The sequence below is a fragment of the Lepidochelys kempii genome, chromosome 10, assembly GCF_965140265.1.
Source record: "Lepidochelys kempii isolate rLepKem1 chromosome 10, rLepKem1.hap2, whole genome shotgun sequence".
Classification (NCBI taxonomy): domain Eukaryota; kingdom Metazoa; phylum Chordata; order Testudines; family Cheloniidae; genus Lepidochelys; species Lepidochelys kempii.
Window position 1 is genome coordinate 78233671 of NC_133265.1, and position 69957 is coordinate 78303627.

General features: G+C 46.5%; 3 protein-coding genes across 8 annotated transcripts; 2 read left to right on the forward strand and 1 right to left on the reverse strand.

Moving 5' to 3' along the window:
* The first annotated feature begins 4771 nt into the window (after positions 1 to 4771).
* RASL12 (RAS like family 12) lies at positions 4772 to 30888 on the forward strand. Of its 4 annotated transcripts, XR_012154099.1 has the most exons (7): positions 4773 to 5387; positions 6081 to 6206; positions 10533 to 10589; positions 19756 to 19829; positions 21629 to 21819; positions 27204 to 27769; positions 28888 to 30888. XR_012154099.1 is itself a non-coding variant. In XM_073304332.1 (6 exons), exons 2-6 carry the CDS (start codon positions 6089 to 6091, stop codon positions 27586 to 27588), a joined length of 825 nt encoding a protein of 274 aa, XP_073160433.1. In that variant the 5' UTR covers positions 4773 to 5387; positions 6030 to 6088; the 3' UTR covers positions 27589 to 30888. The 4 variants fall into 4 exon arrangements, 3 of the variants coding, with proteins under 3 accessions (XP_073160434.1, XP_073160433.1, XP_073160432.1); XM_073304332.1 differs by having other exon boundaries at positions 6030 to 6206; positions 27204 to 30888; XM_073304331.1 differs by having other exon boundaries at positions 27204 to 30888.
* On the reverse strand, positions 29508 to 43598 carry SLC51B (SLC51 subunit beta). Of its 2 annotated transcripts, XM_073304330.1 has the most exons (7): positions 43486 to 43598; positions 42559 to 42693; positions 37343 to 37440; positions 35916 to 36290; positions 35129 to 35266; positions 33087 to 33177; positions 29508 to 30550 (listed from the first exon to the last, which is right to left on the reverse strand). In XM_073304330.1, the coding sequence occupies exons 3-7, from the start codon at positions 37380 to 37382 to the stop codon at positions 30337 to 30339; spliced, it is 858 nt and encodes a 285-aa protein (XP_073160431.1). In that variant the 5' UTR covers positions 37383 to 37440; positions 42559 to 42693; positions 43486 to 43598; the 3' UTR covers positions 29508 to 30336. The 2 variants fall into 2 exon arrangements, 1 of the variants encoding a protein (XP_073160431.1); XR_012154098.1 differs by lacking the exon at positions 43486 to 43598 and having other exon boundaries at positions 33087 to 33303; positions 42559 to 42684.
* A 10573-nt stretch (positions 43599 to 54171) lies between these two features.
* MTFMT (mitochondrial methionyl-tRNA formyltransferase) lies at positions 54172 to 62698 on the forward strand. Of its 2 annotated transcripts, XM_073304334.1 has the most exons (9): positions 54172 to 54423; positions 55597 to 55809; positions 56544 to 56666; positions 57404 to 57506; positions 58390 to 58465; positions 58998 to 59089; positions 59837 to 59918; positions 61591 to 61673; positions 61839 to 62698. In XM_073304334.1, exons 1-9 carry the CDS (start codon positions 54203 to 54205, stop codon positions 62070 to 62072), a joined length of 1227 nt encoding a protein of 408 aa, XP_073160435.1. In that variant the 5' UTR covers positions 54172 to 54202; the 3' UTR covers positions 62073 to 62698. The 2 variants fall into 2 exon arrangements, with proteins under 2 accessions (XP_073160435.1, XP_073160436.1); XM_073304335.1 differs by lacking the exons at positions 58998 to 59089; positions 59837 to 59918.
* The last annotated feature ends 7259 nt before the right edge of the window (positions 62699 to 69957 follow it).

Here is a 69957-nt window from a genome sequence, read left to right on the forward strand (position 1 = left end):
TACTGCGCTCTCAAAGACACCGGTCTAGATTCAATCCTTTTGCATTGGGCTAGTGCAAAGCAGCTGTAAACCAGTGGAGCCAGCTGGCTGGGCATTCCCCTAGGGTGAGGGCATCCCTAGATCATCTTAGAGTGGGAATACGTAACACTTATACTTCCATCCTCTGGTGTAAGGACTGTTTTGCTCACAAGGCTGGGAGGAAGATGGCATGGCCAGAGCCCTGCTACACCCTGGTAATCCCCAGTTCGCATACTAGCCAGCTGGGGTAGTTTAGAGCAGCGCTGAGGCTGCTCTAAACTATGCTGGGGACTGGGCCAGTATAGGAGTGGGCTCAGGATGAAGGAGCTGCAGACAATAACTGTGATCCCCCTCAGCTGCAGCTACCACGAATTGGACACAGCAGAGCATCTGGGTCATTGGCCCTGTCTCTCAGAGCTGGTGTAGAAACCCAGCCCCTCCACTGCAAGGTGAACAGAGCCCTCAGACAGGAGGGCACTCAGATGAATGGCTGCAAATTTTGGCTTTACTGGCTACTGGCACAGCCAGTGGGCATGGGACTCTCAGCATGAGTCAGTTGTTACAAACATTTGGCAAAAACCATTACACAGAAGCAATCCCACACAAGGGAGGTGGGGATTAATAATAAGAATTTTAGTTATAAGCTGGGGACACATCAATTAGAAGTAACGGAGGAGGAGAAGGACCTTGGAGTATTGGTTGATCATAGGATGACTATGAGCCGCCAATGTGATATGGCTGTGAAAAAAGCTAATGCGGTCTTGGGATGCATCAGGAGAGGCATTTCTAGTAGGGATAAGGAGGTTTTAGTACCATTATACAAGGCACTGGTGAGACCTCACCTGGAATACTGTGTGCAGTTCTGGTCTCCCATGTTTAAGAAGGATGAATTCAAACTGGAACAGGTACAGAGAAGGGCTACTAGGATGATCCGAGGAATGGAAAACTTGTCTTATGAAAGGAGACTCAAGGAGCTTGGCTTGTTTAGCCTAACTAAAAGAAGATTGAGGGGAGATAGGATTGCTCTCTATAAATATATCAGAGGGATAAATACCGGAGAGAGGGAGGAATTATTTAAGCTCAGTACCAATGTGGACACAGAACAAATGGATATAAACTGGCCACCAGGAAGTTTAGACTTGAAATTAGACGAAGGTTTCTAACCATCAGAGGAGTGAAGTTTTGGAATAGCCTTCCAAGGGAAGCAGTGGGGGCAAAAGATCTATCTGGCTTTAAGATTAAACTCAATAAGTTTATGGAGGAGATGGTATGATGGGATAACATAGTTTTGGTAATTAAATATTCATGGTAAATAGGCCCAATGGCCTGTGATGGGATGTTAGATGGGGTGGGATCTGAGTTACCCAGAAAAGAATTTTCTGTAGTATCTGGCTGATGAATCTTGCCCATATGCTCAGGGTTTAGCTGATCGCCATATTTGGGGTCGGGAAGGAATTTTGATCCAGGGCAGATTGGAAGAAGCCCTGGAGGTTTTTTGCCTTCCTCTGTAGCATGGGGCATGGGTCACTTGCTGGAGGATTCTCTGCTCCTTGAAGTCTTTAAACCACTATTTGAGGACTTCAATAGCTCAGACATAGGTGAGAGGTTTTTCGCAAGAGTGGGTGGGTGAAATTCTGTGGCCTGCGTTGTGCCGGAGGTCAGACTAGATGATCATAATGGTCCCTTCTGACCTTAGTATCTATGAATCTGTTGCCTAATGGTTAGGGCAGGGTTCTGGGAGTGGGGACCTCTGTGTTCTCTTCCCAGCCCTGACAATGACTGGGCGAGGTACTTGCCCTCTTTGAGCCTCAACGTACCCCTCTCCGGGGTGTGTGCGCAATACTACCCTCGGGGATGCTGTGAGGATGAATTAATAAATGGCTTTGACTAGTCGCCAAACGACGGCAGAGTCTACTACTGCTGCTTCAAGCAGCATGGGGGTAGCCCATACCATGTTTTGGGGGTGATTGGAGTGGAGGCATTTGGGGGCTTGTGTTAGTTTCATTGACGCCAATGGAATAGCTGTGATGTAAAGTTAGAGTGAGGTCAGAATTGGCTCCTTTGACCTCATGCTAGGCCTGGCACCTTTTCAGAAGGCTGCAAATCGGCCTTGCTGCTCTGAACGCACCAGAGCAAAGCTGAGTCACACCAGCTGAGGGCAAGGCTGTGAAAATGGATGGAATTGTGTGTGCTGCCAAGAACGAGTTTTGGCCTGTGTTGTGTTCATTAAGACCTTACTCATAAGAGCAGTCCCACTGGGCTGGATTCGGAGCTCCCTTTGGAGCTACTCCTGATTTAAGTAAGTGTGCGATCAGGGCCGGGCCGGGCCCAAAGGAGGGGCTGTTGGTCTAAAGGCTGCAGGATTAGGCCCTGCGTTAATTAGGCCTGGTGACCGGACTTTTCCAGTGCTTTGCCGTGTTTATGTAAGGGCCTTGCTAACTGCACCGTAAATTACAGTCAGTGGCAGTCATGGGTTATAGTTAACGGACGGGTGTTTTGATAAGACTGTTTTATGTGAGCTGCTAGAAAAATGAGCCATTTTTCCATGGGAGTGGCAGTAACGACCAGTTACCATATTTATTGAAATAGAGGTCAGTATGAAAAAATGACTGCCTCTATGGTGGTCCCAGCATGACCTCTGGATTCCCAGTACTGAAAAAGAGCTAACTGATGCACCTAGCAGATAGTATCACCAGAGCCTGTCTCCAAGGCAGAGGCTGGACCGTTGCGATCACAGACTATTTCTGGCAGGTTTAAAAATAACTCCCTTGTTTTCCTGGATGGCAATCAGAAGAGTAGTGCTGTAATGATGTATATTAAAAGAGAGCTGTTGGTCCCAACGGAGCCCAAAGCAGGAGCCCAGTCCTGCGTTCCCTCCCAATGAAATCCCTCACAGCCCTGTGTGAGCAAGGCCATGTCTACATTTAGGGTTCCCAACTTGGTAATATTTAAAAACTGGACACTCCAGTAGGGGTGCTGGAACCTCCCCTGCCCCGCCTCTTCCCCCGAGGCCCCACCCCTGCCCCGCCTCTTCCTCCTGAGGCCCCGCCCCTGTCCACTCCTCTTCCCCCACCCCTCATTGCTCACTGCTTTTCCCCTCCCACCCTTACACCCGGGTCACCTGGCCACCCTATCTACATTAGGGGAGCTATAGCGGGTAGCTATGGTGCCATAGCAAGGCTGGCATAACCCCGGAGTGTGGACGCAGCCTACTGCAATGCAAGGGATTTTTTCCCTCACAGTAGGTAATCCACCTCCTCACGTGATGGTAGCTAGCTCTCCGGAAGCATTCTTCTGTCACCCTAGCCGTGTCCACACCCACATAGCTGCCGTGCTCAGGGGTGCGGATTGTTATAGCCTTGAGTGCTGTCACTGAGCGCCCTGAATTTTCGGTGTAGACCAGGCCTAAGGACTGTGTGACGGATCCCCAAACAAGAGCACGCGTCTGTGTGATCCAAGGAGACAGGGCTGGATCCCAATCTGGTATAAATCACCATGGCAACATTGACTTCAGTTTACCCCACTGACTCTGATTTACACCAGCTGACTTTGTTTAGCTTTTAATTGATGGCTTGAGTTTAATATTAGGGGATTTGGGGGGGTGGGGTGGGGTGGGGAGGTTTCTCTGTTTTGCTTATTGTGTTGCCCCCAAGCTGGCACTTTGGTTGGCAGACGCATTAGCCCCTTTGAAACCTGCTGGAGCAGGGAGCTTCAGAGATGACAGCAACAGCCAGTTGCTACAGCAACAGGCATGCTACAAATCTCTTATAGCAAATGAATGAATGGAAGCAGTGAGACCTAGTGGTTAGGACTGGGGGCCAGACTGCCTGGGTTCTATTCCTGACTCAGCTCGGAGTTGGGGGGAACTCCATGGAGTTCAGGGAAGTCACTCTGGATTTTCACTGGCCTAATGGGGAGCTGAATCGGACCTACTGTCTTCAGCTGTGTTTGGTCACTTTCTAGAAGAAGTTGGCCTCTGTTGACCTTCAACTAACTGTCACGTGAAAAAATATATAAACGCCAGCTGAGCTGCATTAAACTGGGCCGGGCAGATTCACTTCCCAAAGCATCTGGGATAGCTGAGACAATACTGCTGATGTACTCTGTGTGTTACAGCAGCCCCTGGAGGCGCCACACAGAGATCAGGACCCCGTTGTGCTAGACACCGGACACACGAATAACAAAAACCTGGTTCCTGCCCCCCTCCCCCAGCGCCCCAGCACTCCCAGTCCAGGTAAACCAAGTCCCATGCTATTACTTGCTTATTTTCTTCGGATGCTCTGAGTTTATTTAGACAAGCGCCCCCATAATTACCCAAGACATTTCCTGTGGACCAAAGCAAAACCTCCTTGGGCGCTACATTTCAGAAGGGATTTACGGGTCAGAAGGGCAGCCCAGTGGGTAGCGCACTGGGCGGCAGCTCAGAACGCCTCGGGTCTATCCCTAACTCAGCCACAGACTTCCTGTGTGACCGTGGGCACCCGGATCTTGCCTGGGGTCTCCCTGTGTTTCTGTACGAGAGATGATAATGCAGTCTGGACCCAGACAGCACAGCGTGCAGAGGAGATGACATGATCACATATACATATGTATTTATTACAGAGCCACTGCACTTCCTTGGGTGGCGGCTGAAATAGTTGATAGGCTCGTGGGGAGCCGTGTGATTTGAGGAGGGCTTGGAAAGAGGAGAGGGTGGGTTCCTAGAGAGGTTTTTCTTTCTCCTTTTAACAGCTTCTTGCTGCCGCCCTTTATTAATAACGGAAGTATTAGTAACGAGTGTGCTGCATGGATGCCGTCCAGTGCAGGGTGATGCTGCAGTGTCCGGGTGAGGGGCCAGGACTGTAGCATACAGAAGCCCCCAGGGGAACCACAAGCTGCTGTGTTTCTATCCCCTTTAACCATGAGCCCTGGAGGCCTTTTCGGCAGGTTTATTTGTTTGCTGTGAGGAAAGTCCCCTGTGCTGATGGGAAATTGTATCCAGCGGAGCCTGAGAGAGGCAGCAGCTTTCCTTACAAGGAGTTTGGCTGGGACTCAGCTGGCGAAAGTTGCAGGGAGCCTGAGCTCTCTTCCTCCCTGCCTCATTCATTCACGCGCGGGGCTGAGGTCCGGAGCCAGCAGCCGTGGGGACGGCGCAGACGCTGAGTTCCCAATGATTCACTCGGCTCATCGGTGCCTGGTGGCTGGCTTCTTCCTCTGGATTCGGTGTGTGGGTGCAGCCCTGGCCTTGCCTTGAGGAGGCGTGTGCGTGCGTGTGAGTGTGAGCGTGTGTGTAGGGGGCAAACCATGGATCTGTGGATATAAACAACAAAGCCTGCCCAGCAAACTCATCCTCTCTGTGTCCCTCATGAAAATCCAGCTCTGATTTCAAGGTTAGAGGACTAATTTATCTTCTGTTTCTAATAGCGGGAGGGGAGGGCATAGGGGTAGAGGTCAGTTGCAGCTTTGTCTTTGGAAAGCAAGCATCCTTTTCCGTGTGTTCATGGCGGGTTTGGTTGAAATGGGGTGGGGAGGGGGAGAATTGTAAGGAAATACACAGCAAAACTTAACGTGAATCCTTTCCTGCAAGGAGGTGTGTGTTGTGGGGAGGCTGAGCATTGCAGGGCCGCTGCTTATTTAAAGGATGCAAAAGAAATTGCACTCAGAAGAACGGGAGATTTCTTTTGTGCACCTTTCCAATGACACTTTGCGGCCCTGATTTCCCAAGCCCTGTAGCTGTTCACTTCTTCAGGCTGGGAAGAAGTTAGTGGTGCCCTGCAAGGGGGCTTGGAAATTGACAGGTGGTGCTGAAGATGAGTTTGCTGCAGAGAACTGGGAAGGAGAGAGAGAGAGAGGAGGAGGGGGTGCCTGTCTCCCCAGTAACGTACGTCCCCCCCATGCGCTTCGATCCCGCTGAGGCAGAGGTGGACCTGTGCTGCAGAATCTGTTGGGGGCGATAGAGCTGGTGTAGGGGATAACACTCAGCACTTGTGTCGCTCTGTCTCGCAAGCGGTAACCTGAGCTCCTCCCCATAGGGTGATCAGTCCTGTGATGCTCCCATGCTTTCTCCTCGCTCTCTTTGAAAGGCAAGAGAATGTCCTCGATGTTTGGCAAGCCACGGGCCGCCCCCAGCACCACTGACCGTCACCTCCCCAGCCTGCTGCCTGAGTGCAATGTGGCGATCTTAGGATGCAGAGGATCTGGCAAATCAGGTGAGAGGAAAGTGACACCGAGAGAGAGAGAGAAAGATGCATCTGGCAAGAGAGAGCCCCAGGGTTGGGCTGAGAGGTTTTGGGGTAAAACATGTTCGGTTCATGTTCATTTTAGGCAGTGTGGCCTAGTGCATTGGGCTGGGACTCAAGGGACCCTTAGTTCTATTCCTGGCTCTGCTACTGACCTGCTGGGTGACCCTGGGCAAGTCACTTCCCTTCTTTGTGCCTCAGTTTTCCCATCTGTAAAGTGTGGATTTTGATCCTTTATGAAGCACTATGAGATCTATAGAGGAAACGAACTATATAAGTTCTAGGCCTTGTTATTATTTCCTTGAATCTATGGGTGTAAAAACAAGCAAGAGGGTTAAAACTTTGCCCCGCTGCTCCACCTGGTAATAAATGGGAATTTACCATAGAGACTCAGCTTTGCCTTGATCCTGGCCCTGCCCTGTGGTTCCCAGGCCTCCCATGATCATGCCCAGGGAACCAAAAGCCAATGCCCGCTCATTCTGGAGGTGAACATAGCAAAGTGCTGCTAATATGGCATTAATTCACCTGAAGTTATGAAAGTGGCAGATCCTCACAGCTTCCATTGGAACAACGTCAATTGTGCTAAGCTGTCCGGGAGAGTAGTCTGGGTGAAATCAAATGTAGTTCTGTAGGAACTCCATTGTATTTGAGCCTTCATCACAGGGCCAAACGTATCTCGCTGGTTTCACAGCAGTCACACCAGACACCCAGGTGGCCCATCCAGGATAAAATGTGGCCCAGGAATCTTCCAGGTGAGGAGAGCTGCTTTTGGAAAACAGAACTTTCCTCATTCCCTTTGTCCTTCTCCAGATGGGTGAAACCCCACAGAGAAGAAATTGTGATGATCAGAACTAAGGCCCTGATCCAACAAAGTGCATATGTGCATGCTTAACTTTAAGCACGCGAATAGCCCTATTGAAATCAACTGCACTGCTCATGCACTTAAAGTTATGATGTGCTTTAGTGCCTTGCTGGGTTGGACCTACAGCTCAAAACCTTTAGATTCTGTTTACTGTAACCATGATGGCTGCATTTACACTACCTGCTAAAGCGTAAACTAAATAGCGTTCGCTTGTTGGCCATTGGTAGATTCTATAGTATGTAGCCAATTTTCCAACAAAACCTGTTCCACCATCCTGCAATTATTCCGATTGAAGTCAACACACTTCTTGCAAGGCAAGAAGGATATGGCTCCTGAAGAGGTTTGCTAGAAATCCTGGGGAAAGTTGGGTGAATCTGTAGTGGGAAATTGCTTCTCTCTGGAATGGCCATTTCTACATGTTGACCTTTAAACAATTCTGACTAGAACTGAGTGAATAATAAATTTTGGTCCAGTTTGAACTGAAACTGATATTTTCAGCGGGGTTTTCCCCTGAAAACAATTCACTTTGGTGTTTTGTTTTGGGTGATTTCCCCCACCCCCCCTTTTTTTTTTAAATGGCCCACATGTCTAAACAAAATGCCCTTTTGAATCGAAAAGTCAAAATGAAATGTTTCAAAATGGTCAGAAAAAAATGTTTCAACTTTTCCAGATTTCCTTTTACATTTTCTTTTTCAGTCAAAACTATTCTTTGACTTTGACCTGAATGTGGAAATAATTTCAGAAAAATTATTCAGGAAAATGCATTTTTTCTCTACTTCTCTATTAACTGAAAATGTTTTGCTCTGTTCTAATTGTGATTAACATCTGATCTGCTCTGCCTTCCACCCAAACCCAAAGAACTGCAAAGACCTTCGACTTTCATTCATTCCTTTTGTTCTTTGAGTGAACTGATTAAAGTGACCTAATTTCTGCATCAACACAATGCTCCCTGGGTGAATTTTGACACCCAGCTAGCTGCCGCTTCCTTACTAAAATGTCTCTTGCATTCTTTGAGAAACATGTGAATAGAGGTGGCTGCTCTTAACAGACTAGCCTCGTTCTAAATTCAACCCATAACAAGCAGCAAAATGAATCTACTCAATATCCGGCTGGATCCTTCTCTCCTTACACAGACCAAACACCCATTGATTTTGATTATCATTTGTAGCACCATGGTGCGAGGCATGGTACAATCACATGCTAAGTGACGGTATCGGTCCCAAACAGCTTACAATCTAAAAATCATTTTATGAGTTAAGCAGAATATGGGAGTAAGGACTGCAGGATCAGTCTCAAGTGCCTGATGTATAATATATCTTTCTCCTTTCATATATTATACAGACTATATGATCCTAATCCTGTTATCTACCTCCATTTATATGGTGCTCTGCGTCCATAGATTGCAAAGTACTCTGCAAAGGAGATACGTATAATTCTCCCCATTTTACAGATGGGGAAATTAATGCACAGAAAGGAGAAATGACATGTCTAAGGTCACGCAGCAGAGCATCCACCAGGCTGGGACTAGATCTGAGGTCTCCGAAGTGCCAGCCAGTGTCCTATGTACTTGGTTACACTCTCTGCCATAACGGCATGGCAGCATGGTATAAAATGATGAGCAGTAGTTTGGGGTGGCTGTGTTACACACGAGTGGCCGAGCCGTGAGAGAGTTATGAAGGTTGTCTCAAAGGAACGCCAGTAAACCCTTTGTATTACCCGCCCCACAGGTAATACGTAGGCTACTGAGCAGGAAAGCTGGTTGAGAGAGTTATCAACAATTTGATTGGGTGTGTGTTTTGTGTAACTCCATCGCCGTAAAGCCAAAGGCCTTTGTACTGCAGGTCTGACCATGCAGGTCATGGAGAGGGAGGAGAAGAATTGTAGCTAACACATCTGAAAACGCCCCAGGAGAGCTTTTCTGAGCTCCAGGTTTGGGAGCTGAGCCACCTTCTCGCCCGTGGTGGAAAGGTCCCATTTCCAGCCACAAGATGTCAGCCCCTCGACCTCTTACTATTGCAGACTGAGTACTGCCCAGCCTGCGCTGCACATGGCGAGAAAGTTGTGAGTGGCACAGGAGTGCTGTGGAGAGGCTACTGTTCAGCCCCATTCAGCAGAGCTCTTAAGCAAACGTTTAACTCTCCGCTCCCGCTTACGGGCTTGAGCCCTGTGCTCTTTGACGTCAATGTTGCAGCTCCCATTCCCGTCAGCATTGCCAGATCAGGCCTCAAGAGCTTTGCCGAATAGGGGTGCATTGCCCAATCATAGCCTTTGTTTCCTGGCTACTGTTTCATGGCAGGGGTCAGTATCTGCAGATGCCAGTGGCAAATGAGCAGAGTAACTGGAGAGCAGCAAGGGAGGAAATTCCACATTTGAAGGAAGAAGGGGTAGGTTGATTTTAAAGAATAAGCAGCTGGTGCCTGATGGAAGGTTTGGAAGGGTAACATAAGGCCTGGTGGAGCTAGATGGGTAGGCAGAGTTCAGGGAGCAGTCAGAAGTGAATAACCACAATTATCACATGGGAAGTACAGCCACTCATCTTCCATATTTTCTGTCTGTACAATGTTGCATAAAGTAAATAAACATGAGAAAAGCCATCCCATAATTTCTAGTTAATGCAAATGACTTTATTCTGCCCCAAGCCTCCCCGTGGCTTTGCACTCAGACAATATGGAGGGTCTGTGACTATGTCCTGGGACAACAAACGTCCAACTCAGAAATGCTGTATGTAGCTGTGCTTTTCCCGGCAGTACCTACTGTGCATTTTAAACTCAGTCTGGTTCATGCTGGCTGGGGATAGGAGGGCCCAGTGACATTATCTGGGCTGTGGTTAGTTGCAAGGTGTAATAAGTTAGGGCTGGTTTGGTTTTGACACCTGGCGATAAGAGAAACTTTGGGTGAAATCTTTCTGTCGGTGGGGTCGCTGGAGGAAAGGAATCCTGGAGCCGGATCCTCAGCTGGTAGATGTTGCTATAGTGCCATTGACTGGTGGATTTACGCCAGTCTCCAGCAGGCTCAGCTAGTCAGTGTCAGAGGTGGGATTAGAGTGTAGAAGTTGTTGGTTCCCAGTCCTGTGCTCAGACCCCATTTCTGAAAAACTCCTATGGGAATTGTGTTGGTGAAATCTAATCAGTGATCCTTCGAAAGTGTGTTGCAGCTCAGCAAAAGTGAAATGAGTGTGTATAAATATACTGTGTAATAGTTTGTATCACTCGACAGATGGGAACTCTGAGCCTAACCCCGAGGGAAAGAATAAGTGTCGGGATGCTTTAATTTCATGAGCAGAACTAAACCGGCCCTTGAACCATTTCTCAAGGGAGAGTTTGTCCATTTCCCTTTGCACGTGGCTGCAAGAGCTACTTGCTACTGGTGTGAAGCTGAGTTGCACAGAGGCGAACAAAACTGAGACTAAACGAATCTTGTTTCACCTTTTACAGCACTGACTGTGAAGTTTCTAACCAAGAGGTTTATAAGTGAATATGATCCCAATTTGGGTAAGACATTTTCTTTGCAGTTATTTTTCCCTTGGTTGTTGTCTACATGCCATTTCTGGGAACACTTTTGTGCCTGTCCTATTATTGTTGTGATATAAATCAAGCAGTTAGTTTCTGCAGCTTTCTTTAGCCAGCTGGTACCAAGCTGGCTTTCTACACTGGCAGATGAGAAAACATTCTTCCTTTATAAGTGGACAGTAATTCTTCCCTAGGTCTAGGGTTTCCATACATATGGCATTTAAGGGGGGTGGGGAAAGTATGATACTTTGAAAACAACTAAACACTTGGGAAATATAAAACCACGAGAACTTAATTACACTGAAAAATGCCGATTGAAAACCACTTTTCTCATATATAAATCTCATTTTCCAGGCACTTTACATCGGTGCTTCCGAATGTCATCGCTAAGGGTGTGTGCTGATGAAATTAGCCTCCTCTTTATTGTATTTCTCAGTGCTCATGGAAATCATGGAAAACACAAACTTCTATTTTCTATCTCCAAAAAATATATATGATTCCTCCTCATTCTCTCCAATCATTGGTGCTTCACCTTTCCTTGTTTGGCCATGTACTGCACACCCAACTCTCAAATTAGCCCTTTGGTGTCAATTCTGAGTTCAGCAGTGGCTCTGAGGCAGGTTTGGGTGATAAATCTGCTTTAGACTCAGAGTAAACCAATGGGCTTGACTCTCCCATCATTGGCACCAATATAAATCAAGTCAATGGGGTTACACCGCTGAGAGAGCAGAATCTGCCCCACTAGTTGTGGGTCAGTGACCGGTACCATGGGTCGGATTTTCAGTTGGTATAAACGGGCATAGCTCCATTGGTGTCGGTGGATCTACGCTGATTTACACCAGTTCTGTTCTGTTCTCTGTTGTGTGTAGGTTACTATACTACGCTCATCATTATAGTGCGTGAGCCTCTTCCCGGAGGGCATTCAGAACCGTAACTAACCGCAGTCACACATTGTTTGTTCTCTCATCCTCTCCCCCGTGGGAGAAATGTGGGCAGTGGAGTGTGTTGTTTTGGTAGGGTGTTGTCTCTGTGTGCGTGCGTGTGCGCACAAGCGCACGTTGCTCTATATTATGTCAGAGATGGCAGGTCAAAAAAATGCACTGTGCACTTGGAGTGGAAAGTGAGGGTGGTCCTTAGATCCTGGGGGAGTTCACTCCACAGTCTCAGACCAGCCCCTGGGAACGTCCTGTCTTCCTCACAGACGAGATTTACCCATATTGAAGAGAGCGCCATTGTGCCAGAGGAGCAAATAGAATAGATTAGAATAGACTAGATCATGTGCGCCTTATTTGTTTAAGAAAAAAGGGATTATTCCTGCTCTCTGCTTGTCATTTCGCCACAGGCTAGATGACAGAAATCACAACTCTTGTCCCAGAAAATTGACTAGAAAGGAAAACTGAAACTGTCATTACAGACAGCAGAGATATATAAATATACGAAGAACAGCTTCCATAGTTATGGAGGTAGCATTGGATTACTAGTCCAATTAATAACTCTAAAAGACAAGATGATTTCAGAAATATTCCCTCTGCAGTCTTCCTCAGATAAACTTCCCAGTGAAGTCAGCAGCAGTGAAACGGGTGGGAATTTGGCCCTGAGCAAGGACTATACGATTTTGCCCAGCATTTGAGAACCTTTTTTCTTATACTCATGTTCATCAGCAGGGGGCCACAAGGAATATGTTCCCCCTTTACAAAGTGATCTTTCACAAAGCGGTAAAATTCCCCCTGCACAGCAGGTCAGCACCAGGGCTATGCACCGTTTAAGTCTCTACCTCCCTCCCCAACCCTGAGAAAAGAATAAAGGGACTTCTGCCGGTGAGAACGCCTAGAGAATCCCGGTTCCTACATGGGATTCCTCCACCTAGGGGAGAATGGGCACAAGTTGTCTTATTTTTGGTTCCCTCTCAGTCTGCATCCAGATGTCTGTGAAGCAGTTACAGAGGACAGCTGAAAAATACGTAGCTGCCTGGCGTTCACTGTGGCGACATGGAAAGGCTTCTGTTCCAGAGGCACAGTGTTCGTCAGGAATAAGGACTTGGCCAGAGTTGTTTGAAAACTCATAAAAATTCATAACGGGGGAAAGACGGTTAAAGACACTAGCAAAGCAATGTAGTTATTGCCAGACTGGATCAGACGATCTAGTCCCTACCCTGTCTTTGAAAGTGGCAACCACCACTGGTTTTAGAGGAAGGTGCGTGTACTCTGCAGTAGGCAGTGATGGGATAATCTCTCCATAGAGAAAGTTTCCTCCTGACCCCCACTAGTTAGAAGTTGGTGATGCCCTGAAGCAGGGGGGTTTGTATCCTTCACATCATTTTTCCTTTATTATCTGCTGTGTATGAATAATCTCTTGAAATCTCGATAGTGTATTCTATATCCTCGCCAGGCTGCTCATCCCCTATCACATGGATACACATTGGCTCGTTATTGTAGAGTGGATCCAATCGTGAGTTTAGAAAGGCTCAGGCTGATTTCAGGGAAAGGCTCAGGTTCATTGCAATCGTCTTTTGAACAATCCCTAAGCGCGTGAGTGTAAACCCAAAACAACTCATTCATTTTAATGAGCTACACAAAAACAGAGCAAAATTTTGCTGCAGAGAACCAGCCTAGAACAAACCTGATAGTACTACAGATGAAAATGAACATTCTCTGTAACAAAACCGAGAGAGCAAATCTGGGGCTTGAACTATCCTAAATTAGGAGACACATCCACTGACCTCTGGGCTGTCCTGCGCTTACTCAAAGCCCTCTTCACATGGGCAAATGAGTTTGCATTGGAACAAAAGTGTGTGATCCAAAGCCCGTCAACGTCAATGGAAAGATTCCCATTGACTTCAAAGGATTTAAGTCAGGCCCTAAGAGAGGCAGCATCATTGCTCAGAGAAACAATGCTTCCAAACATATTTATTTTCTTTCCCCTTAAGGCCTGCTCCAAAGCCTGGAGAAGTCAGTGGAAAGATTCCCAGTGGCTTTTGGATGTGGCCTGTAGTGTGTTTCACTGTCTCAGCTGTGCACTGCTCCATCTGAAATTGCAAGCTAGCAATTTGGGGAATGTGTTAACTTTGGTAGAAAACTAATATCCCAGAAATGAGCAACAGATGCAGAAGTCTGAAGATAACTGTATTTTGCACTGACTGCAGTTAAATGTTCTGGGCATTTTTTCCACTGAATCTCTATTTGAGTAATTAACAACTATTTTTATGGGCCCAAATCCAGGGCATCATAAAGAACTGCAAATGATTTATTGTGGCCATTAGCAAAGAACGGACTAAAGACCTAATAACTCAGCAACTTGTGTTCCTAAAAATCCTTTCCTCAGATCTTGTTCAAGAACTCATTTTTAAAGAAGGGAGAAGAGAGAGAAATCCTCCCATATTTTAAAACCTCTCAAAAATATGACTGTAAATATCTAGTTGGAGCAATTGCTGAACATTCATTATTGTCACAATTGTTATTTCACAATTAATCTCTTCTTCCCCATTTCTCAAAAAAAAAGACAGCCATTGCAGCATAAGTTAACAGACAAGAACACCACCATGCCTCCGGCTCCTGATTCTGCATAGCTCTGTTTTTCTTACCAGATCAAACCTTTTCTGAACATATCTGTGCGACAGCTGGCCTATGCTCTCCCCTGTCAGAATATGCACATGTGCATTTGAGCCGTAGGTCCACTGTGAAATAGACACCCTTGATTTCCAGTTGAATTGGTGTTTTTTACCTTTACTGATGGCCAAAAAAGAAAATATATTGATGAGTTCTTGATTTGTGCTATTTGGATTTTTGGAGAAAAATACTGACGCTCTTGTCTGTATTGTAATACCTAGCACTGGTAATCATCACAAGGCTTTGGAGACACTGACCTGGATTCATTGCTTTGTTACTCCAGTTTCACACCAGTTTAATGCTACTGGAATCAATGAAGTTACACAAAACTGGTATAAGGCAATAGCAAATCAGGCCCACTAGCTTTCCCACTCCTCTGTGTAGTAGGCAAGTAAGCTTTGTAAAGAATCGGCTACTCTGAGTGTGTATGTGTGTACCACTGCTCTGTACAGGATAGGATCAGAATTGCTTGACTGTGTGTCATATGCCCTCTATTGCTATCAGTTACAGGAGATTTTCCTATAGCTCAAGTGTGAGTGGCATCTGTGTTTGGAGGAGAAAGAATTGCAATCTATCCCTGCTGTCAGCATGAATTTTCGAGAAGAGATGGCATACAGCATAGTGACATCTCTCGTGTGGTGTTAGGTGGCCACAGACTTGTTAAGAAAAGTATTGACCCATTTTCCAGATGGAGAAATGATGGCGGAAAGGTTATGTGACAAGGCTGCAGAGCAAGTGTCAGGAATTCCTGGTGTCTACACCTGCACTCAGACTACTAGCCTGCCGTACTCCCTGGGCATGTCTACACAGGGATAAAAACCTGCCACTGACCTGGGTCGGCTGACCAGGGCTGAAAAATTGCTGTGTAGACACCTGGGATCGGGCTGGAGCCTGAGCTCTGGGATCCTGCATCTACACAGCCATGTTTACTTCTCAGCCTGAGCCTCGCGAGCCCAGGTCAGCTGTCCCAGGCCACCCCTGGCCATGCCACAGGTCTTTTGGAACTAGGGGTGCTGGGCATGCTGCCGCACCTCCTAGTTTGAAGTGGTTTTCATCATACACAGGGTTTACAGTTTGGTTCAATGGCTCTCAGCCCCCCCACGATACAGATGGTTCTAGCACCCCTGTCTGTGTAGAAGTACCCTCTGTCTGTGCACATATGAAGTCCCATGGCCGTTACTACCAAGTACCTCTGCCTAGGAATGTTATGGCTGCCGGCTAACAGAAATCTGAATATTAGTCAGCAAGAGGAGCTAGAATGGGCAAACTCTCCTGGCTGATTAATTTAGAGGAGATCCTACAGTACTCGCTCTCCTCCCTTCTGTTAACAGAATGTTTCTATTCTGCCCTTCCCTTATTGCGCTTGCTCTTTCCTGATATTTGTTGCATGGAACAGTCTTGTCCTGGGCCATGAAACTTCCAGCCCTGGCGAACAGCAGCATGCAAACCTCTTTCCTTTGCTCTCATTTCTCAAAACCGAACTCATCAGGATAATTGAGATGTGAACTCGTAACCCAGGTGAAGTAAGATCAAACGCCTGCATTGAGCTGCAGCCCCCATGCCAGAGATATGTCATTCCTTGAATAAATGTGCAACAGATGAAGTTCATCAAATGAATTTATAGCGACATTCACTTACATAAACCTCTGCTATTGCCAAGTAAGCAACACATTAATTCTGAAATGGGTTAAACTCTTTCCAGTTCTGGTCTGAACCATTTGTGACAGGATTTATTTTGACAGCTGATGTTTTAACAGCAAAACATGACCTACATGCTGCTCTCCTACTGTAGACTTGTTTGTTAAACCAGGTTTAGCAGATATGTCGAAATGTTTATGATTGAGGGGGAAACGATGGTTCTTACTCAACCTAAAAAGGAGATTCAACTTTTGGTTTAAGAGGGATGGCCACTTAGCAGAAGGATACAGCTGAAGCAGGAGGTTATTTTCACTTGACACAGTGCCCAGGCAAACTCCCAGTGAAATCAAGGGACTTTTTCAATTGACTTTGATAGAAGCTGGATCAAGCTCAGAATGTGGAGGAGCTAGTGAGTTCTATTGGGTCCAAAAGAAAAAAGTAAAACCATAGTAGTAGAATTCAATGGAAAAAATTACCTTCAAATTGCCACTCAATGGGCAGCAGCAGTCAAAAAAGCAAACAGATTGTTGGAAATCCTTAAGAAAGGAGTAGATCAGGGATCGGCAACCTTTGGCACATGGCCTGTCAGGGTAAGCCTCCTGGCGGGGCGGGCCGGTTTGTTTAGCGGCTGCAGGTTTGGCCGATCGCGGCTCCCACTGGCTGTGGTTCGCTGTCCCAGGCCAATGGGGCCTGCAGGAAGGGCAGCCAGCACATCCCTCTGGCTACACTGCTTCCTGCAGCCCCCATTGGCCTGGAGCGGCGAACTGCAGCCAGTGGGAGCGGCGATCGGCCGAACCTGCGGATGCTGCAGGTAAAGAAACCGTCCCGGCCCACCAGCGGATTTCCCTGGCAGGCTGTGTGCCAAAGGTTGTCGATCCCTGGGATACATAATAAGACAGAAAATATCATATTGCCTCTATATAAATCCATGGTTTGCCCACATCTTGAATACCTTGTGCAGATGTGGTCACCCCATCTCAAAAAAGATATATTGGAATTGTAAAGGGTTAAGAAAAGGACAACAAAATGATTAGGGGTATGGTACGGCTTCCATAAGAGGAGAGATTAATAAGACTGGGACTTTTCAGCTTGGAAAAGAGACGACTAAGGGGGGGATGTGATAGAGGTCTATAAAATCATGACTGGTGTGGAGAAAGTAAATGAGGAACTGTTATTTACTCCTTCTCATAACACAATAACTAGGGGTCACCAAATGAAATTAATAGGCAGCAGGTTTAAAACAAATAAAAGGAAGTATTTCTTCACACAACGCATAGTCAACCTGTGGAACTCTTTGCCAGAGGATGTTGTGAAGGCCAAGACTATAACAGGGTTCAAAAAAGAACTAGATAACTTCATGGAGGATAGGTCCATCAATGGCTATTAGCCAGGATGGGCAGGGATGGAGTCCCTAGCTTCTGTTTGTCAGAAGTTGGGAATGGGTGACAGGGGATGGATCACTTGATGATTACCTGTTTTGTTCATTCCCTCTGGGACACCTGGCATTGGCCACTGTCAGAAGACAGGATACTGGGCTAGATGGACATTTGGTCTGACCCAGTGTGGCCATTCATATGAGAAGCCAACCATAGAATGCATGTACATGTATGCAATGGCCCATAGGTACTACAGTGATAGGTAGGTAGGCAGAAGGTCCTTGTGAGCTCTATGGATTCTGAAGTATAGCCTACATTAGATCTTAAGGCTTGTTAAGAAGTGTAATGGGTAAGCTGAGTGCATTGATACCTGATTTGCATATGCAAATGCAGGTTGGCCCAGGCTACATGGGTACACATGCAATGTGACATGTGTTGGTTGTGGGTGCAGACACAGATGTGTATGTGAAAATACAGCCTTTATTTTACCTGGGAAAGAGGGCTCAGGACACTTGTGCAGCGGAAGCGTTGACTCAACGGAGAGCTTTGCACAATACAAAAGAGACTGAGGGATGCTGGCGGTGCAGGCCACCAAAGGCCTCATTGTTGGGTCAGAGACAGGACTGTGGAGGAGAATCTCACTGAAATTCCTTGGAGGCTGTTGTACCAATAATGGGCTGGATCTGTGGCTATCGCCAAGGAGCTCACAACAGAAGGCAGCAGCTGCGGGGTGGAGGCTTCAGAGAAGGACATAGAAATCTCCCTAGTCCATCCCCTTGATCCTGGGGCTGCTATATGCAGGGCCAGCCCCCTGCACCAGGCTGGAGCAGCCTCTAGACTGCTCTAATTTTCACCAGCTGAGGGGGCTGAAACCAGTCAGCGATTGGCACAAGATGGGGACATCCAGACATGTCCTCTTTCCTCTGGTCACAGCCCACATGACAGCAGCAGGGAGGGCGTGTTGAAGGCATGTGTCTATGATTGACTCTGAGCCACCAAAGGGTCCATTTTGAACTGGGATGACCCTCCTGGGGCCAGGTTCTACAGCCAGCATCCACCTGTGGTGCGGCACAAAGTGTCCATATGTGCCAGAGGATCTGGCCCAGTGTTCTTTACAGGGAAACTGTGATGGGCTAATGGCAGTAACATCTGTGGAACAAAACCATCCCTGAAGTAACTGCCATTGCCTTCATTGGCGTTACAGCTCGGTGACTTTGCTCCTGTGACCAGATCAGTCCGATCAGCACTTTATAAATACCAACAAGCAATTAGAGTAGATTGTTTTCCAAGAATCTAGGAAAACGGGGGATGTTTCCATCTCCAATCAGACAACTGTCCAAAAAGCTCTGTTTTCCATACTCACTTCTGGCACAAGTCCTGTCAGAAACCACCCAATCAACTAGCTTCAGGGGCCAATGGGAATAATTGGGCCTTCTTTTGTCTCTTTGTAGTAATAAACACGTGGCAAATGTATCTCTAGGTAACAACTGTATTGATTTCATTGCGTCTCACTCCCCTGCATCCTTCACATGCCACCTGTCTTCAAGGGTATGCTCTTTGGGTCTGGGACAATCCTTTTACATGTTTGTACAGCACCTAGGACAGTGGTGCTCAAACTTTTGTACTGGTGACCCCTTTCATATAGCAAGCCTCTGAGTGCGACCCACCCTTATAAATTAAAAACACTTTTTTATATTTAACACTATTATAAATGCTGGAGGCGAAGCGGGGTTTGGGGTGGAAGCTGAGAGCTCGCAACCCCCCATGTAATAACCTCACGACCCCCTAAGGGGTCCCGACTCCCAGTTTGAGAACCCCTGACCTAGGACAATGGGCCTTCGAGTCTGAGTAATGCCTCTAGGCACTACGGTGATGCAGCTATGAAAGAATAGCAATGCGTTCAGGCATAACCGTGGTCTAGTCAAATTATATGGCTAAGCTCAACACTGACTCGTCTTAGTCGTGCTTAAAACGATGGAACGTGTGGGAGGTGTGCTAAGCAGTGAGAAGTAATGGCTTGTTATGCCATCCCGATTCACCTACTGCTAGCAGATCTCGTGGCTAGAGCCTTGTGATCAGTGCTGTTCTTCAGGGGCCAGGACCAGGGACCTCCACTCATGGGTGCTGACTTTTATTTTTCCCCAGGGGTGCTCCACCCCCCACTTCGCCCTGAGGCCCCCTCCCCCGAGTCCTTGCTCCGACTCTTCCCACCCCTGCTCCGCCCCCTCCCCCGAACCCCCCACCCGACTGCTACTCGCTGCTCTCCGCCCTCCCGCAAGCACCTTCCCCAGCCACCAAACAGCTGACCGGTGGCGCCGCCGAACAGCTGTGGCTGGTGTGTGCTCAGCACGCACTAGTTTTTCTCCATGGGCGTTGAAGCACCAGAGCACCCACAGAGTTGGCGCCTGTGTCTCCACTTTCATTGAGTGGAAGATGTAAATACCTGGGGCTCAGCCTTCCCGGAGTGTGTGGCCCAGAATGTGAAAGGCTCTCGTCCCAGCCGCTCACAAGAGCTCATCTGTTTTGCAGAGGACACCTACACATCAGAAGAAACTGTGGACCAGCAACCAGTGCTGATGAAAGTGATGGACACAGCTGACCAGGTAATGGCGAAGGGCTTCTCCAGGGGATCGAAGGAGGAAGTCTCTGTGCCTCTAGAAAGGATGGCAGGCTCCTGCTCCCCGTGGAGCACGCAGCAGGGATCTCAATAGAACGGGGTGGTGACTGTGAAACGAATGGGGAAACCGTCTCTGCATGGTTTGCTGTGAAGTCTCACATTTCACCAGGAGTGAACGTTGCCCCTGTGCAGAGGCCAGCACGAGGCGTATGTCCAGGGGGCCTCAGTGCGGAGGCCCTGTTCTGGCCTGATGCACAGGGGCCAATTTCATCCCGAATATCGACCTCGTCATGAGAGAGAAAAGGAGCAAGCAGGGAGGTCAGAGCTACAAGTAGCTGACTACGCGAATCAGCTATTTCTACCCAAGTTAATCAAGGGTAGGGTTTTATCCTGCTGCCTGTCACTGTGGTATCTGGGCGCCTGCCACATAAAACTGATAGTTATAGCAAGGTCCCTAGTGATTTCCTCACATCTCTGGTTCTTCTTCCCAGCTGGGGTGAAAACTCTGCTAGGGGTGGAGGGTTTGTATCTGTTGCCTAGGAGAGCACTGTGAGTAATAAAGGCGAGATAGCTGGTGGTACCTGGAACTCACCAAAGTGCAGTGGGAGCTGGGCGCTCAACTTTCGGAGGCTCCTTGGAAAAACCTCCAGCCCGAAAGGGCCCTAACACCACTGGGGCTGCTTGTCCCATCAAGAGCTGGCAGAGCTTTAGCCCAGGTGCTGACCGCCGCTCCTGCCACTGAAGTGAACGCTCTCCAATCTCCCACGGCCCCCAGGGCAGGCTGTTCTGTTGTTCGTTACAAGTCCAGGCTAGCCAATTTCACTTGTACAATACATCAGCGATGTCTCTGCAGCGCGACACAGACAGTGACTCACTTGTGGATATATATTTTATTGTTTGTAGCTCATGGAGTAACTCCAGATTCTATGTTTAACCAAGACCAGCTGGCGTGTCTGTGTACTGGTGACCCGCAAGTTGGGCAGGGGCTCTGATCCCAGACTCCTTCCAGTTGCTGGCGTCGCCAGCGAAAGGGGGCCCGGCGAGAGGGGGCCTTTCTTTGTCAGCTGCAGCAGGATCAGGGCCACAGAGAAGTGAGCTTTAAGCCACCTTTGCACACCCTCCCCTCTGCTGATTTGTACTGTGTGTATTTCATCCATATTTGGGGAATCGGGTCACATAGGCTTAAGTCTCAGGATAAACACATAGTGCAGTAACTTACAGGGGGGTCCTGGTGCTGCTGTGCCCTGGGACACTACGTAGATTTAACCTTACACCTCCGCTCACAGATAGTCCTGTCTCTCATGGGCCTCCCCCATGCTCAAGGCCTAGACCAGTGCCCACTGGAGTCAATGGAAAGATTTCCACTGCCTTCCACTGGGCTTTGGATCAGGCCCCCTGGAGTCCATCCCAGAAGGCCTTCCCACCGGCTCTCCCTGCCACAAACAGAATTTCTTTGTTACAAAGAAAACCCACCGATTAAATGAATCAATGCAAAAGGCTGCCTGAAAGGCTAGTCTTTCTGGAAGCCTGCCCGAGAGAAAACCTGACTCCACCACTGCGTGCTTTTGATTGCTCTGATTCGGGGCAGCGTGAGCTGTTTCATATCATTGATTCGTTGCACAAGGAACTTTTTCATGCCAAGCCAAGTCTGTTCTTAAACGGCCTTTTGAAATAAGCTTAGTTTTGAAACAATGTACAAAGCGCAAGACGAGCAAATGCCCCCAGAAGGGCTCTGACAGTGGCACTGGGGGCCTATGCTAATGCTGTCCTGTGTTACTCTTCTAGGATGTACCAGTGAATTGCGAACGCTATCTCAACTGGGCCAATGCATTCATGGTCGTCTACAGCATTGACAACAAAAGGAGCTTTGAAGGTTGCCGTCAGTACCTGGATATCATTTCCCTCCACACGAAAGGCATTCAGCACGATTATCCCATCCTCCTGCTGGGAAATAAGCTGGATTTGGAGCAATACAGGTAACAATCTTCGATCTGTTCCATGCAGAAGGGTGACGTTGCTTAGCCCAGACGGTCCCGTGGAGATGCGCTCTGTGCTGACTTTAACCTTTAATTTATTTCAAGTTGCCCCATTGTTAGCCCCAGAGTCCTCACTTTATGCAGAGAAGGGCAGCTGCAATGCAAGCTTCCCTGACAAGGTAGCTCAACTTGATCTGGAGGGGACAAGGGAGTTTGGGCTCCAGCCAGGCCTGCATGTCTCTGCTGAGAAAAGGGGACAAGTTAGTCCCGATGATCGTGGTGATTCTGTGACGTGAACACCTGTTCACTGAGCTCTGGACTGAGAATATGATATTATTTTACACTGAGCCATGGAGTGTTTCTCCTTCAGAAATGAACTCGCTTTTGGGTTGAAAAGTGCAGCAAGGAGCATATGTTTGGCTGAATCCCCAGGACCAGATGCTGCTGTCCTCACTCATTAATTGTCTTCTTGAAGTCAATGGGTTTCGCGGAAGGGCTGGAGGCGTGGCTCTGATGTTAATGTTTGGGGGAGGCTCTGAAAGCATGAATGTGAGATTGTCATTTCTGATGATTTTCTCTGCCGAGAAAGGGGAACATTTAGCTGCATAGTTGATGTAGGATTGGCAGCCAGGCAGATAGATGTATGTTTATTCTGTTAAGGTGAATTGAAGGGAACACACATCACTGTCATCCACTGAAGATCTCACAGATGTGTGTGTGGGGTGGGGGGAGCGCAGCTGATCAGCTGTTGGGGCTTAACTCCTATGAGCTTCAGAATGTGCATCCTGCTAGCTACTGCCTAAAATGGCCGAAGGGTCCATTGTTGTACAGTAGAGACCTTCTTAAATGGCAGATCTGTTTTAAAAATGAAGCAGAGCCATTAACTTATATTAAATGCCTTCGTTATTGCATCTGAGGGCTTATTCTGATACTCGAGTTTAGCTAACTGTTTTGAATTTCTGCGCACTCAGACACTCTCTCACACACACACACACACTCAGTCACACTCCCTCTGTTATATTTAAGACAGGGCATTTGTTATCTGACTCTTGGCTGCCATTGCCCTGTTGTCGCTCCCCCTCTGCCCTTTCTTGGCCGGATGGCAGCCTGTGATCGGCTTCCCGCTGTAGGGAGGCGCCCACAGATTCAGTTCTGATGGCTCGGTTGTTCTGTAGCGCTAAGATGCACAATCCAATGCTGAATCTTTTGTTCATTTTCCCATAGTCCCTAATTGCTAGTTGTAGATGTGGGTCAGGACACCCCTTGCTCTTTGTGACCTTGCCTCCTGTTCCGAACATTTTCCCCCCCATACCCCACCCTCTTCCCTGCCCTGTGTCCGGGCACTGGCTGGAAGGTGATTTGCTTATTTTGAGGTTGCTGTTATTTTTAGCTGGTTTTTTTAGGCTGCATTGTAACCGTACATTTGAACCTCCTCCAGCTCCTCCTGTTACGTTGTCTGACTCCTTTTCGCAGAGTTCTTTATCCTGTGGTTCTCTCAGCAGGGGGCTAAATGCCTTTGATGTGGTTGCTGGCCTTGCATGCTACTCTAGGCCGATACTCCCCACTTCTTGCTCATTCTAGAGCCTGGTGGCACCAGTGTCTATTCCGACCACAGGAACCCACTGCACGCAGAGGGAGGGGTTTTACATTTTCCCTGTTGAATTGATTAAAGCTGGAAGGAACTGCAGGGTGTCCCTGGAACACCAGTGCCAGCCACTCCCCCCCCCACCCCCCCGTAAAGCTGAGAACAATAACCTGCAAGTAAATCCAAGCTATTACTGGAAACCTTGCTCTCTTTGCAGATGATCACAGCTGGAGCTTGCGAAGCTCCCTACCAGCCTTTGAAGTCCAGATAAGCCCCTGTCACAGATATAGTTTAACACCCCGTCTTTGGTACCCACCAGACTGCGCCCACCTCTCTGAGCCCCCAGAGTCTGAACAGAGTCCAGGCACTGTCCCTGTCTTGAGATCCCTAGGCACACTGTTGGGGTGCAGATCCTCTATCAAACACCTTTCAGAGTAACAGCCGTGTTAGTCTGTATTGGCAAAAAGAAAAGGAGGACTTGAGGCACCTTAGAGACTAACCAATTTATTTGAGCATAAGCTTTCGTGAGCTACAGCTCACTTCATCGGATGCATACTGTGGAAAGTATAGAAGATCTTTTTATACACACAAAGCATGAAAAAATGGGTGTTTACCACTACAAAAGGTTTTCTCTCCCCCCACCCCACTCTCCTGCTGGTAATAGCTTATCTAAAGTGATCACTCTCCTTACAATGTATATGATAATCAAGTTGGGCCATTTCCAGCACAAACCCAGGTCAATGCCATCAGCTCAGCAGCTTGACTGTTCCCTGCTGTTATGTGCTAGGTGCAACGTCTGATGTAACAACAGTGGCTCGGTGGGTTTCAGGGAGCTCCTTTTGACTTCCAGCTATGAGTATGGATGAGCCTGACCTGGGCAGTCCAGGTCTGCCTGTCCCTAAATCTCCAGGGGTTCGAGAGAGCAGGTCAAAGTCTGGCTCCTGGTCAGGACATCCAGGGCTTTGGTATTCAAGGCTTGGGGCAGGCCCATCGCTAGCTACGACCTTCCCAGCAGTTGAGGTTGCTGGGCAGACAGCAATCTCCTCAGGCTCAGGATCCAGCCAGCCCCAAGCCCCTGGGTGTGGTTCCCCTAAGGTACCTTCACCAGTAATGTCCTTGCCCATAGCATTTGTGTGAGTAGGAGGGGAAGCTGAGGTGGCCTTAGCCCTCCATTCCGCAGGGGCCAGGCAGTTGGACACCTGTTGTGGGCTTTTTTAAGAAGAGTTCAGTTAATCACTAGGGTTTCCCCTCTCGTTTTTCCCTTCCCAGTTACACACAGAGAGTCTATTGATTTTCTGAAAAGTGAGTTTGGGTTGGAAGGCAATGACAGATTGATCGATTGTTCCTAATGAGTACTTTCATAACACTTTAATCATAGAATCATAGGACTGGAAGGGACCTTGAGAGGTCATCTAGTCCAGTCCCCTGCACTCATGGCAGGATTAAGCATTATGTAGATAATCCCTGACAGGTGTTTGTCTAACCTGCTCAGAAAAATCTCCAATGATGGAGATTCCACAACTGCCCTAGGCAATTTATTCAAGTGCTTATCCACCCTGACAGTCAGGAAGTTTTCCCTAATGTCCAACCTAAACCGTTCTTGCTGCAAGTTAAGCCCATGGCTTCTTGTCCTATCCTCAAAGGTTATGGAGAACAATTTTTCTCCCTACTCCTTGTAACAACCTTTTATGTACAAAAAACTGTTATCATGTCCCCCCTTAGTCTTCTCTTCTCCAGTCTAAACAAACACAATTTTTTTCAGTCTTCCCTCATAGGTCATATTTTCTAGACCTTTAATCATTTTTGTTGCTGTTCTCTGGACTTTCTCCAATTTGTCCACATCTTTCCTGAAATGTGGGGCCCAGAACTGGACAAAATACTCCAGTTGAGGCACAGAGTAGAGTGGAAGAATTACGTCTCGTGTCTTGCTTACAACCCTCCTGCTAATACATCCCAGAATGATGTTCGCTTTTTTTGTAAGTGTGTTAAACTGTTGACACAAATTTAACTTGTGATCCACTATGACCCCCAGATCCCTTTCCACAGAGCTCCTTCTTAGGCAGTCATTTTGTAACCCATTTTGTAACCCATTTTGTACGTGTACAACTGATTGTTCCTTCCTAAGTGGAGTACTTTGCATTTGCCCTCATTGAATTTCATCCTGTTTACTTCAGACCATTTCTCCAGTTTGTCCAGATCATTTTGAATTTTAATCCTATCCTCCTAAGCACTTGCAACCCCTCCCAGCTTGGTATCGTCCACAAACTTTATAAGTGTACACACCATACCATTATCTAAATCATTGATGAAGATATTGAACAGAACCAGACCCAGAACTGGTCCCTGCGAGACCCCACTCATTATGCCCTTCCAGCTTGACTGTGAACCACTGGTAACTACTAGTCTGGGAACGGTTTTCCAACCAGTTATGCACCCACCTTTTTGTAGCTCCATCTAGATTGTATTTTCCTCATTTGTTTATGAGGAGGTCATGTGGGACTGTATCAAAAGCCTTACTAAGGATAAGATATACCACATCTACCACTTCCTCCATATCCAGAAGGCTTGTTACTCTGCAAAGAAAACTATTAGGTTGGTTTGACATGATTTGTTCTTGACAAATCCATGCTGTTACTTATCACCTTATTATCTTCAAGGTGCTTGCAAATTGATTGCTTAATTATTTACTCCATTATCTTTCCAGGCACTGAAGTTAACCTATTTCCCTTTTTATAGATGGGCACTATATTTGCCCTTTTCCAGTCTTCTAGAATCTCTCCCGTCTTCCATGACTTTTCAAATATAATCGCTAATGGCTCAGATATCTCCTCCGTCAGTTCCTTGGGTACTCTAGGATGTATTTCATCAGGCCCTGGTGGCTTGAAGACATCTAACTTGTCTAAGTAATTTTTAACTTGTTCTTTTCCTATTTTACCCTCTGATCCTACCTCATTTTCACTGGTGTTCACTAAGTTAGACATCTGGTTGCTACTAATCTTTTTGGTGAAAACTGAAACAAAAGTGTCATTTAGCACTTCTGTCATTTCCTGTTATTGTTTTTCCCCCCTCATTAAATAACAAGTCTACCTTGTCCTACGTTTTCCTCTTGCGTCTAATGCATTTCTAGACTGTTTTCATGTTACCCTTTATGTCTCTAGCTAGTTTAATCTCGTTTTGTGTCTTGGTCTTTCTAATTTTGTCCCTACAGACTTCTGTTGTTTGTTTATATTTATCCTTTGTAATTTGAACGAGTTTCCACTTTTTGTAGGACTCTTTTTTGAGTTTCAGATCATTGAAGGTTTCCTGGTTAAGCCAGGGTGGTCTCTTGCCAGACTTCCTAACTTTGTGGCATCCAAGGCCCTGAGTCAGTACATGCCTAACTAAGCATAGGAATAGTCCGATTGGCTTAAATGCACTGACTTTAATAGGATTACTCACATGTTTAATGTTGAGTTTTGGCTGAATCGGGGCCTGAACCCTCATTTTAGAAGGGTACCAGTGTAATAAATTGTGGCTGTGCATATCCAGGCACTAGGGTAGTTAGTGTGAAGCAAACCAAAACCTAATGAAGTCAATGGGAGTCTTTTCATTGACTGAAATGGATCAGGTACTACAGCGTAAATTCCTTTATCTGGCGCTCAAACCCTCTCTATAAGCTGCCACTTTGTATCAGGCTGTTGTAGTGGCTAAGGCTGGCCATTAGAGGGAGCGATGATCTCAGGCCCTGAGCCCGTGCATATCAGCTGTCATGGTTTGTGGTCTCTGCTCCGCTCACATCCTTCCTGTTCTCCTTTGACAGACAGGTCACCAAAGCCGAAGGGGTGTCTCTAGCTGCCAAGCATGGGTGCTCATTTTACGAGGTCTCTGCCTGCCTGGAGTTTGAGGCTGTACAGCATGTGTTCCATGAAGCTGCGCGGGAAGTGAGGAGGGAGATGGAGAGGAACCTGCCAGTCCGACCGCTGTTCATCACAGAGGAGAGGCCCTTCCTACACCTTGCTGCCCCGACTGCCGTGGCCTCCAAGCATGGCCTGGCCAGCTGCACGCTTAACACTCTCTCCACGGTCAACTACAAAGAGATTCCCTCCGTGGCACAAGCCAAGCTGGTCACGGTGAAATCGTCACGGGCTCAAAGCAAGAGGAAAGCTCCCACGTTGACCTTACTGAAGGGCTTTAAAATATTTTAAGCCTTGGCCCCTCCAAGGGATGGGAAAGAAGCAGCCACTGGATTTCATGGCATCCCGAGGAACCTTCTCCAACTTCTGCAGTGGCATATTTGACAATCTCCATGGCAGCATTGGCTTACAGACCATCTTCCATGATTTACTGACAATGCATTTGGCCTTAGATCTACAGCCAAGCACTTTGGTAGGAATGCAGCGAACAGGCCTGGGATTGAGTGCAGAAGAGTCTGAAACTTTGTCATAACGTCCTTCTAAATCACTGACTATTTGTCCAGTCCCTATAGCTCAGTATTGACATGATATTTGCACATTAGTCCTAGCGTTTGCACTGGGTGTTGGTAGAGCTATTTGTTATAGCAGAAGCAGGACAGAGAGAGGGAGAGATGAAGCCTATGTTATATTCGGCACGTCAGCAGGATGAGAAGCCGAATGCCCTCGCCCTGTGCGTAGGGTAAATAAACTTTACATTGTTCTCCCAAGAGGCCAGATCCTCTGCTTGTACGTGTGTATCACCACTTCTTGAAAAATCAGCTCCCTTAAATACACACTAGCTGATTAGACAAGCAGTGCAGCCCATGTAATAAGTGGGTCCAGAGTATCTAAATGCAGTGATCATGTAGAGGGCACAAATGTATTGCCCAGTTTGGTACCCTGTAGTGGGAATATTTGGATGGAATATACGACTTCATCAGAGCCAGGATGGTTTGTGGAGACATACTGGTTTTCACAAAACTTTCGCCCGGAAGTTTTTAGAGAGAGAGAGAGAAAGCAGCCGAGTGGCTAAGGCATTCAGCTGGCATGGGGGAGAGCAGGTTAGTTGTCAGTGCACTGTCCTGGGATGAGGGAGGCCTGGGTTAAAGTCCTGCTTCTGGCTGATTCACAGCAGAGTTTTCATCTGAGATCACTTCGACTCTGGCAGACCAGGGACATGAACCCAGGGCTCCCACATCCCAGGAACCTTGCTCTCTCTTTGCAACTTTGAAAGTTACCACAACATGGAATGGCTGTACTCCGGACAAGCTGTAGTATTTGGCTCATGTTGTCAGTGCTGAAGATCTGCAGTGTGAAGGCATAATGTCTGATGAATCTGGATAGAAGGTGGTCAGAGATACATGTTGGAGATAAGGTTGTTTGGGGTATCTTGACTGAATTTCCATACTTTCCAACATTAGGGGTTTGGGGTTTTTTAGACGTTTTTAAAGGGTTTCTGTAACTGAAAATTTCCTAGCTTTCCAGCGTTTTTTAAAATGTCAGTGTTCTTCTAAGGTTCTGTCCCCTAAAATTACTGATATGTATTTACAGCCCTAACTGGATTGGTCTGCAAATCCAGAGTTTGTATCCTGTGTGACTCCCATTGAAATCAGTGGAAACACTCCCTTCACTTCCATGGGAGCAGGAACAGGTCCATTGTTTAGAGATCTACAAATCCCATTTCAGGTAACTTGCTACAGCGCGTGTGCAGATGAAAGTCCTTATTGCCAGTATTGTGTTCAGCAAAAGCTAGCAAAATGTTGACAGTGTGCTCCAAGGCCAATAAATATCATTTAATGACCACAGAGCCCCCCCTAGTGGAATGTTAGCACGCTGCAACTGGTATGCCTTTCTCATGAAAGGACAACCGCAACTAGAATCCAGAAATGTACACAGGGTGGAGTCTAGTCTATACAGAAAAAGGAAAGCAGTACTTATTACCCATCCAGTGACACAGTGATTTAAATAATTCAAACAAAGCTGATGGCATGCATATCAAATCAAATCAGCAGTGTTTGCATTTTGCTGTTTAAGCAATAAGCAAGGAGAGGTTTTCAAATGAAATGGAAAAATATAAATATTGCAAATTGCAAATTATAATTGCAGCAGAATAAACACTTCCAGGTATCTAAAAACAAAAGCCTGCGCACTGAAATAACTTGTACCAAAAATATATTGAGTAAGGTTTTTTTTTTACAATGCAATGTTCCTTTTCAAAGACTTAGCCAATGGAATACTCCTTTACTGGGTGGATTTAAACAAAATCGTTTGTGTATAAGATTGATATATTTTCCATTTGTCTTAAATTATTTGTGGGTGTCTCCAGTCCATGCTCTCTGTGGAGAATGCTCAGTAACACTCAATCAAGAGCAATATTCACAATGAACAGGCCCTTTTCCTTAAGAAAGGTTATGTACTTTATTTTCCTTGTTGTCCATGGTTTGGGGACAGTAACTGCTCTGCTTCTGTATGGAATTGCACTTCTCTGCAAAGTCATGTATCTATAATTACACAATTTCAATCAACTACTTTGGAAAATATTTTAATAAAGGCAACTTTTGACGAGGCGTCAGCCTATCTGCTTAGCTTCAGCATTTTCTCGATGAACCTTCGCAGAGTTTTTTTTTAAAAGCATGCATTCCCTGGCTGACTGTAGGAAAATCCTCCCCCTTTCCTTGTCTGGTTTGGCTCATATAATTGTTTTGCAGTGGAAGCGAGTGACAGCTGAGAGAGGGTGGGCAAGGCTGGCATGTAGGAGTAGCCTTGGAACCAAATGACAGCAGCAGGTAAGGATCAGGCCGTATTGGCATCAAAGCCGGTGGGACCAGACCAGACGATCTGAGTCAAGAGCAGCTCATGCTAAGAAATCTCCTCTGCCATTTCTTTTTATTCCCTTTGATAAGCTGTGCTTAACTTTCAAAGCGCCAGTCAGCATGAATTTAGCTACATGACACTTGGTGAAATATTTGTCTGGGGTCTAGACTTGGATTGCGCTCACGGTTACATGTCCTCCTCAGACTTCTCTGCATACAGGGCTGTAACACTGCCATCCTTCCACTGAACCAAAACCTCCCCTGGTCTTTGTCCTTTGGGCAGCAAATCTTGCATGAAAGGATTCAAGTTATTATCTTCCTTCAAATCCACAAAGGGTGGCTTGGCTTCCGGCTCAGCTGGTTTGGCAGCTTGTTCACACATGAGGATAATCTTCCTATTTCTAATGGGGAGGGATACAAAAAGAATCAAGAAGTGAAACCGCAGGCTTCCGTGCGGCAGGTGTGGAACTGGCATATGCACGGCTCGGCGTGGTGCGTACATTCGCCGATGGTGGTTAGAAAACCCCAGAGGCGTCCGGGCGTGTAAATGGAGTGAAGTGTTTTAGCACACACAGCTGCCGTTTATATTACTACAGCGAATCCAACGAGAAAACATAATACACCAAGTTGTCTACATCGGGGGGTGGCCAAACCATGGCTTGTGAGCCGCCTGCAGCTCTTTTACAGTTAAAGTGCAACTCGCAGAGCTGCCCCGCCCGTTCCTTCTCCATCCACCAGACTGGGGGGTGGGGGAGAGCTCAGGGCTTCTGCCCTGGGGCAGGGGTAGTGGGGCTAGGGACTTCTGCCAGAGACAACTGGTGCCTGCTGGGGGGAGGGGGGGCACAATTTAAAGCTTTGTCTCCCCCAACAGCTTGAGTCATGTGCCCCCCAGGCATGCCCCCCCTTACTCTCAGTGGCCGTCCCTGCAGCCCCCAGCTGTTTGCCACCGCCTCTCCCCAGGGCCACAGCTCCCAGCTTGCTGACTCCAGCAGCTGCTGGTGACACTGTGTGAAGTGGAGCGGAGCAGCATGGGGCTGGGGCCAGAGCCAGGGAGCCTACCCTGGCCCCGGTGCGCACCCCTGCCACCCCGGAGCCGCTCAAGGTAAGCGGCGCTGGGCCAGAACCTGAACCCCTCCTGCACCCCGCACCCCAACTCCCTGCCCTGAGCCCCCTGCCTGCACCCCAACCCCCTGCCACACCCCGCACTCCCTCTTGCACCCCAACTCCCTGCCCTGAGCCCCCTGCTGCACCCCGCACTCCCTCCTGCACCCCAACCCCCTGCCCTGAGCCCCCTGCTGCACCACGCGGGCAGGGGCAGGGGTAGAGTGGGGGGCAGGGGCAGCGGCCCTTGGGCCAACGTACGAGTCCTCATGTGGCCCTCCTGGTAATTCGAGTTTGAGACCCCTGGTCTAAATCAAATGCCTAACACTTTGCTGCTGCTTCTTTCTTCTTTTAGATGAAGAGAAAACTCTTATTATTATATAACCTGAGTGTGGTGCAAAGATTGTTGCTTGAGGAGAAGACTCATTCTCAGCTCTGTGGTACTCGACCAATGTGTTTTAGCACAGCAGAGTGGTGTAATACTTGTTATCCCAGCAGAACCTGGATTATGAGGGTTGACACATTCTCTGATGCTGTATCTGACAATGATTAAATCCTACTTTTGCTCTAGAAACCAAACGGTGTGAAAGATTATTTTAAATAGGCGAGGCAAAGGGGCATCTATCTTAGGTACCTATTCAGCCCAAATTTTCAGAGTATTTGAGCTCCTCGCAATCTTATTTAAATGGATCTTTTCTCTTAGTAGCTCTGTGAGTTGGAGACATGCTATTATCTCCAGTTTATGTATGGGGAAACTGAGGCACAGAAAGGCTAAGTGACTTACCCAAGGTCATACAAGAAGTTGGTGGTAGAGCAGAACAAGAAACTGAACTGACCACTGGGCCTTCCTTCCTGTTCTAAAGGAAAGAGCACAGATCTGGGATTTCTTCCACTGTGGGAATGGGGTATTAAGATGCTAAACCTCTCCAGGCATCATTTACTTCATCTGTAAAACAGGGATAACAACTGCCTGCCATTGCACAGTACATCAGGAAACAGGTCCAAAGCATGATGGAAATGCAAACTGTTAACTCTTATTGATCTAATATTTCAGATGTGCAAGTGATTTTGTTTGGTGCCTGGCACACAATCGTAAGAATTTCTCTGCTGGCCACTCGGCAGCCATCAGATGGCAACAGCTTTCAGTCACTAGAGCCCTGCAGTGAATTCAGATTAGCAGCCTAGTGAGTAAGTAAGAACTGGAGTAGGTTGGAAAATGGTTCTGTCTTTGTGTGGACACCCACTGGAATGATTTTTTGAATCACCTCTTCTTAAAAGCAATCGTAATAAAGATCCCATTTAAAACAGCATGTTCCTCAACCAAAATCCCACAGGCTGTGTCCTGGCTGGTGATGCGCGGGCGTGTCGGGGGGGGGGCATGTGTAACCCACACACGTCCTGGGTGAGTTGTTCTGTCCCATCTAGTGGCACCGAGACCACTTAAAGAGAGAGTTAAATGATTTTGCTCTACAGCCTTAGCTAACAGCCAGCTGGCTTTTAGCTCATGTGGGAGGCTCATGCTTTAAGCTCCAGAGACTCCAGGTTCGATCCCGCCTGCTGACGACTGGGGTCTGTTGGCATTCCACATGCAGAGAGCCTGTGCACCTAAGGAGGGGGAACCCAGTTATCCCTACCCTGGCTGCCTCTAAGGACAAGCACTGAGGGGATTACAGCCTTGTCCCGCTCAGGAGCACATCCATGGAGCACTCTGTACAGGGTTTAGCAGCTGTCCCTCCTGCAGGTGCTGTCCCAGTGTCTCCATGGCCTTGCTCTCCCCTGTGCCCCAGCAGTGGGTCTTACAGCCTCCCTGTACCCCTAAAGTTCTGTGTGTCTTACCTGTTTGCCATGATGTTTATTCCCAGAAGAAGGAGGCCCAGAAACAGAACCACAAAGGACAGGACTAGAATGGAATAATTCCACGTGGATGCTGGCGGGGAGAAGCATTGACAAGTGAAGTCAGCGTGTGCAGAGCCATTCTGACAACCACGTTACAGCCAAGTTCTGTCGGGGGTGCTCCAAGTTGTGCGGAGTCGATGAGTTTGGTGCAGATCAGCTGCAGGATTAGGGGAGTGCAAAGGGGCCTGTGCTGAGCTCCCTTCAAAGAGTCATAGAGTTTGAGGCCAGAAAGGCCCATCAGATCACCCAGTCTGACCTCCTGTAGATCCCAGGCCACCAGCCCCACCCTGCACCCGCACACTGACCCAACCACCGAAATGAGACCAACAGATTACAGCCCACAAGAGGCTAGACTGTTGGGTGTCTTTGGGAAAGAACAGGAGGGTGTACCACTGTCCCAGGCCCCTGCACTGGCAGGGAAATGGTTAATGAGCTATACCCAGGTAATCCGGGAAAGCGACCCGTACCCACATGCTGCAGAGGAAGGTGAAAACCCCCCTCCCAAGGTCACTGCCAGTCTGACCTGAGGGAACATTCCTTCCCAACTCCACCTATGACGATCAGTTAGACCCAGAGCATGTGAGCAAGAACCAGCCAGCCAAGGACCTGAGAAAGTGACTGCTTGCTGCCACCTCAGGGCCCTGGCCTCCTCATCTCCAGCCATGGCCATGCCTAGTGCTTCGGAGGATGATCAGCTCAGGATCTGGCCCACCGTGCGTACATTATATGCCTGAAGAAAACTAGCTCTTTCATAAGCTTGCTGCATGAGAGCCTAATCTGCTGAAGCTCTGAGGGCCAGATCCTCGGAGGTTTTTAGTCACTTAACCGGGCCTGAATGTCTCCTGCAAAATGCATAAACGCCCTCTGCCCCTGTTGATTTCACAAGTGCTGTGAAAGGCAGGGTAGCCCCTGTGACCTTGCAGGACCTCTAACGTGCCCTTACGTGGCCTGCTCCTGAGGACACATCACGTAGGCTGTGTACCCCAATTCAGGAGCACCCCAAGGCAGCTGCTTGTCAGGAGTGAAAAGAACCTGGCAGAATTAAACCTCAAAATGGGTGAGTGGGCTTTTACCCAAAGAGAAGGAGGGAGTCTAGGGCTGAAGCAGAGAGGAGAACTTATTTGTCCTGGTGTGTTATCAGCAAGTAATCGAAAGCAGTCCAGACCTGAAGTCCTTACTCAGGCAAAACTCCATTTACTTTGGGATTTGGCCCATTAAAAGCTAATATTTGATGATCAAACTCCATGGCATGCCTGAGCTCTTCTACACACTCTTTATTGGATTTAATCCCAGTGTTTTCTGTACCAGTCTCTGGAGCCAGCTCCAGCCCAGGATAGCCTGGCTTTTTCCCTTGGGTGCTAGGACTCTGATCCTGCACCACAAAAGTCAAGGGGAGCTTTGCCCTTGACCTCAGTGGGTGTGGGACTGACCGTATGTCCTCAGCCCAGCCCGCATCATCCGTGCCTCCTGTTCTGCCGAAGCAGCTGCTGATCAGACCTTTGCTCCAATGGCTGGAAGACCCATTCGGCAGAAAGGTCAGTCAGCACACTGGAGCCGTTTCCATGTGGGATGTAGAAATATGCAAGGGAGATCTCGGTAATAAGATGTCGCCCATCCCACTGGTATTTGCCTCTTGATTCTAGAGGCCCTGCCAGAGCCAGGGAAGGACCTAGGTTTGTAACATAGGCAGCTACCTCTGGAGAGAGTTAGTCGGGAATTTTCTGATGAAACATGTTTTGGGAAAAGGCTGATTTATCAACACTGAAATTGTTCGTGGGAAAGAGCTGGTTTTAAAAATCACCCAAGTAAAAAAAATCTTGGAAACTCATAAACTCTCATGGGACAGGAAAACCATTTCTGGCCATCCTCTACGGCTGGAGTAACTCCCCTTGCTATCTGCCACTAGCCAACAAGGTTCACAACCAGACATTTGTTTCCCCTGCAGCCCCCGGCCGTCTACCATGTTAAGTTATGGTACTTACAATCTTCTGTCCGGAAAAACCACAACATCTCCTGTAGTTGTTCTTGAGACATTCCAGAAATGGGATTGCCTTCCACCTCGTCATGCATTTGTGCGGTGGTAAGAGCCATAGCGAAATATCTACTGCCCTCTGCCTTTGCTGTGAAAAAACAGAAAGATGGACGGGACATCTGTTTCCATTGCAAATGCACAAGATAGAAGAGCCTCGCTACTGATTCACAGGGCTGAATTTCTCTTGTTTCTCATGTATGCTTGTGCGGGTGCAACTCAAGTATGCAAAATGGGGTTTTGTGGGCACAGGCCATTGCATGCACAAAAGTAAGCTTGCAAACAGGGTCTACAGCTGAAAATGTGGCTCAGAGTATCCCAGGAACAGGAATCTGAGAAAAATGTCTGTGCTCCATATAGATCTTTATTTGTCAGGTTTTCTTACTTATGGCCAAATCAGGAAGTCAGTGACACTCTGACCTTTGAGTTCAGTGAGACCAGATCTCGTTCTTTTATACTCAGGTTTTACCTAAAGGGACTGAGAAATCTGAAGTTGACTTTCTACCTTATGGGGCCTATAGCATCAATACCTATCTGCATGCTTGTTAAAGCCCTTTGTTATCTGTGGGAGACGCTGCCCAGTGAACAGTGTTGTTTTTTTCAGCTGATTGGCGGACACTGCGGATCCCCTTTGTGTGTGATACACAGGATGGCAAGAACGCAGCAAATTCATTGCATATTATTAGCAAGCGTTCCATGAGTTTAGTGAGTGTCTTTTCTTTTTGGTGTCTGATGCTTACCTGGCTTCTGATCGCATACGCTCTGCCCCCTACTGACTCGCCATCGGGAACTTGGGCTTTTTGTATTCGTCAGAGTGGCTTTATTCTTTTCTGCAGTCAGGTACATACGGATGCTGCCCACAGAGTGCAGCATGAAATTAACACACTCCCAGTTTGCATGTGCTGCACTTTCACAGGGACTTGACCGCACGCTGTTGGCTTCATCTGAAGACAGACATTTCCTGGTGCCTTGATTGATCAAGGAGTTGTCTTGCCAAGACCAGTGTTGGAACTCTGAAGTGGGATTACAGTCCTCTAAAAGTAAATTCTCATCTGTTGTGCTGGCTTGTAAACACAGCTTGACTTTAACGTTTTGAATGAGAAAACCCTGTGTGCCTGCAAAGAAACCAGAGCTTGAGCACAGTCATCCTGTACGGATGGGACGGTTATCTACAAAGTATGGTACAGACAGTAATCAAGTCAAGCAATCTATTAATGTCTACAGGGAGCAGACAGGACTCATGCAAAAGCCACACAAGCAGTGAATTGCATGGAGCTCAGTTTCCCTCTCTTGGAAGGACTGAGTCAGCTCTCCTGGGATTTCAACCTGTTGTTGTTCTAAGGAGCCTAAGTGTTTCAGATCAGAAGGAAACCCACTGCAGTCCTTTATAAGCTGCTGCTCTACAGTTGGGGGAAGAGGTTATCCATGTCCTCATTAACATCCCCAGCTTACAACCCAACTGCTCAGCTACATCTGTGATCTGGCTCTCTCGGTATTGGGGGGAATATCAAGTTCAGCTACTAGACCTTTTATTGTTCCTAGCTAATCTTGGGTATTTCAGTCCTAGCACATCTCTGCTATGGGCAGTTCGAGAAAGCTCGTCCCTATAATGAATGACTTTGGGTCACATTGTGCCCATGGTTACACTCGGGTAACGACCCTGACGTCAATGGGATCGCAACAGCCTAACTGAGGGCAGAATTTGGAAGTAACTGTCACTGGGGTTACTCCAGTTTTACGCCAATATGGACTAGAGGAGAACTGGCCCATGGCTCAGAACGTAGACAGCCAAATGATCAAGGAGCTAGAGCCCCACTTGTGTAAAACATGACTGCAATAGCACACTTATATTTACACACGCAGGTATCGTGTGTGCACGCACACACTCAAACCGAACCTCTGTTTGCCAATGGCCAGACTGGCATTGAAAGAGCCACTTCAGGTGCCAATGCCCATTTTCAAGCCAGATGTGGCAACTGGGCATGCAGATATAGGGAAGCAATGGTGCATCTAAGTAGGGCACCTAGCCCCAGAGTGATTCATTTTGTAGCCCTGATTGTCAGTGCCGCCTGCTCAGCCTGACGTGGGTAAGAGTCCAAGCCCAGGAGCTGTCTCGGTATGGGGGGGCTGCTCCGTACGCTGTCCTTTCACCAAGCAGAGACTCTACCTTGCACCAGTAGAAAGAGGATTATCCAGAGTGACTTCATAGTTGTAGGTACTAGTCTGAAATGGAGAGGCCTTCTTCGAAGTATGGTACTTGGAAACCTGGGAAAGTAAAAAAGCCAAGAGGTTATGGATACTTTCTTGACACCCTGAGAACCTGGGTTGTCGTAGTTTGATAGTAGTAGAGGTCACTGCCCATATCCATGCAAAACAATGTCGCTGCTGTAACAGGCTCAGAAGAACCAAAGATGTTAGGCCAGCATGTCCATTTCCCAGTGTCCAGCATCTGAGCTCTCTTCCGTCTCATTTTAAACACATGAGCAATGGGAGATCCAGCCCATTCCACTGCCTGCTAGATCGGCCCTTTCAGACATATGTTCTGACGTCCAGCTTCGACTTCTGTGCTGCTTTCTTCTCATTACACCAGGCCGAGCTGACAGGATGGGATGCAGAGCTGATTCTAAGAGCCACCCAGGGAGCTGCCATCCCCTGAGCAGCCCCTTGGCCTGCTGCTAGGAGCCAGCTCCTTTCCCAGCAAGGCTCCTTTCCTCTGTTCCTTCCTCAAGTGGCAGCTGCTTCCCTCACTGGCTCCCCTGCCATTCAGCACCAGAGATACGTCTTGTGAGAGCATCTGCTGCTAGTCAGAGGAAAGCAGAAGAAGTGACCAAGCCTTGAGAGTGGAGAACTCAGCTATCAGAAGGGGGAGGAGGCAGCTCCTGGTACCAGGCTGAAGGGAAGGTGTCTCTTGTTCCTTGAGTAGCTCCTAGAAGCAGGCACCTCTCACTCCTCTGAACAGACTGAGCATCCACCACCCGCCCCTTAAGAAGTCCTCAGCTCCTACACTCACTCTGCCTGTTTGTCCCACCACCAGTGTGCCTCAGTCCCATCTGGAGGGATTGAGGTGGGGATACTTGCCTGTTAAGGTCTGGAATGAGCCCATGAGACTTCATTTATTCAGTCCACTAGATGGTAAAAACTTTCATTCCCAAACTACTCTGGATTTGAACTGTGACCTACCTCTAGGTAAATGACTCTTCATCCCATCACTGGGATGACTCTTCATCCCATTCCCTGAGCTACTCTGTCTTCATATTTCATTAATTACTATTATAACCACAGAGATTTTTGCATCCATTGCACACTCTTGCTTTAAGGTGCAATAGCTCATGTTATTTCTTCTGACCCCAGAACTGCCCCTGGTCAATTGCTCACCAACACATTACACTGCTCAATGAATGCTAATAAGGACCCTGCTGACTATTACATGAAAAATCTGTACTACTGGTTATTCACCTAGCGATTGCTTTTTTCTGGCCTTAGGTCATGGATTACAATGTCTTAACAATTCAAAGTTCATATTTTATGGCCAGCTAAGCATGCAGGCTCATTTCCTCGTGACAGACAGTCATGCTATAGGCAGTACATGTGCAAATGGGATTCTGCAATGTTATGTTTTACAATAGCACGGCCTTTCAGAGAATGAAACCCCTGAAACCCCTGTAGGGACGTACGAGTTACCACACTCTCCATTAAGTTTGTATGCCTACATATAGATCATTCACCATAGAAAGAACAAGCAAACTACGGTGTGCCACAGGAAGCAACTTATCTGAATGTTACCTCCAAACAAGAAGTCCAACACTGAATGTTTTAAATCGTGAAGAGATGTTTTCTGTGTAATAGCATGTTCTAATAATAATATTTGACATTTATATGGCATTTTTTATCCCAAAATGCTTCATAAACTATGGGCAAAATCTTTAAGTCCTTGCTCAGATCAAACTCCCATGGACAGCAATGAATTCAGGAGATTTGTGCTGGAAATGGCCCAACTTGATTATCATACACATTGTAAGGAGAGTGATCACTTTAGATAAGCTATTAGCAGCAGGAGAGTGGGGTGGGAGGAGGTATTTTTTCATGCTTTGTGTGTATATAAAAAGATCTTCTACACTTTCCACAGTATGCATCCGATGAAGTGAGCTGTAGCTCACAAAAGCTTGTGCTCAAATAAATTGGTTAGTCTCTAAGGTGCCACAAGTACTCCTTTTCTTTTTGCGAATTCAGGAGAGTGGCTTCAGAGGATTTAGCCCCATAAAATACCAATGAACAGCAACCACCTCTGGGGTGGAGAGCAGCAACCAAGCAGTGTTTTGCGCATGAGTGGGAGAAGGGGAAATTTTGGTAAAGGACATTAGGGCAAACCCCCTGCTATTATGGAAACGGTGAAGGAATCTTTTACGTCCACATGTTCCTGACAGGAGCTCCATATTTAAAGCCTCATTCATCTCTCTCACACACAAAATAAACTCACTGAATTCCGTTTATCTGCCTCCAACATATGAAAGCCTGAACTGAGCATATGGTTCCAGAGAGCTTTGCATTTCAAGCCTGAACCACAGCCTTGTAAACTGCCCTCTCACAGGTATTATGATGTGCAGCATTTCATGCTTAAAATCATTGGCTCTTTTGCTTCGATAACCAAAAGCCGGGGGCTGGTCTCTCCTTGGAGTCTGTTGAATTGGAATTAATTTGCAAACTGAACACAATTAAATTAGGCTTGAATAAAGACTGGGAGTAGATGTGTCATTACACAAAGTAAAATTATTTCCCCATGTTTATTTCCCTCCCTTCCCCCCACTGTTCCTCACACATTCTTGTCAACTGCTGGAAATGGCCCACCTTGATTATCCCTACAAAAGGTTGTGGGGTTTTTTGGGTTTTTTTTTCCCTCTCCTGCTGGTAATAGCTCACCTTACCTGATCACTCTCGTTACAGTGTGTATGGTAACACCCATTGTTTCATGTTCTCTGTGTATATAAAATCTCCCCACTGTATTTTCTACTGCATGCATCCGATGAAGTGAGCTGTAGCTCACAAAAGCTTATGCTCAAATAAATTTGTTAGTGTCAAAGGTGCCACAAGTCCTCCTTTTCTCTTTGCGGATACCGACTAACATGGCTGCTACTCTGAAACCACAGCCATAGTTGCTGTCACTAAGGCTACGTCTACACGAGGAGTTAGGGATGCAATGCCCTCACTCACGACACATCCTCCTGCTACCTCTCACTGAGCGAGCGTGCGTCTAAACAGCAGCGTAGCCATGGTAGCATGGGTAGTGGCAGTGAAGGTACCAGTTAGCCAGGCTGAGTACATACCCACAAGGTTCAGGCAGGTTTGTACTCGGCACACCTAAGCCTCCGTGGCTATACTGCTTTGTACACTGACATTAGCTCAATGAGCTCCAATGCAAATGTGTGTATACAAACAGGGGAATCATACTGCTAACTCATAGTGTAGATACAGCCTTAGATCACTGGGCTAGACTCGCTGGAGCTGCACCGTGACCAATTCAGAGTTAAGTTTGCAGTCCTATTAGAGACTCACCTCCTGATGTCTGTGATGGAGACACCGCACACTGTGCAGAGGTCCATCCGATGAAGTGAGCTGTAGCTCACGAAAGCTGATGCTCAAATAAATTGGTTAGTCTCTAAGGTGCCACAAGTACTCCTTTTCTTTTTGTGGATACAGACTAACACGGCTGCTACTCTGAAGCCTTTAATACTTTGGTACAATTTGGGGAACTCAGGAAAGAGAAAGCCAGTTTCCCAATTTTCCTAGCTTTTGATAATTTCAGGCCTGTGCACAATGGGGTCAATATTTCATCCTGTTTGGTGAACATTTTTTCCTCAGGTTATTTTGGGTGACATTACACCTGCAAAATTTCATACTGTTTTCAGAACCTGGATTTTCTCACTGAAATATGCAAGTCAGAGAAAACACGGATGCTCATCTGCATGGACTTTCACATTTCAAAAAACCTCAAGGTTCCACTCAAAACCAGGTGCTATGGAATTTTGCAGGTTTTGTCATGCCATTGCACCCTGTTTATTAAATTGCAATGAAATGTGGAAAATCAAATGGTGAGACTCACATTAATTGTGAATATTTTATACAACCCAACACCCAGTTCTGCAAAACCTTACTCATGATAGCAATCCTTAGGCATGCAGGCAATCGGGGAGCTGGAACATTTTGTACTGTGGGGGTGCTGAGAGCCATTGAACCAAATTGCAAACCCTGTATGTGATGGAAACTGCTTCAAGCCAGGGCATGCAGCAGCACGGTCAGCAGCTCTAGTTCCAGCACCTATACAGCCAATCTGATCAACTTACGAGTAAGTTTGTGAAATCAGGCTCTAGATATTAGGATCTGAGGATCTGGCCCACAAGAGTATATTCCCCCCCCACCCCACCCCCGGTTGGGCACACCATATTGCACAATCAAAATCTGTTCCAGAATGTCGCAAATATACCCTTTCTTTTTATTTTGCATGTTGACTTTTATTGGGCATTAACATTTTAGGCCATTTACTAGGAGACATGTTGTGCTCAGTCTGGGCGTAGAACTCCCAATGATGCTCATAAAAGCGCAATGCCAATTTTTTTACTCTATTGACAAATTAGATCAGCTGGCCAGCAGGCCTTGAAGGTCCTCCAACCCCATCTGTGATTTATCTTGTTGATACCGGCAACAAAGGCTCAGTCCAACCTTCAGAAAGGCCATCTATGTGGACTATTTGATAAAAAATGATTTATGTCCTTTCTGTCTCCTTGCCCTATCATCCTACAATATATTATAATACAATTACGATACTCAAATTTTGGGATTAAGCACCTTAGAAAATTGTATTCTCTTGTCTCTGTTCCGCTGGACTCAGTTTATGGTGATGGCTGTGTATTAATTGCATTAAATTTTGCATGTCATCCCAGATATTGGATCTGAATACTCTCATCCTAACTCTAGTAATAAATTTGTGTACACAGTGCAATACCTTGTAAACAGAAGCCAATGTTTTTGTGTCCAAGAAAGTTAAACTATGGAATCACTTCAACCCAAAGTTTTTAGCACTTGGGAGCAAAATTGTTTAACATATTAAAGGAAAAAATATTAAAACAGGGAGGCACTTTTTAAACTTTTCCATAATTGGAAATCTAGGAGCAAATCTACACAACATTTTTCAATCACAGTATTATTCTGGTTTTCTATACATAGGAGCTTAAACATTTGAATATGGGTCCCTTTCTTATTGATAAAAGGATACACTAACTTTTCTTAAGAATATCATGTAGGCTGTACACAAAAATCTCAAAAAAATCCCATAATTTTAACTTAAAAAAGAAAGAAAATCTCCTTTAAAAATACCTAACATGAACTCACCAGAAAGCCAGTAGTTCTTGGAGGAAGGGAAATTACGTTTCTTATGTAAATCTTGCCATCTGCAGCTTTGACGTGCTCGGCTGAGCACCTCTCAGTACTTCACATCAGCAGTTAGATCTTCTTTGCTCTGACTGTCTGAAAGTCACACACAGTGATTCATTCTGCTGCTCGTAATCATGTGGAAAGCAGAAACCTATAGGTATGTTTTTCAAAGTCCTGGAAAATAACACCACCCTCTGCTGTTGGTTCCATTTACAACACAGGGTGAATGAACTTTCCCCCAAGATGAACTTTAAGAATGTTCCATTTATTTACTCAAGTTGTTGGCATAATCAGTATGAAAAAGGAGCTCTGAATAAAACTAGATACTGAAACCTAGTACTCCGTTTTTAAAAAAAAAATTACACGATGTGGTTTTCGTGGCTCAACCTTCGTTATGTGAAACCATACAAGCAGAGGTGGATTAAGACGTATTGGAGCCTTGGGCACAAAGAACATTTCCCCTCCCCCTCCCCCCCCAACATCCCATTAAAAATAAGACTGTATCAAAATGCATTAATACAAAGACTCCATTCAGTGTTTACACACTGCATTACTAAGAAAGCAAATCATATCCCAGTTCATTATGCCTAAATTAACTGCTCAATTTTGCCACATAGAAAATTAATATGGCTAGATATTATCCATACCAGCACACAAAGGTGGTCGCAGCTCATCTGGACAACACTGGCATTTCAAGAATCAGTTGTCCACAGGTCAACAAATGGTTCTTTCACCTCCCCCAATATTTTTTAACCTGACCATTATGCATGTTTTTCCACCTATTGATCCTGTTACAGTTCAGTTTTTCTACTGTGACAGGAAGAGGTCTGAAAGACACTAGGCACAAGTCCAGAAAGTAACTTAATTAAAAGAAATAATCCTAACCTGAGCTAAAATGACTCTATTATTCATAACTTTAAGGTACAGGTTGCAGTCCATGCCCTAGTGGCACAGCTCGGGGCGGTAGGACTCCAGCCGGGAGTGGACATTCTGGCACAGCTTGGGGCGGGAGGAGGTGGTGGTCCCCATCTTCCTTCGCCGCCTAGTCCCGGCCAGGCGCAGGAGGATGCAGGGGGAGCCCGTCACCAGCAGCGGCGAGAAGCTGTGGGCAGCCGCGAAGAAAACAACAAGCAGGTGAGGAAGAGGCAGTGGCTGCTGCTGCTCCCTTGACCACGCTCGCCACCACTGCCTCATCCAAGAAGCCTTGCCCCAAGCCTGGCCAGCAGAGCAGAGGGCGCAGCAGTTAAATCATCCTGCCCTAGCATCATGAGATCTTCCCAGGGCTCCTGGGCACAGGCCCCAGGGGCCCGTGTGTTAATCCACCACTGTCATAAAAAGACACATTACAGGTGTTGCCCAGTGTTTGTAGATAATAACAACACTGCTATAGCACCTTCCTGCTGAGGCTCTCAAAGCCCTTTACAAACCTGACTGTGTTAATAAACACAGTCCAAAACACCCCTGGGAGGCAGGGACATATTTATCCCCATCATACAAGTGGAGAAAGGTGAGATAGCTAAATTATTATTGTTAACAATAATACAAGAGGTACATAAGCCTTGTTTTAGAGGTGCTGGGCATCCCACACACCAAATCTGAATTTGCTTATTTTTATCTGATTGTTCTACATATAATTAACATGCCAAGTTACACTGTGATAATGTCAGTTAACTATAGCAGTCCATGGAAGAACTGTAAGACATATTCGCTGGAGGAAAAGGTGGTAGGATAACTATTTGTTCCATGTGATATAGTGGCAGAAGGCCATTCTGCGATTTACTGGGGAGAAAGGGTGAGGGCTGTAGGAAAAGTATTGTAGTTAGCCAGATCGGGTCCCTTGCAGGTACACTCTAACTGATTAATCAGTAAAACTTTGCAATGCAATAATAATGCCAACGTATTGGTTTTAATGTCAGCCATATTTGCAAATAGGGATTAATGTCACAGAAGCCATTAGCGTTTTTACACGTGTCTGATCTTAGCATCTGAGTGCACAACTGAACGGTGAATAAAAAGGAAAAACCAGATACCATATCAGTGGTGAGGCTCCTAGCAGCCAAGTATCATGAATAGCATATGGTCAGGGAATGGTTGTCACAGGCTCCACGTTCTCTCCCTGCCTTCAGCATTTTCCAATTTGAACTGAAACCTCTTTGGTGTTGAAGCTGCATCCTGCAATCATTTATCTTTGAGTTCTCCCTCTATATGCAATTCAGAGCATTCTCTGCCCGTCCCTATAAAACCTTATCCTGCCAATGCTCAGACTCCCCAGACAGATAGGATTTACTATTCAGCTTCAGTCAGGCAGGAAACAGGATTATAGTTTTTCATTCAAAATCCATTCCTAGGGGCATAAAGGCTCACTTAGCCTGAGGAGAGAGGCTTAAGGCTAAAAGGCAGGGGATTTGCTGTAATTTATACATTCTCTCTCCCAGGCTTTCTATAATGTCTTTTTCCTTCTTCTTTCAAGTTGTATGATTTATAAGGGCTCTGTCGCATCGGACGCAGCATTATCACCCATTCCCAGGGAGTTTGTATGGCTTTTCTTTCCCCTTTAAATGATCATACGTAATGTGTACATCAGACTGAGCAAATAGTTCCCTCCACCATCACAGGGCCAAACTGTGTCACATCCCCCTCACTTGTTGGCTTCAACAGAAGATCAAGGGGCTGAGGGGAAGATCTTGACCCACACAGACCAGTCACCAAGTGAAAGCATGGACCAGCCAGCACCAAGGTCTATCCAACTAAAGCTGATCATCATCTATGATTTCAGAATGATATTGCCCTAACTGGGGTCTTAAAGCCCAGCCATGCTGGGTTTGTACTATAGCTTACGTTTCCAAACTTGAAGGCCTATGTAAGTGAGGCATGGAAAATCATATTTAGGGGCCTAATAATTAGAGGCACTGACCATCTGCAGCTCCCATTGAAGCCAGGAGCAGGTCCAATAGCTCCACAGTGATTATTTGGTTCATGTCCTGTGTTAGGGCAGCTGCACTATTCAGTCGTCAGAGGACTCCTCCTGCACAGGGGAAACTCAGTGGTCTATGGACCTAAGCCCCCTTCCTGGTCACAGGAGTAAGTTGTGCGCCTGGGGGGAATGGTGCGTGGCTGAGGCTCCCTGAAGGCCTGATCCACCGTCTGAAATAATGGAAAAGATTCCTGCAGGCTCCAAAGAGCCCTTATGCCCCAGAGCTTTTGACTGTCACCTTTGTATCCCTTATCTGAGCTCTTCGGCTCCACCCACAAGGTAGCACATGACTTTGTATTCCATCTCCTCCCCAGATTTGTCTTTGGTATTTCTAGGAAGAAACCAGACTCTGTCCTTGGCATTTTGATTTTGCTTATCTGTTTGTATTACAGGTTTCTGATCCCTTTGGTGTCTTTGACCCCACACACCTGGTTACAGAATAACTCAGCACTTTTTCTTTTTCTTTTTTTTTGGTGCCATATACAAAATCAGAGCTCAAATCCCTTAGGAAAGCAAGGGCTCTGAGCTTTTTATTTGAATGACAATAAAAATCGTGCCTTTGCCTGTGCAATAAACATTTATTTCCAGACAAGCCTTTAATTACAGTGCATGTACACCGTACAGTGTGTCATAATGAAACAGCTAGCTGAACTATGCGGTTACAGTACTGACATGAATCAACGCTTGGGAGTAAAATATATCTGAGTGACTTTCAAACCATTTCATGAAAGCACCAGAAACAAAACACTAATTATTTTGTAAATGAGTCTGGCAAGAATTCAGCATGAAGTTTCAGTATTTCCAGAATCCTTAAGTATACCTGCTGGCAGGATTCTGAGGCCTACATTTGCTATATTAAATTACAAATCAGTATGAAAATCTACCAATGAACGACCAGTCTGATATATTGTGAACCATTAGCTAGAATTAATGACGGTCACCAGAAAGCTGGAATCTTTTATTCTCCATTTTCCGATGGTGTCAATATGCATTTCTAGCCCTCGTAGACCCCTGAGAGGGAATCTTGATACTACTGAAGTCAATGGGAGTTTAGCTGTTGACTTCAAAAAGGCCAGGATTTCACCCCAAGAGCTCAGAATGTTGGCATTTAGGGTATGTCTACACTGAAATATAACAAACAAACCAAACCTTGCAGCAGTGAGTCTCAGAGCTCGTGTCTTCTGACATGGACTCACAGGACTTGCACTACGGGGCTAAAAACAGCAGTGTAGACACTCCCGCTTGGGCTGGAGGCTAGGTTCTGAGCCCCACCCTCTTGCTGGATTTTTTTTTTCTTTTCAGTGTAAGCCCATGGTTCAAACTTAGGCTCAGGCCTAACCCCTCCTTCCATCTACTCACAAATCACAAAAAGAAAAGGAGTACTTGTGGCACCTTAGTGTCACAAATCACACTAACCCAAGGCTCCACCTCAGGATCCCACGGGGATGGAGGCTCCAAGCCTGAGTCCAGCCAGGACCCAGGGTTCTAGCCCTATTATTTTGCAGTGTACACACAGCCCACTGGACTCATGCTCTGGGAGTCTGCCAGAAGTATCCCACAGTCTGGCTTCCTTTGTCCTCTGAACAGTCAAGGCTGGTGGACAGTCAAGTTTTCCCATGCTGCACCATAAACAAAGGGCTGGAGTGGCCATATTTTGGGGGGAAGGGGGCACTCGGAAGTCTGGATTTGGGTGGCAGGATTCAACCACCCCTCCCAGGTTCGCATTCAGTGGTCAACAATTCCTAACCCAGGGTTACAGTTGAGTGTAGACACCCAAGCCCTAGGTTAACAAACCCAGGCTCTGCTCACTTGAATTCTACTAACCCTGAGCTTCCATTGCAATAGACATACTCACTGAGCCAGTCCTGCCAGGCGCTAAGCACCCTCAGCTCCAGTTATGGCCGTCTCTGAAGGCTGTTCCTGTTGGCTGAGAGATCAAGCGGTATACTTGATATTATGTTTACGATGACGCAAACTAGTAGGACCTGATTTTTCCACTGCTTTGAACCTATCCACGGTGCCATTCTGATTTGGACAGATTCATGCCCCACAATTCTAGATCTCACTGATAATACGTAGCCTTGCCATGAATTCAGGGGACTGAACTAGATGACTTCTCGAGGTCCCTTCCAGTCCTGTGATTGTATGCTTATGAGATTGTGGTTGCTAAAATCACATTGGAATTGAAGTGGGCAAATAAAAGGAGGGTGAGAAGCAAAATGATATCTTTCAAGATCTGATGTATTGCATCTCTAATGTATATTACATACTAGCTGTTCAAGTCATATGTTATAGGCAGGGCTGGCAGCACCACTTGTTATTATTGTTGTGTTACACTTCCAATTATAACACCCTTTTTTCTGTTTCTTGTAACATTGCCAAATATGATGTGCAAAGCGGACACTTTCTATGCCAGGTGTCTGCCTCGGGCTGACCTTTTCATTTTTTTTTCCCCCAAAAATGTCAGCCAAAATGCTCCAGGTTTGGAGCGGGAACTTGCAATTTGGATGCTGGGAATTTGTTCAGGGACGTGCCATTTGCGGCCCACTTGAAAATCCACCCACATTTCCCCGAGTTATATGCCTTTGAGATATTGCAGTTTGAACTTGCTTAGTAGAGGCCGGCTAGAGCTTCACAGCTTAAAGCCCCAAAGATTCTCTACATACTGGACATGCTCCAGCCCAGGGCCTTCCCCTGCAATTGCAGCTCTATGCAGGGGTGGGTTGGGTCATGGCCAGGCACTGGAACTGAGAGCAGGGAGCTTGTCTCTCCTGTGCTCTCGGTGAACCCTTTCTGGGCCCAAGCAGCATGGAGAAGGAAGTTGTCTGACTCAAATGCAGAGGGGACAGGAGCCTGACCTGGGGGAGGGGAACGAGGGAGAAGGAGCCTGCAGTGGGGGAGAAAGAGGAATGGCTGGGCAAAGAGACAGGGAATGTAAGTTGGGGAGACTGGAATGGGGAATCTGGAGCTGGGAGACTAGGACTTGATGGACAAGGAGGCTGGATCAGAGATGAGAGGCCGTAGGAGTGAAGGCTGGGATTGGTTAGACAAGGTGGATGGGACTGGGACAAGGAGTCAGGGTGGGAAAGAGACAAAACAGGGGCAAGTTGGAGGAGATGGGGCAGAAGGGGTCAAGTTTGGGGGGAATGGGCAAAAGAATAAGTGACCACTAGAGCACACTCCCCACCAGAAACCAAGAGTCCTGAGTCCCACCATTCCTCTGCTCTCAGTAAATATCCGTCAAACCCACTGAAAGTGTCCCATCCTCCTGTAGTGCTGGTCTCCACAGAGGACGACAACCTACTACTGCTATCAGAAACTCCAGTTCAAGTGGCAGAGATCTGCATGTTGGATTTCAAGGTTCCAACCATGCTGATGAACTATGTGGGTGTCAATATGATAGCACATGGTGGAAATTCTATTTTTTTGTGCATATGTATTATGATTATACAGTCTTTATTACACGATCATGCATTATTTTGTCTACAAGAGTAGTTTTTGTGTGTGTAATATAATATATTGAACATTATAGTGCAAAATCAAAGGGAGACTAGACTTCATGGGGCCAACACAGCAATTCAGGACAAAGACTTCCAGGAACAGTAAAGTTTTGATTCTGTAAGTCAAAATTAAGTAAGAATTGAGTCTGAATGGATGATTAGAAACAAAACATTTCGATTCCCGGCGATAGATTTTCCCTGTCCCAGGCTGTGTGGCATGTGTCCTAGGGTGTGTGGTTTTCCCGGCATAGATGGCAAGATATCTGTTAAATAGGCACTCCCTATTTGACACCATACACTCCTTACCGGGCGTGTAGAGTACATACACTGCACGCACCCCCAGCACAAGTATAAATCGTGTAGACAGTGAGGCACTGCTTATGTGAGTAAAGACACATCTGAACCTTAAGGTACGTACCATACTACCCGGCTCTCTACATATCCAAGCTGTGCCTTCCCCATTCACACTCCTAGTTTTAGCAGTGTCGTGTCCCACTGCCACCTCTGTTTGGAATCTTTCCCTGTCACAGGGAGACGAAGCCTTGCCCTGCTGTCGGGGAAGTCTCCCTGCTGTCTGAGGTGTCCCCTGCCACCTTCCCCCTGCCAGAGCCTTTCAATGACATGCACAACTGCACATCACAACCTGCTTTTCACTGTGGTGTGCAGCTCCACAGACCCTACACACCACCACCAGTCGCTGCTCCCTCTCTGCCTCCACACATGGGGCTAGAGTCACTGATATGGCACTGGCCAAATACCCATTGAGCAGTGCCACCTCCAGAAACCTAAAATTGGGCAAAGGAGAGCTGGAAGGGAGTAGGACCTCTATACCCGAGCTTAATATGAAACTGGAAAGTTAAAGATTACATGACCTTCAATGGACAGTGCCATCTATAGATAACTTTTCCTGCATATGCTTCTTATACAAATTCTGTAATCTAACGAGTAAATAATCCATATCAACACTAGACCACCTACAATATTCCCAAATTCTTAGATACTATGCTGAAGAACTTCTTAATGTCAAAGTTACTAGGGTACATTGTCATCTAGAAGTGTAGGAAATTTGACCACATAATTCTGATTAAACTTAGTCAGAGTTACATATATAAACATAGAGAAAAGAATGTTCTTAGAAGATGATAAAATATTTTCATTCTTATGTTACGGGAGAAGACTGTTCATTAAGTGATTATCCTGACCTTGTACTTTACAAGAACAGAATGTTCCTTAAATTATAACCATCGCTAAGACAGAACATGCCTCACCAAAAGAACTAACTTTTCCAACGCAGCATCTAATTGTCAATCTTGCTCAGAACCAGAAGGAAGTCAGTGACTTTGGTGTCAGTCGCCCTTTTTTTGCCTGACATTTTTCCACTTAATGTTTACACACTGTACTCCGTCTAAATGTAGCCAGTTTAAAACACATGGCTGAAGGTTACAAGATCATGTTCAAGAAAGAGGGTTAGATTCTGTGTTGCTGGTTGTGAAGATAATCAAAGAAAGCACATACAGATGGGCAAAAAACCACTTGGGTTCACAAAATTGCCTGGTTGCAGCTGAAATTTCCATGAGGCTTCATTCTGAAAAGGAACAGAAGCTGACATTTTGCTGCTTGCCACAGCAAGAACAAAACAGGAGCAGGAAACAGGATTAAAGTAGCTCCTAAAAAGGGGATTAAATAAATTTGGAGAGCCATAACGTTGTGATTAGGGTGTGATGCGTTTAACACCTTGGAGTATCATTTACAGGGCTGATGTGATGTAAGATCTTGGCTACTCATGGTATTTTGAGCCTCCTCGTTGTCTTTCAGTATCCAACAGTGAAAATACAGTAAGTCTAGGAACACTGCATGCATCCAATGAAGTGAGCTGTAACTCACGAAAGCTTATGCTCAAATATATTTGTTAGTTTCTAAGGTGCCACAAGTCCTCCTGTTCTTTTTCCAGGAACACTGTTGTTCCTGAAAGCATTAGTCCTGAATTATTGTATTGGTTTCATAATGTTCCTTTGATTTTACAATATAATGTTCTATTAAATAGAATGTAATATCTAACTAGATAATGCATAGTATAATATATATAAGCATGGTAGAATTTTATTTTTATTTTTTTACAATTTTGAAGGATAATAGCGATGTTTATTTTTAAACTTTTAAAATTTTGTATTGATTTAAATTTTCACAGTTATTGGAAATTCAGTGGGGGAAGCCAGATCATAATTATTTCATAACAGTAGACATTGCAATTCAAAAAGTTAAATATTTATAACCATTAAAACACAAATTGTCCACATCATACGTCAAAATACACAAATAGTCTTAAATCAAACCCTAACACAGTCTGCTAAGCGCAGCCCGGGCAGCTCTGCACACTCAGGTTGGTAGATGTTCAGGTTATCCGTGTCGCTATCCTCGCCCTGCCAACGCAAAGGCTGCGCTCCCCTGGACACCGGGGTGAGAAGCACCACACACCTGCTAGGGTTGCCAGCTTTCTAATCGCACAAAACGCCCTAGCCCCGCCCCTTCCCAGATACCCCACCCCCTGCCCCATCCCTTCCCTGAGGCCCTGCCCCTTACTCACTCCATTCCCCGCCCTCACTCACTTTCACTGGGCTGGGGAAGAGTGTGGGAGGGGGTGAGGGCTCTAACTGGGAGTGCAGGCTCTGAGGTGGGGCCAGTAATGAAGAGTTCAGGGTGCGGGAGGGGGCTCAAGGCTGGGGCAGGGGTGCAGGAGGGCGTGAGGGCTCTAACGGGGGGTGTGGGCTCCAGGCTGGGGCCACAAATGTGGGGTTCAGGGTGCAGGAGGGGGCTCCGGGCAGGGCAGCGGGTTGGGGTGCGGGAGGGGGTGAGGGCTCTGGCTGGGGGTGCAGGCTCCGGGGTGAGGCCAGAAATGAGGGGTTCAGGATGCGGGAGGCAGCTCCGGGCAGGGCAGGGGGTTGGGGTGCGGGCTCTGGGGTGAGGCCAGAAATGAGGGGCTCAGGGTGTGGGAAGGGGCACCGGGCAGGGCAGGGGGTGCGGGAGGGGGTGAGGCCAGAAATGAGGGGTTCAGGATGCGGGAGGCGGCTCCGGGCAGGGCAGGGGGTTGGGGTGCGGGCTCTGGGGTGAGGCCAGAAATGAGGGGTTCAGGGTGTGGGAGGGGGCACCGGGCAGGGCAGGGGGTTGGGGTGTGGGAGGGGGTGAGGGCTCTGGCTGGGGGTGCAGGCTCCGGGGTGAGGCCAGTAATGAGGGGTTCAGGGTGTGGGAGGGGGCTCCGGGCAGGGGGTGGGGGAGGGGGGGAGGGCTCTGGCTGGGGGTGCGGGCTCCGGGGTGAGGCCAGTAATGAGGGGTTCAGGGTGTGGGAGGGGGCACCGGGCAGGGCAGCGGGTGGGGGTGCGGGAGGGGGTGAGGGCTCTGGCTGGGGGTGCGGGCTCCGGGGTGAGGCCAGTAATGAGGGGTTCAGGTGTGGGAGGGGGCACTGGGCAGGACAGGGGGTTGGGGTGCGGGAGGGGGTGAGGGCTCTGGCTGGGGGTGCAGGCTCCGGGGTGAGGCCAGTAATGAGGGGTTCAGGGTGTGGGAGGGGGCTCCGGGCAGGGGGTGCGGGAGGGGGTGAGGGCTCTGGCTGGGGGTGCGGGCTCCGGGGTGAGGCCAGTAATGAGGGGTTCAGGGTGTGGGAGGGGGCTCCGGGCAGGGGGTGGGGGAGGGGGGGAGGGCTCTGGCTGGGGGTGCGGGCTCCGGGGTGAGGCCAGTAATGAGGGGTTCAGGGTGTGGGAGGGGGCACCGGGCAGGGGGTGGGGGTGCGGGAGGGGGTGAGGGCTCTGGCTGGGGGTGCGGGCTCCGGGGCGAGGCCAGTAATGAGGGGTTCAGGGTGTGGGAGGGGGCTCCGGGCAGGGGGTGGGGGAGGGGGGGAGGGCTCTGGCTGGGGGTGCGGGCTCCGGGGTGAGGCCAGTAATGAGGGGTTCAGGGTGTGGGAGGGGGCTCCGGGCAGGGAGGGGGGGAGGGCTCTGGCTGGGGGTGCGGGCTCCGGGGTGAGGCCAGTAATGAGGGGTTCAGGGTGTGGGAGGGGGCTCCGGGCAGGGGGTGGGGGAGGGGGGGAGGGCTCTGGCTGGGGGTGCGGGCTCCGGGGTGAGGCCAGTAATGAGGGGTTCAGGGTGTGGGAGGGGGCTCCGGGCAGGGGGTGGGGGAGGGGGGGAGGGCTCTGGCTGGGGGTGCGGGCTCCGGGGTGAGGCCAGTAATGAGGGGTTCAGGGTGTGGGAGGGGGCACCGGGCAGGGGGTGGGGGTGGGGGTGCGGGAGGGGGTGAGGGCTCTGGCTGGGGGTGCGGGCTCCGGGGTGAGGCCAGTAATGAGGGGTTCAGGGTGTGGGAGGGGGCTCCGGGCAGGGAGGGGGGGAGGGCTCTGGCTGGGGGTGCGGGCTCCGGGGTGAGGCCAGTAATGAGGGGTTCAGGGTGTGGGAGGGGGCTCCGGGCAGGGGGTGGGGGAGGGGGGGAGGGCTCTGGCTGGGGGTGCGGGCTCCGGGGTGAGGCCAGTAATGAGGGGTTCAGGGTGTGGGAGGGGACACCGGGGAGGGGGCTCCGGGCAGGGGGTGCGGGAGGGGGTGAGGGCTCTGGCTGGGGGTGCGGGCTCCGGGGTGAGGCCAGTAATGAGGGGTTCAGGGTGTGGGAGGGGGCTCCGGGCAGGGGGTGCGGGAGGGGGTGAGGGCTCTGGCTGGGGGTGCAGGCTCCGGGGTGAGGCCAGTAATGAGGGGTTCAGGGTGTGGGAGGGGGCTCCGGGCAGGGGGTGGGGGAGGGGGGGAGGGCTCTGGCTGGGGGTGCAGGCTCCGGGGTGAGGCCAGTAATGAGGGGTTCAGGGTGTGGGAGGGGGCTCCGGGCAGGGGGTGCGGGAGGGGGGGAGGGCTCTGGCTGGGGGTGCAGGCTCCGGGGTGAGGCCAGTAATGAGGGGTTCAGGCGCGGGAGGGGGCTCCGGAGAAAGGAGGCTCCAGCCGGGGGTCTCAAGCTTCTGCGGCCCTGTCCAGCCCTCGGAGCCCCGCCCCGCCTCGCCTCCCAGGCCACGCCCCCTCCTCAGGCCCCTCCCATCGCCAAGTCCCCGCGAGCCATGACGTCATCGCGCTAGGCCGTGCTCGGGCGGTGTGCGTGGCGTGTTTGCGTCACTATGAGACCCGACGCCGGAAGCGGGAGCGGTTGGGCCTTGGGGCTCCGCGGCTCGCGCTCGGGCAGCATGAGGGGACGGCTGCTGCGGGCTTGGCGGGAGGGAGCCGCCGCCCGCGGGCTGGCCGAGCTCGGGGTCCCCCGGGGAAAGCCACCGTGGCGGGTGCTGTTCTTCGGCACCGACGACTTCGCCGCCGAGTCCCTGAGGGCGCTGGAGGCCGCCAGGTGCGGGGGGGGGGGGGGCAGAGAAGGGAGGACCATGGGGAGGGGGGTGAGCGGGTCCATGGAAGGGTTGGGGGGAGACCGTGGGGGTGGGAGGAAAGGAGGCGGGGACCAGGGGAGGGGAGGATGGGGAGAAGGGGGGGCGGATGGGTGGGGGGGCTGGCGAGGGAGGGACCGAGGAGGGAGGACCATGGGGAGGGGGGTGAGCGGGTCCATGGAAAGGTTGGGGGGAGACCGTGGGGGTGGGAGGAAGGGAGGTGGGGGACCAGGGGGAGGGTGAGCAGGGACCGGGGGAGGGGAGGATGGGGAGAAGGGGGGTGGATGGGTGAGGGGGCTGGCATGGGAGGGACCGAGGGGGGAGGACCATGGAAGGGTTTGGGGGAGACCGTGGGGGTGGGAGGAAAGGAGGCGGGGACCAGGGGAGGGGAGGATGGGGAGAAGGGGGGTGGATGGGTGGGGGCGCTGGCGAGGGAGGACCATGGGGAGGAGGGTGAGTGGGGACCATGGAAAGGTTGGGGGGAGACTGTGGGGGTGGGAGGAAGGGGACCAGGGGGAGGGTGAGCAGGGACCGGGGGAGGGGAGGATGGGGAGAAGGGGGGTGGATGGGTGGGGGGGCTGGCATGGGAGGGTGGGAAGGGAGGGACTGAGGAGGGAGGATCATGGGGAGGGTGGTGAGTGGGGACCATGGAAAGGTTGGGGGGAGACCGTGGGGGTGGGAGGAAGGGAGGTGGGGGACCAGGGGGAGGGTGAGCAGGGACCGGGGGAGGGGAGGATGGGGAGAAGGGGGGTGGATGGGTGGGGGGGCTGGCATGGGAGGGTGGGAAGGGAGGGACCGAGGAGGGAGGATCATGGGGAGGGTGGTGAGTGGGGACCATGGAAGAGTTGGGCAGTGGGCTGGGGCGGTAACGGGGTTGAGAGGGGAGGTTGTGAAGGGGTGGGAGACTGTGAGGGAGGGAAGTGGAGACAAGCAGGAGGGTGAGACGGGACTGGGGTGAGGACGATGGGCAGCAGGGGTGGTGGTGAGGGGCCGTGAGGTGGGGTAGGTTGGGGTGCCTGGGGGAGCAGAAAGAAAGGAGCAGCTGTTTCTCTACCTGTTGTTCGTAGAGAGGCTTTGCCTTCCCTTCCTAGCTGTGCTGGTCACTCACTGGCATATGCCGCCTTGTCGTTCTGCCACAGGGAGCCCAGGGAGGAGCCGCTCATAGACAGGCTGGAGGTGGTGACTCTGCCATCCCCTTTGCCGAGGGGTCTTCCTGTGAAAAACTGCACCAAACAGTTTCAACTCCCAACCCACGAATGGCCGGATACAGGACCCAATGGCCAGTTTGATGTCGGGGTGGTGGCATCGTTTGGGCGTCTTCTGAGTGAGGACCTCATTCTTCAGTTTCCATAGTAAGTCAGACATGATGGAGCAGCAGCATGTTTTCGGGTATGATATGTTTCTTGTCATCTAGCCTTTGGTTACAGTAGCATGTGAAAAGACCATCTGAGCTTTGGGTCTTTTGCATTCTGAAGAATCCCTTTAAAGGGACAGCATCAACTCAAAAAATCAGTCATTTTTCAAAAAAAGTTTCATTGCAAGAGTCATTGCAATGCTAAGCTTGTTGCTGAGTTCTGCAGCAGATTTTTATGGCTTTGAACATCACAAGCTCTGCAAACTGTGAAAACTAATTATGCAGAAAGGCTATCAAATGTGCAAAGTTAATAAACTGAACAAAATAGCGAAATTTATTTTCTTGAATCTGTTCCAGTTAGCTTGGGTGCTGCTTGTAACAATAGTAGATTCAAAAACAAAAACGTTGACATATAGAAATGACTTAAAAAAAGTTGGAGGTCCTTGTAAATATGTGGTATGTTCCCCTTACTACTTCTGTTCCCATTCCTGTGTTCACTTGTTGCCAGACATTAAAGCTGTATTGTGTAAATATGACTCTAAAATGGCTGCTTTGCTCTTAGGATTGGCATTTTAAATATGACTTCGTGAAACTGATTGAATTTTCAATACATCTGAAGAGCTAAAACATGTTTTTATAAGAGGGAAGTTCAGTATAATAAATGGTTAATACCCATTCATATGTGTTACAGAATTACTGGTCCTATTCTAATTTTAAAATATTCTGATTCAGTGGCATCTTGAATGTCCATCCTAGCTATCTCCCAAGGTGGCGTGGCCCTGCACCGATAGTCCACGCAGTGCTTCATGGTGATACAGTAACTGGGGTGACAATTATGCAAATTAAGCCTAAAAGGTACAGCAAACATTTTAAAAAAGATTCAATCACTGCAATGTCTGCCTTTAACAAATATTAAGTTAATACTGTGTTGAATATTCATTCTTTTTAAGTTAAATAGTATTGACGTTAATTTCATTTAATTAAAATGCATCTATGCACCCATACAGATGGTTTCATATTAAGTACTTTCAAACAGTTCAGAAGTTTTACCTGAACTGCTGTGACTCATCATGTATATAGCTTGTGAGTGGACAAATTGATTTATCACAGCTGTCTGTTAAGCACTTGGTGCTGTACAAGTCAAAAATAGCATGAGATCTGCAGGACTACCGATCTCAACTCAACTGTGCAGTGAAACTGGTAAATTACCTCTCTCCTCTGATCTGCTTTTCTAGATGCTATATGGTGTACTCACAGGTTCTACAAACTTGTTCATTTCTGAAACTGAACATAAAATGAAATGGCATAGTGTACTGAGTACATTAAAAGGTTCATGCTGTGCCCCTTTACTGTGGACCTGTCTGTTTTTTAGCTATACTAGAGGAATATTCTTCCTGTCCTACTTCTGTTGGATAACATATCTCAACAATGTATGAAATTCACCTTGAATATTTCAGGCCATTTTTCTTTTGAGGTGAAGCACTTGGAATTGTAAGTCCAATATTCAGACCAAAATTGTACACGAGAGCTAGTGTGAATGAAGTGATAGTCCACTAGAGGAAGAAGCTAACGCATATGTTTTTTGTTTTTAGGTTTGATGTAGGTCCAATTATTAAGCAGGAAAAGTTTGCTGTTCCTTCTCAGTGCACAGCAAAAGAACTAGAAGCAATATTATCAAAGTTGGGTGCAAACATGGTAAACCTACGCAAGTAACTGTCCACTTTATTCATTGCATTGTCCTCAGTTTCCATTCTGAGAAGCATTCCTTGTTATGAGCTATTTGTAAATGCATTAGAAAACAAAGGCGTACATTCCCTCAATACACAAACCTAACTGCTTTTAATGCTACCATGATTTAACTGCAAGCTTTGACAGGAAAATAGATATAGGTGGTCTGAAATTTGGCAGTTCTGAGCATCCTGCGTTGCTGAAAAGATGCATTGGCAGTATTGGTGTCCCAGTCTGTTAACTGGTTCCAGTGGACACTAGTTCTGGTTTAACTGTCCAGAACACAGGCACTGTCTTTTATTTTTCGGGGTTGGGTGATCCACACCCATTCCACCAAGAGGCCCTGCTCCCACTCCACCCGTCCCCCAAGGCCCCATCCTCACTGTGCCGCCTACCCACTGCTAAACAGCTGTTCAGGGGTGGCTGGTGGGTATTGAGAACCCACTATTTTTTTTCTGTGGGTGCTCCAGCTCTGGAGCACCCATGGAGTCAGCGCCTATGTCCAAAGAACAACTTTTTAAACACACTGTATGAATACTCAGGCTGACACTGCTTCCATTGAAATCAGTGGCAGATTTTTCATTTGATTTTACACCCAGTGACACTAGCAGGCTAGCTGCCAGCATAAGGTTGAGGAATTTTCAATTTTAATTGGAAAAAATTAGTTTATAGCACAGTTAAGTGTGTTCTTAGTTCAGTGAAATGAGTTTCTTTTGAGCTTTTAGAAAGTTGGACTGATCAAAATGTTTGAGGCTTTAAAAGTCTTGGAGGAATGCTACTGGCAATATATCTAATATGCTCATGTGCTATTTAAATTTGTTCTGTACAAAGCCTTTTTTTTGTTTTGCAGCTCATTTCAGTTTTGAAAAACTTACCTGAAAGTTTAAAAAACAAAAGGGAGCAACCAAATGAAGGAGTAACATTTGGTAGGTACTGAGTATTTAATGCAAATTGTATGTTTTTCTTTTTTTTTTTTTTCAATATTACCTGGGTATAGAATTCAGTTCCTGTGATCCTACATTGTGTTTTTTGGGCACTCTTGTATGTGTTGGTTCTTATTTAGGGCTGTGTCTGTATCTCTTGAAATCAACAGAAAACTTCCAATGACTTCTGTGTTAAAGGATTAACATCATGGGGGAGGCTGGGGGTAGAACACTGCAGAATCTTTCCTTAGATTCCAGGAGTAACAATTTTCTGACAGCCCCTGCAACCACTAAAGTAAAGACTACATCTCAAGATTCTAATCGGTTTCATGCTGTTCCTGTCTGCGTTACCAGAAAATTAACTCTTCGGCTTGAGCATAGGTGGTGTTAACTTGTGTGATCTTCTAGTGCTGGTGGTGCAACAAGAAGACAGACTTAAATGCTTTTAATGGCTTTACAAATTACACTTATTCAGTTGTAAATAAACACAAAGCAAAAATATAAAGTCTCTTTTTTTTGCTTTGCTTTTTTCTAGCTCCTAAAGTCACTGTTGCTATGAGTTGTATAAAATGGGAAGAACAAACTCCTGAGCAGATATTACGACTACAACGTGCCATAGGAGCTATAGTAAGACAAAACAAATAATTTTTTAGAAGCTTTCCTATAAGATAAATCTTACCCTAATTGGGTGTTGATGCTTTAGCCTTTTAAATGGTGGATTGGCTCTTTTTAGAGAGGCAAAGCAGTCACATTGCATGAGGATAGGACATGGATCCAAGAACATCTCCTGAGTTCTAATGCTGGCTCTGTTAACTTACTGTGACCGTGCCAAGTTATTTAACTTCTCTGCTTCAATTTCCCTGTCAGTAAAATGGGGATATGTGTGGTACTTCAGAGAGTGCATTCATTCAGAGGAATGATGCTATATTTGTGAAGTACTGAGTAAAGTTATGGTTAACTGTTTTAAAGGATGCAAATGTATCCTTCAGATATTAACTACAAACATACCAGGTTTGTGTACACACATTTCTTGTTTGTGAAGCGTTAAAATTTCACAGGTATAGGAGTTCTTGAGTTCTCCATCCAAGTGTATTTAGGTATTTATCATGCACTGTTAGTGCTAGAGTAATTTTTTTTTAATATGTAGCTTAATATGGTTGTAAAGAAGTTTGAGAGGAAGGAATAGGAGAAGAACAAAAAAGATCAGATGCTTATATGCATGATGACCTGTAGACAGTCCACCCGACCAGGAATAGTTCCTAAACCTTTGCCTTAGAGCTGTTTACCACACTTTTCACATGAAAAAACACAGTAATTGACGGAGACTCCTGTAGAAACGTTCTCAGTTTGTCATATCTCCTTATGTATTTCCAGCTTCCATTGCAGACATTGTGGATGGGAAATACTGTTAAACTTCTGGATTTTGTGGAAGTGCATAACATCCGTAGCTTTGCTGGTATTTATTATAATTTGTTAACATTTTCTGCTACATGATTTTACAGACCCTGAAAGTGATTTAATTTAATTGGAAGTGAACATGAAGCTATGCTAGGCGACAGTTACATGATGCAAGTTTTTAACTAGGAGTCTAGTGGAATTAAACAAGACTAAATATTCTCATCTAAATGCATAGAAACTTATAAATTGCTCTCAATGTATTTTTATTAATGACTTGGATAATGCTGTGAAGAATGTGCTTATAAGATTTGCAGATGACACCAAGGGGAGGCAGGGGAGAGGGGTTGCAAACACTTCAGGATTAGAATGGAAAATGATCTTGACAAATTGGAGAGTTGGTCTGAAATCAACAAGATGAAATTCAGTAAAGACAAATGCAGTGTACTACCTTTAGGAAGGAGAAGCCAAATGCATAAATCCAAAATGGGGAATAACTGTTAGCAGTACTATTGCCTAGCCAAAGGACTTGGGGGTTATAGTGGATCACAACCTGAATATGAGTCAATATGATGCAGTTACAAAAAAAGGCTATTGTCGTTCTGAGGTGTATTAACAGGACTGTCGTATTTAAGAGACAGGAGTTAATTGTCCCACTCTACTTGGCAATGATAAGGACTCAGCTGGAGTTCTGTTCCCAATTCTGGGTGCCACACTTTTTAGGAAAGATGTAGATAAATTGGAGAGAGAGTCCAGAGGAGAGCAACAGAAATGATAAAATGTTTAGAAAACCTGACCTATGAGGAAAGTTTAAGTCTGAATATGCTTAGTCTTGTTAAAAAAAAAAAAAAAGCTGAGTGGGGGGACTGGATAACTGTCTCAAATACATTAAGGGCTGTTATAAAGAGGATGATGATCAGTTGTTCATCTCTACTGAAGGTAGGACAGGATGTAATGGGCTTAATCTGCAGGAAGAGAGACTTAGGTTAGGTAGTAGGAAAAACTTTCTAACTCTAAGTGTAATTGAGTTCTGGAATAGGGTTCCAAAGGAGGCTTTGGAATCCCCATTGTTGGAGGTCTTTAAAAACAGATTGGACCAACACCTGTCGGTGATGGTCTAGGTTTACCTAGCCCTGCCTCTGCATAGGTGGCTAGACTAGATGACCTCTTGAGGTCCCTTCCAGCCTTCCATTTCTATGATTCTATTATTTTCTGTGTCTGGTAAAATTAATAGTTATAGGCGTAGACCTGTTGAGCCTGGGTCATCCATAGGGAAGGCCAGCCTCTCTTTTGTGTTTCCTGAAATCCTCTCTCAGGGGAGATGGGTAACATCCAGAAGAAGTTAATGGTACCTCTAGTATCTACTCTACTGCAGTGACTGTTTTGTTTGGGGACCTATTAGAAAGCAGTGTACTGCAGAGTGTGGCTTCACTAAGTCCCCTAGAGAGCAAACATGCCGTTATTACTACAAGGGAGCTTATGCATACTTTTGGAAAAGTTGGGGACCATGTTAGATATTTTCTGTTACTTATGGGACACTTTCACCCCTTACTCTGACTTGCTTCTCTCTGCTATATATCATAAAGAACAATGAGGTTTTTTGTGCAAACCGGTAACTGTCATAACTTTTTTACATAACTGTCTAGTTTCAGAGACAGGCATAAAAATAAGTTTCATGTTTTTTACTCTTATTCAGTAGCGTGAAAATGCAAGAAGTTCCTATTTGTTTGCAGATCAACTATTAAATGAGCATGGAATTGTTCCAGGATCAGTATTATACCATAAATCGTCACAGACGTTGGTGGTACGTTGCAAGGTATGTTTTCTGCCTTTGCTTTCTATTCAGGGTTCTGAAGATGATTTTTAGACTGCTACCTCTGTTTTTAATAATCTGCACCCTAACATAAGAATGATCAGACTTTAACAAACTTAGCTAGTAGATAGAGTCCTTAGTGTGTGCATCTTTTATCTTCCTTTCTAGGAAGGCTGGGTCGGAGTCAAAACTGTCATTTTAAAGAAGAAGCTTACAGCTGCTGACTTCTATAATGGGTACTTACATCCCTGGTTCCAGCAGAATTCAAAAACTCTTTATAGGGACTGCAGATTTCATACTCTCAAACTTACCACAGTGAAGAAGACTGAAAGAAAAGGAAATGGTGGTGCACAATATAAAACAAAGTGCATGAAATTTGTCAAACAGGATGGCTGTAAATGAATAGAAACATTAAGTATTTCATCGTCCATTACAATAAATGAAGCAGGAATTTCTTTAAGGGCGCTTCAACTGCAAAGTGTGTGATATTGGTATCATCAGCCAAGAAGATTTCTTCATTACTCTTTTACGAAGCACTATGTTTTATTCCTTAAGAGAAGAGCACACGTTAGTGAATGCCTAACTAAGACAATGAATAACCCTGTTTCTATTGTTAGACAATTTAAATTTTGTGTAAAAAATAATTTAAAAGCTTGATTTTTTTTTTCCAACGTAGCTTTGTCAGAGGGTAGATCAATATAGTTCTGTTTAATTATGCTTATCTGACAAACTTAAAGTAGTTTGTCCTTAAATGGCATAGGAAATTAATGAGAAACACTTTTTTACCTGCAAGGTCCTGTTTGTGTGAAACAAAACCTATTTTGGTAAGTAATATCTGCCAAAATCCTACTGGATCCAGATATTTATTTGTACAAAGGCATATGGTAATTGTGTAGTATTTCAGGCTCAGATTTGTAACTTTTCGTTAGTGGAACATTTTCAAGTGAAGTCCACAAGTGGGAATTGTCCAGGAGGATAATATTGGTAATTTTGCATGCTTTTATCTAAAATAAACTAGAGAACACAAAGCAGAAATTTAGCCTCTAAATCAATACCCACTGGAATTAGAATTGTTCTCTTAGAGTACACACCATTTGACTAGTGTTTGGCTGGATGACGGCCATCCAGAGAAGTTGTGTGTCTAATGGAAGAAAAGCTAGTACAATTTTGGCACTGAACACGTACATTGAATTAACTGTTTGTTTATGGTCATTCAAACATTTTGATGTTTGTAGAATACAGGAAACAGTATTTTGTTCTGATAATGTTTTGGGAAAATGTAGAAGGCTTTATTGCTTCATCTGGATGCAGGGATATCTGTTGATTAATGACAGCAGTCTGGAATGCTTTTCTGTCCAGGCTTATCACACAGATCTTTCAAAAACCCACTTTAGTGCTTGACATTAGAGGAAACAGCCAGAAGTTTAGTACTTTCTTTTAAAGAAAAACTTTTTTCTACCAGATGAGTGTCAATTTTTAAAGAAAAAAGGGTCAAGAAGCCCTGTTTTCCCAAAGAGGAGACAGGACTGGCCAGTATTGGCTACAGAACAGTAACCAGCAAACACCAGCCCTTGCATGCTTTGTGCTTTCGTCTTTCAGAGTTGCACTGTGCTTACATAGTCAAGATTAAAATTGCAAGACTCTTATTAAATTGTGCTTTTAAAGTATCTAAGTAGAAATTTCCCCCCCATAAAATGACTTTATATTTACATTTAAGATTATTTAATAGAACTATGATTTGTATTATGGTAACGCTTTTGTTATGCTTGTAAACTAACCTTTGCCACTAGGCTTAAGTTGTCATTTACATAGATTTTGGACAATTATCTTCAGCGGTTTATAGTCATCCAACTCTGGAAATAACTAAAGTTTAGAAAAACAATGGGACGAACCTCTGGCATTTATAAACAGGACTTGAAAATTGTATCAAACAATTTATTAGAGCCTACCAGTTGGAAGTATAGATGAAAAACAGGAGGTACCAGAGAATTCTAGGGGCAACTTCTTAGAAGCCTGCCATCCTCAGTTGTGGGGATTGCATATAGTGCTGGGATTTTTAGCAACTTTCTATCCTTGAAGCTGCTTGGGGGTTTCCATGTATTGTAGCAACCTCTGGCTTGTAGGTATACAACAGAACTTGGAAGTTCCACCACCCTCTAGCTGCTGGAAGGGGGAAGATGCATTCTGTTCCTCCTTTCCCCTTCGGAACCTTCTAGCTGCTATGTATTGCCCTCTTGCAGAACGTATGGGCTGCTGTGAAGGGGGCTGGTCTTTGCTACTCTACCCTTCCCAGTCTCCTGCCTGCTGAGGTAAGATGGAAGAAAAATATTTGGGTTGGTGGGGGGATGATGGAGTGAGTGGGGGAGAGAAAGAGCTTCTCTGGGAATAACCCTAGTACTCATGTCTGCTCCTACCTGTAGCTTTCTCAAGCAGCGTGACATTGACTTGATTCTGGATTGCATTACTATTGCCTATGAGGTCCTGAATAGCAGCAGTGAAACTTTGGAGTATTGCTAATTTCACTTTTTGGCTGCTTGGGAGAAGCTGGAGAATCAACAGAGCTACTGGAGCTGTTTGCAAACTCAGGAAAACACACTGCATCGGTTTCCATTCAGGTTTCAGAGTAACAGCCGTGTTAGTCTGTATTCGCAAAAAGAAAAGGAGGACTTGTGGCACCTTAGAGACTAACCAATTTATTTGAGCATGAGCTTTCGTGAGCTACAGCTCACTTCATCGGATGCATGCCGTGGAAACTGCAGCAGACTTTATTTATACACAGAGAATATGAAAAAATACTTCCTCCCACCCCACTGTCCTGCTGGTAATAGCTTATCTAAAGTGATCATCAGGTGGGCCATTTCCAGCACAAATCCAGGTTTTCTCACCCTCCACCCCCCCACACAAATTCACTCTCCTGCTGGTGATAGCCCATCCAAAGTGACAACTCTTTACACAATGTGCATGATAATAAAGTTGGGCCATTTCCTGCACAAATCCAGGTTCTCTCACCCCTCTCCCAAAAACCACACACACAAACTCACTATCCTGCTGGTAATAGCTCATCCAAAGTGACCATTCTCCCTACAATGTGCATAATTAAGGTGGGCCATTTCCAGCACAAATCCAGGTTTTCTCACATCCCCCCCACCCCCATACACACACAAACTCACTCTCCTGCTGGTAATAGCTCATCCAAACTGACCACTCTCCAAGTTTAAATCCAAGTTAAACCAGAACATCTGGGGGGGCGGGGGGGGGGTAGGAAAAAACAAGGGGAAATAGGCTACCTTGCATAATGACTTAGCCACTCCCAGTCTCTATTTAAGCCTAAATTAATAGTATCCAATTTGCAAATGAATTCCAATTCAGCAGTTTCTCGCTGGAGTCTGGATTTGAAGTTTTTTTGTTTTAAGATAGCGACCTTCATGTCTGTGATTGCGTGACCAGAGAGATTGAAGTGTTCTCCGTCTGGTTTATGTAGAGACTGTCCAGTTTGACCAATGTACATGGCAGAGGGGCATTGCTGGCACATGATGGCATTTCATATTTTGCAAAGTTATCAATGAAATCCTAAGGGCTGTATACTTTACAAAAAGTTGTGTAAGTTCTATAGAAGTAAATGGCTCAAGTTCTCACAGTCACTAAGTAACGTTTCTCATGTTGGTGGATATGCTTCAAGTTCTGGATATGCCCAGACTTCCTGCTTTAACCTCTCCCTCCTGGTCTATCTAGGGTTGCCTTGTTGGCCACCTCAATCTTTCAATGGCAGTGTGTGTACATCCTTTCAGATCGTAAAGAAGGATGTGACTAAAGCTGGAAGAGAAACACAGACCATAAAGTTATTCTAAATGTATAGACACCAAGGTGGCAGGCATCCTAGAAATAGCTGAGATGCATTGGGCAAGAGAGGAAAAATCCATTAAAAATGCCTTACATTATATAACATGGAGGAAAACGTTTTAATGCAATACACGTCACAATATTTTTCTTACTGCCCTCAGTCTATCCATGAATCTGTAACAGGTTTCCCAAAACATAGACTCTTCCGAGATGTTTAGGCCTCTGACTCCTAATGTAAACCTGGACACAGTATCATGGTAAAAGACTGGATCGTGTTGAGAATTTGTCACTTTGAAATAACTGCACATAAATAGGGCTGTAACTTATTACGCTTTTATGAGTTACAAATATTAAACTGAGCCTGTGTTTAGAAACAGACAGATGCTCAAACTAATGCCTTCTGCCCGCTTCTCAGCTAGTGGTCCGATATTTGACTCTTCTAATTTTTTCTAGCTCAACTTTTCCACCAAGGACAAGGAGATTAGCTTGTTAATGTCATTTATCTTTCTTGCATCTCTGAAAGCAAGATGGGTCTCAGACTAGGTTTTATGTACAACTTTAATTGTTATTTCAGTTTTTTCCTCCATTGTTTTCCATAAGCCTTCTTCCCAGCGAGAGCCGGTTGGAAATTTTCCATCAATGTTTTTTTCTGTGGGAAATGTGTTTTCCACCAAATGAAAATTTTTTTTCCTGGGAAAACTCCGATTTCTCTATTAGAGAAAATCAGCATACTTTGTCTTGTGTCTCGACCCAAAATGAAACCATTTTGGTTTTTCAAAGGCTCGTTCACCTGCACATCTACCAATGTGATATATGCCATCATGTGCCAGCAATGCCCCCCTGCCATGTACATTGGGCAAACTGGACAGTCTCTACGTAAAAGAGTAAATGGACACAAATCAGATGTCAAGAATTATAACATCATAAACCAGTCGGAGAACACTTCAGTCTCTCTGGTCACTCGATTTCTGATCTCAAAGTGAGTATCCTTCAATAAAAAAAACTTTGAAAACAGACTCCAACGAGAGTCTACTAAATTGGAATTAATTTGCAAATTGGATACAATTAACTTAGGCTTGAATAGAGACTGGGAGTGGTTGAGTCCTTATACTAAGTGAAACTATTTCCTCTTGTTTATCTCCCCCCTCCCCTCCTGCCCTCCCCCCCCTTCTTGTTAACTCCTGGAAATGTGCTGGAAATGGCCCACCTTGATTATCACTTCAAAAGGTTTTCTCTCCCCCCACCCCACTCTCCTGCTGGTAATAGCTCATCTTAAGTGATCACTCTCCTTACAATGTATATTTTTTTCATGGTCTGTGTGTATATATAAAATCTCCTCACTGTACTTTATGCATCCGATGAAGTGAGCTGTAGCTCACGAAAGCTCATGCTCAAATAAATTGGTTAGTCTCTAAGGTGCCACAAGTACTCCTTTTCTTGTTGCGAATACAGACTAACACGGCTGCTACTCTGAAACCTGTCATTTTGGGGTCAGTTTGGCGTTAATGTATGTCCCCTTCAAGTGTGGTGCCTACTGGAAGCCCTATAATCCTATGGGCCAAAGTCCCTGGCCAGACTTTTCTCCCATGATGCATCACAGCCTCCCCTTGGCTGAACTGGCATGGGAGACGTCTGGCTGGGGAGCTGGCCTATTGGGAAGAATGAGGCTGGATATCAGCTGAATGACAACTCCTATAAAATACTGTGGTAGCTCAGGACAATGGAGTTCATTGTCAAACTGAGGCAAAATTTGGCTTGACAAAAAAACCCAGCCTTTAACAAACTTAGCTACTAAGTAGAGTCCTATGGGAACAAAATATAAGGGATAAAGGAGGTCAGGAGAGCTGGTCGTTTCTCAATGAGACCATATTAAAGGCGCACTGCAGATACAAAAGAGAGAAAGTAACAGTAAGAAGCCACTATGACTCCCATCAGGAGCTCTTTAATGACCTGAAAATCAAAAAGGAGTCCTACAAAAAGTGGAAACAAGATAGATTGCTAAGGAGGAGTACAAATGAATGGCACAAGCATATAGGGACAAAATGAGTTAGATCTAGCAAGGTACTTTAAAGAATCTTATTGTCTTAATACATTCGGACCAAGAGAAAGATGAAAGAAAGTGTATTCCCTCTCTGTAGAGGGGAAGGACAGCTAATAATGATATCAAGAAGGCTGAGGTGTTTAACACTTATTTTGCTTCAGTCTTCACTAAAAAGGTTAATGGTGGCCCCTACTCAATGCAATATTAACAAGGGGGTAGGAACACAATAGGGAAAGAACAGGTTAAAGAATATTTAGATGTATTCAAGTCAGGAGTGCTTGATGAAATTTATCTAGGGCACTTAAAGAGCTAGCTGAAGGAATCTTAGGACCCTTAGCAATTATGTTCAAGAACTCATGGAGGACAGCTGAGGTCCCAGAGGCCTGGAGAAGGGCAAACATAATATCTATCTTTAAAAATGGAGAATAAAGATGACCTGGGGAATTATAGACCAGCCAGCCTAACTTCAAAACCTGGGTACATACCAGAGCAAATTATTAAACAATCGGTTTGTAGGCACTTGGAGGATAATAGGGTTATAAGGAATAGCCAGCATGGATTTGTCAAGGATGCATCATGCCAACCTAACCTAATTTCCTCCTTTGACAATGTTACTGGCCTAGTGAATAGTGGGGAAGTGATACAGGCAATGTATCTTGTTTTTAGTAAGGCTTTTGACAATACTACATGCCATTCTCATGAGCAAACTAGGAAAATGTGGTCTAGATGAAATTCCTATAAAGTGGGTGCACAATTGGTTAAAAAAACATACTTAAAAGAGTAGTTATCAAGAGTTTGCTGTCAAACTGGGGATGGAGGGTGGCAGTCTAGTGGGGCCCTGTAGGGGTCAGTGCTGGGGCTTGTACTTATTCCATATTTTCATTAATGACTAGGAAAATGGAGTGGAGAGTATGCTTATGAGATTTGTAGAGGCCACCAAGCTAGTAGTGGTTGCAAGCACTTTGGAGGACAGGATTAGAATTCAGAACAACCTTGAGAAATTGGAGAATTGTTCTGAAATCAACCAGATGAAATTCCATAATCACAAGTGCAACGTACTACACTTAGGAAGGAAAAAAATAAAATGCACATCTACAAGATGGGGAATAACTGGCTAGGCAGTAGTACTGCTGAAAAGGACTTGGGGGATCACAAGTTGAATATGCAGTATGTCAACAATATGATGCAGTTACGAGAAAGGCTAATTTAATTCTGGGGTGTGTTAACATGAGTGTTGTATTTAAGACACAAGAGTTAATTGTCCTGCTCTACTTGGCACTGGGGAGGCCTCGTCTGGAGTATTGTCTCCAATTCTGGGTGCCAGACTTTAGGAAAGATGTGGACAAATTGGAGAGAGTCCACTTGTGACATTGATTAGTTGTGATGTCACACAACTGTGGCTTCATAAGTAATCATAGGAATCTCCTTAATATAGAGGAATGGAGGAAATAAATCACTTAACATTTAATGCACAGATCATTTCTAGCACACAGTGGAAAGGAATCTAGTGATTATGAAAAGTGCTGCAGTTGCAGAACAGATGGCATGGCACTGCCTAGGCTAGCTTTTTACACGCCTCACCAACGTACTGGGTCCGTGAGAAGGTAGGTCAGTGTGTCTGCCCATTTGGCCCTGACCAAAAGGAATAAGCTGTAATGTCTGTAAATTGAACGAGGTGCTGACTATAGCCATGCTGTTCTTGGGTTAAAGATTTTCTGGTGACCAGCCTATGTAATTCACCTGTCTTGTTCGTGCTAATGCTTTAAAACAATTCCTTGTAATGTCTTTGGTTTTTCTTTAATTTCTCCTTACTTCTGTGCTTTTTGACCTGGCTGGGTCCATAAAGTTGCCTCTGTCTAAACCAAAATGATGAGGCATTTAGCATTGTGTGGGTCAGAAAGAAGATCCTCCTGCAAAACAGCCCTAAGGATTGAGCACAAGTGCTATTCTAATGTTTGCTTGCAAGATGATATTCACAGAGCAGAAATCCCCAGTCACTGTGCAGTTGGGTGCCTTATCAGTCTTAAGAGTGCTTTGTGGAGTCCTGTGTAGCAATGCAAGAGTATCACCCCATCAGAGGGCAACAGAGCGGCTTGTTGGAATATCTACTTTATGGTGCTTTGGAAGAGAGAGCAACATTTATACTGCAGTAAATGTTTGAACCAGAGAGAAGCTGCAAAGTAGCTTCTACATTTCTTGCTGTTGTCTTCAGATTGCGCTTTGTGTGAGGTTTATTGCTGTAATTTTAAGCCTAACTACACACTATAGTGCAGATGTTTCCTTATTTGTGACTTTCTGGATATACACAGTTACTTACAGTCAAGAGATCAGCAGATGGTGCTGTCTGTATCTGATCCTGATCTTTGTGCCACATGCGAGTAGCGTATTGCCCTTGATGTTGATAGA

Excerpts from the sequence above, each read along its gene's own strand:
- RASL12 (XM_073304332.1), top strand. The coding sequence starts at position 6,089 with ATGTCCTCGATGTTTGGCAAGCCACGGGCCGCCCCCAGCACCACTGAC. Across the intron at positions 10,590-19,755 it reads TGAATATGATCCCAATTTGG|AGGACACCTACACATCAGAA; the intron begins GTAAGACATTTT and ends TCTGTTTTGCAG. Across the intron at positions 19,830-21,628 it reads TGATGGACACAGCTGACCAG|GATGTACCAGTGAATTGCGA; the intron begins GTAATGGCGAAG and ends TTACTCTTCTAG.
- SLC51B (XM_073304330.1), bottom strand. The coding sequence starts at position 37,382 with ATGAAGTCACTCTGGATAATCCTCTTTCTACTGGTGCAAG. Across the intron at positions 35,267-35,915 it reads CGTATGCGATCAGAAGCCAG|CAAAGGCAGAGGGCAGTAGA; the intron begins GTAAGCATCAGA and ends GTTTTTTCACAG. Across the intron at positions 33,178-35,128 it reads GTTTTTCCGGACAGAAGATT|CATCCACGTGGAATTATTCC; the intron begins GTAAGTACCATA and ends TCTCCCCGCCAG.
- MTFMT (XM_073304334.1), top strand. The coding sequence starts at position 54,203 with ATGAGACCCGACGCCGGAAGCGGGAGCGGTTGGGCCTTGGGGCTCCGC. Across the intron at positions 54,424-55,596 it reads AGGGCGCTGGAGGCCGCCAG|GGAGCCCAGGGAGGAGCCGC; the intron begins GTGCGGGGGGGG and ends GTTCTGCCACAG. Across the intron at positions 59,090-59,836 it reads AACGTGCCATAGGAGCTATA|CTTCCATTGCAGACATTGTG; the intron begins GTAAGACAAAAC and ends ATGTATTTCCAG.